At 41.8% G+C, this 72,089-nt stretch overlaps 1 protein-coding gene across 1 annotated transcript; it reads right to left on the bottom strand.

Annotated features, from left to right (window-relative positions):
• Positions 1-19,565: 19,565 nt before the first annotated feature.
• Positions 19,566-60,973, bottom strand: LOC140724638 (extracellular calcium-sensing receptor-like). The gene is made up of 6 exons (XM_073039062.1): positions 60,792-60,973; positions 44,240-44,531; positions 42,427-43,260; positions 34,571-34,798; positions 20,553-20,676; positions 19,566-20,467 (listed from the first exon to the last, which is right to left on the bottom strand). The coding sequence occupies exons 1-6, from the start codon at positions 60,971-60,973 to the stop codon at positions 19,566-19,568; spliced, it is 2,562 nt and encodes an 853-aa protein (XP_072895163.1).
• Between the last annotated feature and the right edge of the window lie 11,116 nt (positions 60,974-72,089).

Here is a 72,089-nt window from a genome sequence, read left to right as displayed (position 1 = left end):
TTTTACACAAAGTATTGTGGGTGCATGGCACGCGCTGCCAGCAACATCTAAACTATTCCTTGGTAAGCGTATGGATGACTCAAAAACCACGTGGGAGCGAAGGTTTAGATTGATCTTAGTGTAGGCTGTGTGATCAGTATAACTTCGTGGACCGAAGCACCTGGACTGTATCGGAAAACTGATGATATACAAATATGAAATACTTTCTGAGAACAAAAAAGTTTTATCGGCCATAATCGGAAATGGTGACTGAACTATAGTGGACAGTGGTTGAATGCATACGAAAATGGAACAATATCAGCTTCAATTGTAAACATACCTGTGCATGATTGTTATTGAGGCTGTTGATTGAGCTAAGGACGCAAAGCCCTACCTGCCACGGCTGGAAGTTTGAAACATGTACACAGGTGTTATTCGTAAAAGGGCCCGTTTCCACCTTTGCATGTTAACAGATCGTGGAGAGTGTGCATGATAGAGCAGACAGCTTTGTACACGTGCTACGAGCTGCCGTCCATTATCGCCGGAAGATAGTTAATTTCTATCCCATCTATTTTCTCATTTCCTGAGCATTGCTGAATAATTTCTAAGGAATTTCCCGGGCTTGTCCCGTTGTCTGCAGTAAAAGAGCAGGTGAATAAAGTTTCCCAAAACACAGTAACCAGAATGTTGCAGGAAAATTAGAGGGATGAACGTTATGCAGATTATCTCTGAGATCATCTATCTCTGTCCTGCGTGTGGCCAGACTAGTTGTCCTGGTGAGATGAATTGCTATTTCTACAGGCGGAAAGATATATTTTGTCACCCACCCTGTAAAGATTAACCAACTGGACCAGATTGTGTATAGATTAGAATTTTCAAAGAGGTGGCTGAGGAGTTTGTGGAGTCTTTAGTTATGATCTTTCGAAAATCACCACATTCTGGAATGGTTCCAACAAAAAAGTCAATCAACAGTTCAAGACGGTAGAGAGGCAGAAGAAACAGGAAACTACAGGCTAGCTAAGTTGACCTCTGCTGCTGGGAATATTACGATTATTACGGATTATTACAGATGAGATCTCAGGGTAATGGTTGCCTCATGACAACATAGGCCGTAGTCAAAATGTTTTCCTCACGAGAAAAACTTGTCAGACAGATCTGCTTCTATTCTTTGAGTAAGTAACAAGCAGGATAGATAAAGAAGAATAGGTTGATATCTTGTATTTTGCCGGGCTTTTGAAAATGCTTTTGACTCAATGAGTTTGAGTCTTCCGATATTAACTCTATTTTATTAGTAACTAAGTGAATAAATTAATATAAAACGAACTGAGGTAAACAGATTAGCAAAGTATATATATGAGTAAATAAGTTTCCCAAGCTTCCCCAGCTCAGGTGATTAGGTGATACAGTCTTACGGTGGTATGGTAAGTAATCAGTTCAGTTCTGGAATTTGATTTGTGTAGAGTGGGAGAGAGAGAGATAGAGCGTTGGTTTGTTTTCCCAGCCGATGCTGATTCCCATGCCGATCCTCCACGTCGTCCTCCTTCTCCCGAAACTTATAGTTACCGACTGTGACCACAGAAAGGGGGACCGTTTCCACGGTAACGCTATCAACCCAGACCAGGATAGAACACACCAATAGCGTTCCACCAGTCACTTCTTTGTCCACACTGTGAGCAAAAATTCCCACCCTTGTCGTGGGGACACAAAGCACACCAGTGTCCTCCTTGACTCTGGAGTCGTGTGTCTCTTGTATGCTCGTGTGTCTGATACAAAAGTCGACTGACCTTGCATATATCTCAGTAGTGCGGAACACCAGCAGTCTATCAAACTGCTCCGCCTTTCTGCTTCCAAAGCAACTCACAGACTTTCTCTTTCGTCCTGCTGCTGAATTAGCAGACAAGCTGTTCGCTCCCTCTCTCTCTCTCCCTTTTAGAGGAAAAGCCCACTTTAGAATAATCCTTCAGTTGTCGTCACACCTCTCTCCTATTAGGATAAAATGATGAAACAGCAAAATTTTTGTCTTATATATCAATTATACATTATAAAGCAATACATACGTCATTACGAGGTAGCATAGCAAAGCATTACAAACTTAAACTTAACATCTAGACAAACGGTCTGCTATAATATTGCCAGTACCTTTCACGTGTTTTATCTCCATGTCATACGCTTGCAAGATCAGACACAAGTTAGGTAACCTATTATTATCCTTCATTTTACCCATAAACACTAATGGATTATGGTCCGTGTAAACCACATGTGGTTTCTGTGCAGGATATCGAAATGTTGCAATCCTAACATGAGTGCTAGCAACTATTTTTCAATAGTGGAGTATTTTTTTTCTGATGCACATTAAATGTCTTTGACAAATAAGCTACAGGATGTTCAATTGCATTATCATTCTTTTGCAACAACATTGCCCCAGCAGCTTCATCACTAGTGTCTACTGCGATTGGAAATGATTTATTGAAATCAGGTGCTTTGAGTACAGGTTGATAACACAGAATGGTTTTCAGGCGGCCAAATACCTCTTGGCAGAGGTCATTCCACACGAAACGTTTACTCTTCCTTAGGACTTTCGTTAGGGGGACAGTGATGTCTGCGAAGTTCTTACAAACTTACGGTAATACCCAACCTTTCCCAAAAACTTTCGTAACGCTTTCTTGCCCGTCAGAACGGGAACCTCAGCAATAGCCTGAACCCTGGCCTGCACAGGAGCCAGTTGGCTCTGGCCTAATACATAACCAAGATACGTGACAGTGGCGTGGCCAATTTCTCTTTTAGCAAGGTTTACCGTGAGATTTGCCTTGCACAGCCTTTCAAACAGTTTCTCGACTGTTGAGATACGTTCTTCCCAGGTGCTATTCCATACAACCAAGTCAATAATATAAACCGCTGTATTCTCTAAATCCTGAATCACTGAATTCATCATCCTTTGGAACGTCCCTGGATAATTTTTCATCCCAAAGGGTTAAACATTGTACTCATACAATCCAGATGGTGTCACAAATGCAAATATTTATTTAGCCCTTTCTGTTAAGGGAACACGCCCAGTAACTTTTCAACAGGTGATTCTTTCTATGGTATTTAGCCTTCCCCACTCTGTCAATACAGCCATTCACTCTTGGCATGGGATAAGCATCTGTATTAGTTACTGCATTAACTTTACCGTGATCAGTACAGAACTTCATACCCCCATCCGATGTAAGGACAATCACGCATGGTGACGCCCAGTCTGAAGTGGATGGCCTAATTATGCCCGCTGTTAGCATGTATTCAATTTATTGTACAAGCATTTTATTTTTGTCTTCGTTCATTCTGTAAGGATGCTGTTTAATGGGATCAGCTTCATCTACAATTACGTCATGCACTGCAGCCGTGCACGGTCTTAGAATGACAGTGTATAAATCTTTATACTTGTTAATAAAGCTCTTCAGTTGTTTTGTCGCTTTGACTGCAAATGTTGAAAAAACATTGGCATTTCTGAGTCTTGGAGAAACTATAGAGAGTTCATCAAAGTGATCTGGTATTCCAGTACCAGATACCACAAACTCCTTGTTTGTCATAACAGTGCAGGTTCGGGTCATGATATCGCTTAATCATATTTATATGTACAAGCTGTGTAGCCTTCCGCCATCGATCAGGAGTTCTAATAACATAATACAAAGAATCAATTTTCTTAATTATTTCATATGGTCCCATAAATCTCGCTTCAAGGGGGTTGGTAAGGGGAGGGATCAGCACCAAGACCCTTTCCCCAGCACGTTTCATTTTTATCTGGGAGTGCTGTAAATTCTGCTTTGCAAGGTCACATGCCTTGTTCAGTCTGTCTCTGAATTCCAAAACATAACTAAGTACGCTCCTACTCACATTCTGATCTGACCATTGCTCTCTGAATTGCGACCAGATTCTCAAAGTACTTTTAAGAACTGGGTTATCAGTAATTTTACTGAAGGGTAAAGGAAGAGAAGATCCAAGAAGAGAAATAATTGAGGCATTTTTAACCGATTGAGGTTCTAGTAAAGTCTACAGTGGACAGTCGTCCCTCTTGATAAAATACGACCGGAATGTGATATTCCTTATATTAGTTGTCCAGTGATAGAATCTAAATTTAGGCAAAGCTAGACCACCATCTATATTTTCCCTTTGAAGGAAGACTTTGTTCAGCCGAGGTTGTTTATTATTTCATATGTAAGAAGAGAGAATTCAGACCAAAGATTCGGAAAATCTCTTCGGAATAAAAACAGGCAATGCTTGGAAAAGATATAAGAATTTAGGTAACACATTCATTTTTATAGAATTAATACGGCCTAACAAGGATAAAGAAAGAGGAGACCATTTACTAAATAGCCTTTTAACGTAACTCAGTAGTGGAATAAAATTAGCTTTATACCAATTTTAAATTTTTTAGTAATAGTTATTCCAAGATAAGTAAACTGGTTAGTCATAATTTAAAACGGAAAATTGGTGTTTATTGGTATCAGGTCGTGTAAAGGAAATAATTCGTTTTTATATAAATTCAACTTATAACCTGAGAATTGACTAAACTGAGAGAATAAAGAAAGAATGGAAGCTAAGGAGTCATTCACATTGGAAAGAAAAAGTAAAATATCATCTGCACATAAAGAAATTTTATGAACAGTATTACCTCGCGTGATACCAGTAATATCCTTGGAATTACGGAGTGCTATGGCTAGAGGTTCTAGAGCCAAAGCAAACAACAGAGGACTAAGGGGACAGCCTTGTCTAGTACCTCGATGTAGGTTAAATGGTTCAGAGAGTTGAAAATTAGTAAGAACCTGAGCTGTAGGTGAAAGATATAATAGTTTAACCCAACGAATAAAATTAGGTCCGAATTTAAATTATTCTAAAGTCTTGAATAGATAATTCCATTCCACTCTGTCCAAGGCTTTCTCTGCGTCTAAAGATAATATACATTCTGAAATCTTGTTAGAGGGGGAATACATCACATTTAGTAAACGCCGAATGTTAAAATGTCAATAGCGGTTTTAATGAATCCAGTCTGATCCTCTCGTATAATGAACAGTAAATATTTTCAAGCCTGCGGGCTAAAATTGTAGACAGAATTTTATTATCTACATTAAGTAGTAAGATTGGTCTATAGGAGGAACATTCAGCAGGATTTTTATCTTTCTTCAAAATAAGCGAAATAGTTGCTTGATAAAAGGATTGCGGAAGTTTACCTAATTTAAAATATTCAGAAAAAAACAGCAGATTATTGAGGTATAAGTAGTTTAGAAAAGGTTTTATGAAATTCACAAGGAAAACTGCCTGGTCCTGGAATATTACAAGAGTGAAGAGCCGCAATAGCTTCGGCAATTTCGGCACATGAAATGGGTTGATCAAGTTGGGACAAGGTAGGATCAGAACGTACTGGAATATCAATTTTCCTAAAGAAGCTGAGCATTTCTGTGCCATACGAAAAGGAATCAGAACTATAATGCATTGAATAAAATTCTCTAAAAGTATCATTAATTTCAGAGAGATCCGAAGTCTTGAAGCCGGCAGTCTTAACAATCTCTGTAATTTTTCTGTTAACTATTGAAGGTTTTAATTGATTGGCTATCAATTTACATGATCTGTCTCCATGTATATAAAATTGACTTTTATTACTTAGCAGGATTTTTTCAACTGGTTATGTCAAAGTTTTTTGGTTTGTCTCATTTTTCCCTTTCTAGTCCCATTCTTTGTAATTATTTTTTCTACCCTCTACTACTGATAAAGTTTTTATGGAATGGAATAGATTCGGTGTTCGACAATTTTTGAATTTATTTGTTGATGGGAACTTAGCGTCATTTGAACAGTTGTACATCAAATTTGGTTTACACCAATCTCATTTTTATGGTTACCTTCAAATTGGAGATTTTCTGCTTTCTCAATTGGTTACCTTTCCTTCAAGTTCAGATAAGAATCTCTTAGATGATATTTTAAATTTGAAACCTTTTTTTGATGGATCAATCTCTAATATATATAATAAATTGCTTTATGATTAAGCAGCTTTCTTTACATAATATTAGGCAAGCTTGGGATCTGAATATGCAAATCTCTGATGAAGATTGGAATGCCATTTTGAAATTAGTGAATAAGTCATCCTTTTGCTCCCGTCATTTTTTGGTACAATTTAAAGTGGTACATAGAGCCTATTTGGTTAAAGAGAAATTATCCCGTTTTTATTCCGAAATTTCTCCAACTTGTGACAAATGTAATTCAGCCAATTGTTCGTTAATTCACATGTTTTGGTTATGTCCCAGTTTAGAAAAATTTTCGAAAGATGTATTTTCTACTTTTTCTCAACTTTTTAACACTATCTTTGAACCTAATCCGCTTACTGTTCTCTTTGGTATTCTCGGATCTCAAGATATAACTTTAACTCCCTCAGACTTGTATGTTCTAGCTTTTATCTCACTTATGGCGAGAAGACAGATTTTGCTTAAATGGAAAGAAACATTCTCTCCTACTCATATGCAGTGGTTAGAAGACATTATGACTCATCTTTGTTTGGAGAAGATTCGGTGTTTTTTCTATGTAGATGCTATTAATTATGTTATTCTTTGTTCACAACTTAGCGACACTTTTTTTAAATATTGGCTGTCTTGGTAGGGGCTAGATTTGTTTTTATATATATAAAATTCCTTATGCATTCTCTTTATAAAGTTGCAGTATTAGTCATCATTACCGGAGTACTATATACACGTATGTTACTCAGCCCTATACAGTCCAATTTTTCTATTGTCTGTATTCTGCTAGTAATTTTTAATATATATACTGTTACGGATTCAGCAACAATAAATATATAAGTGAGGCAGGGTTTTTTATAACAAATAAAACATTTATTAAACACTGTAAAACTACCCCCAAAAGTAAACAAACCACTAACGTAACCGGAAATCAGCTGCTGTGCGGCAGCTTAAACAGTTCTTAAAGGAATAAAGCGAAAACAGTTCATAAAGCGCTGTTGCAAAAACAGTTCTTCAAAGTAGTACTGCAAAAGTTCAAAATCCTTACAGTCCATTAAAGGAGAGACTTTGTAGACGATTTAAGTTCTCTTTCACGTCGTGTTGTTGCGGTTTCCAGTCGAACTATACTTTTCCCGGAGAATTTACGAAGATGAAAATGAAATGGCTTAAAGGCACTGACCTTTCCTTTACAAAACTGTACCCAACCCTTTCTGCTATTATTTGCAGGGGGTACCAGGGGGCAGCCAACGAATTCCTTCCGAATGAGGATCAAACATTGTCGAACCTGTTTAACCGTCGAAATCGACTTTCCTCGATCTACTAGCTCCCGAACTCCGAACTTCACTCTCCACTGATTTTTAACTGGCAGTGCTATAAAGAAACTGCCGGCAATGACCATTTAACTTTAAGCATTAAATAAAACTCCACCTTTCAACCAAACTGCGTCATAATATTGGACCACGCAATAGCATGGTGTCAAAATGGCAACTCAAGCCACCAACTGCCCCTCCTCACAGGGAGGTGTCCTCCTTTTATACCCTGTGAAAAAACCTGTCACATGACCTCTACTGGCGGGAAAATGACGTCACCCCACCATCACAAGACCACTGCCTTAAGTCCAGTATAGCTTCAACACCACTGTCACGTGACAAGTACAAGATACCCATGGGTACGTAACGATACTCTGTATTTGTTATATATTCTTGTATACATTAATAAAAATACTGAACGAGAACATTGCCCTCTCAGTAGGGTCAAAGGTGACACAATGTGCTTTGCTCTGAACTCTTTAACTATCCCCTGGAATATTTTCGAAGTAAAGTTACTACCCTGCCCAGATTGGATTTCTTTAGTTAGACCTACCAAAGTGAAAAGAATTGATAACTGCTTTTACCACAGTCTTGGCCTTAATGTTCCTGAGAGGTACCGCTTCATGGAACATAGACATAACACATATGATGGTTAACAAATAATCATAACCAGCTGCAGTCTTTGGCAACGGGCCAACGCAATCCACTATGACCCTAGAAAAAAGGCTCATCAAAAGCATGTATTGATCTAGTGGTGCTGCTGGGATCACCCGATTAGGTTTTCCCGCAACTTGACAGGTATGGCAAGTCCTGCAAAAGTTCGCAACATCTTTCCTTATATTAGGCCAGTAGAATTACTTCATAATCCTGTTTACAGAGTTTCTCACTCCACATTGTCCTCCTAAAGGTATACTATGAGCCATGTTTAAAATCTCAGCCCTGTAAACTTTCGGGACCTCAACTTGTTATTCAATGGCCCAATCCTCAATTGCAGGCACAGTAGGTGATCTCCAATTCCTCAGTAACACCTCATCCTTAAGATAATATCCTACTGACTCTCTCTGAACCTCCTCTTTTGTGAGAGCTGCCTTTTTTAACGCAGCAATTTCTGAATATCGACTTTGTTGTGCCATACATTCATCCCTGGACAAGGAGAATCTTTTCTCATCCTCCTTACTACCCAAATGCTGATGTAACATGGAAAGTAGAAAAGTGTCAGACAAATTCCCATGTTAAACCCTTGTCTTTGCTAACTGCGTCAGCAGCCTTCCAAGACATGTTCCGGGTCATTGTGCACGTGGTGTACACATCAGTATCTGTGTGTATGTCATTAGTCACGAGCTTGCTTGTTAGCTGTACTGCTGAATAAACTTCACCCTGGATAGGTGCCAACCTAATGTTTACCAAACTCAGTAACATCACTAAGCCTACGAAAACCAAGAGAACATGGCTTTAAGGTAAATGGTGGGAAGTTCAAGGGAGATATTAGAGGAAGGTTATTCACTCAGACACCGGTTGGTGCGTAGAATGGACTGCAGGAGTCAGTGGTGGAGGCAGATACACTAGTGAGGTTTAAGAGACTACTAGACAGTATATGGAGGAATTTACGGTGAGGGGTTATATGGGAGGCAGTGTTTGAGTGTCGGCACAACATTGTGGGCCGAAAGGCCTGTAATGTGTTTTACTATTCTATGTTCTATGTTCTATGTTTTCATGATGAAAATTTCCAAACAAACTACCTATACTGTTCCTGCGACTGTTTAGCTCGATTCGTCTCTATAGTAACCCAGTCAGGTGGTCTCTCAAAACCAAAAAAAAAATCTTTCTCTCCACATTGCACTCGTGAAATACAGCCCCATACCTTTGAAGTTGTTTACTTCCAAAGTTTAACAAGCTTGCACTTACTTCTACAGGCTATTTTCCTGGAAGCAAAGTGAAAGGTCCCGAAATAAGTCTAGACTTCCCAAGTTCTTTATTTAATAATCCAGAAACAGCACCTTTCTCCATATTTCCAATAAAATTCACATCACCAGCTTTCAACTCATCAGCAACTTTCGGAGCACCGTCTAACACAAGTGACTGAGAATTCTCAATTTCACTGGCACGAAGGTTAACCCTTTACTCACTGAACCAAGTCCATCTGGCTCAAAAAGACTGTATTCCGTTTCCGAGTCAGACACCTCAGACCTTAACTGTGTTTGAACTCAAGGTTCAGCCCCCTGGAATTCCACAGGGGCTTCAACAACCTAAATACAGGCAATCGGGGCAGCTGCCTCTTCTAGGCTTTCACTGCCAGTCCCAGTTTCAAATTCCAGGTTCCCCTGATCGTCCCAGCTACTCTCTGGGAAAGTCCCATTCGGAGTAAACTCAACCTTGTGGGTTAAAACAACCTGTCTGCTAATCTAACAGACTCCCGCAAGGTAGTGGCATCCTTTTTATCTCGGTATGCCCTTTCATAATCGGGAACACACTTCTTAAAGTCTTGATTCGCAACCAGCTGTTTCAAGCTGTCTAAACCCTCAGTTACCCCTTCCGAGGTACAGCAGCGATTGAAGTACACCTGTTTTTCATGGGAAAAATCCACATACGTTTGGCATCTGCACTTCCTTAAAACTCTGAACTTTTGTCTATATGCCTCCGGAACCAACTCATGGACTTTAAGCACTGCATCTTTCACTGTATCATTTGACTGTTCAAGGGTGAGGGCAGTAAACGCCTGCTGAGCCTTCCCCTTCCACACACTATTCAACATCACAGCCCACTCATCCCTCGGCCATTTCCGGCCCTGGGCCACCTTTTCGAAGTGTAGGAAATACCGGTCGATTTCAGCTTCCTCAAAGGTCGGTACTAACGTAAATCCTTTGCTGATATTAAATGGTACAACCAGCTCTTTACCACTGCCTGCCATTTGATCCTGTCGGTGCCACATGTCTCTCTCGAAATGTCTCTGTTTTTCTGCTTCTCGAGCCTCATTTATCCTCCGCTTTTCTGATCTTCGGCCACCAGCTGTTTGAATTTGAACTCATACTCATACTTCAGTTTTGTTACCTGAAGCTGAACCTCAGACTCAGTAAGTACTTTACCTTCAGCAAACATTTCCAACACCTCCTCTTCAAATTTCCCCTCGGCTACATTATGCTATTAACAGCTGTATCTGTGCCTTCTTCATGCGAGCGGTCACCTTAACCTTTAATTTACGAACAATTCCCAACAGTGCATCCCTCTTAGCATCAGCCAACGCCTCCGGGGTTGATTCTGCCACAAACCTATTAACTTCAAACTCCATTACTGCTGATAATCCACTCACACAAATCGAAAGGCAATTTCCCCAATCAAATCAACTAGTCATTCAAGTCCCCAACATATTCTATAATGGCTCCCACCAATTTTTGTTCATCTCCGGGATGAGCGCCCAATTTATCCCTACCCTGCAACGGATTAAAAAGAACTAGCTAAAATGGACACACCTGGAGTCTGCGTCTTCCGTTATAAACTCTATTTTATTAGTAACTACGTGAATAAAGTGATATAAAACCAGGTAAGTTAAACAAGTTAGCAAAGTATATATATATTTATATATATATATATATATATATATATATATATATAGAGAGAGAGAGAGAGAGAGAGAGAGAGAGAGAGAGAGAGAGAGAGAGAGAGAGAGAGAGAGAGAGAGAGAGAGAGAGAGAGAGAGAGAGAGAGAGAGAGAGAGAAATAAAGTAAATAAAGTTCCCAAGCTCAGGTGATTAGTTGATACAGTCTTCCGGTTGCGTGGTAAGTAATCAGTTCAGTTATGGAATTTGATTTGAGTAGAGTTGATTTGAGAGAGAGACAGATAGAGTAAATACAAAGTGGACTGCAGATGTTGTGGTCAAATCCACACGTACAAAAGCTGGATGAAATGAGCAGTCATAAAAACTCAAAATGCTGGCAGAACTCAGCAGGCCAGACAGCATCTGGAGGAGGTGGTGACAACGTTTCAGGCAGAAACCCCTCGTCCTTCGTCCTTCGTCGAAACACTTCTATTTATTTCCAGCATCTGCAGATTCACTCGTGTTTCCTATGAAATGAGCAGTCAACGTTTCGGGCCGAGACCCTTCGTCAGGACTGAAGAAAGAGGGGCAGGGGCCCCATAAAGAAGGTGGGGGGAGGCTGGAAGGTGCTAGGTGAAAAACCAATCAGAGGAAAGAACAAGGGGTGGGGGCGGGGAAGCAGGGAGTGGATAGGCAGGAGAGGTGAAGAAAGAATGTAAGAGGAAAGCACTACGGGTAGTAGAAGAAGAAAGAGACATGAGAGAGGTGATAGACAGCTAGAAGAGGAGGCAGAGTGAAAGAGGGATGGTGGAAGGGAGAGGGAGGGAATTTCCGGAAGTTGGAGAATTCGATATTCATACTAAGGGGACTACCCAGACCGTATATGAGGTATTGCTTCTGCACCCTGAGTTTGGCCTCATCATGGCAGTAGAGGGGGCCGTGGATGGACATATCCGAATGGGAGTGTGAAGCGGAGTTGAAGTGGGTGGCAACCGGGAGATCCTGTCTGTTATGGCGGACGGAGACGAGATGCTCCACAAAGCAGTCCCCGAATCTGCGACGGGTCTCGCCGATGTAGAGCAGGTCGCACCGGGGGTACCGGATGCAATAGATTACCTCAAAAGACTCACAAGTGAAGTGTTGCCTCAACTGGAAGGAGTGTTTGAGGCCCTGATTGGTGGTAAGAGAAGAGGTGTAAGGACAGGTCTAGCACTTACGATTGCAGGGATAAGTACAAGGGGGGAGATCTGTGGGGAGGGTCTTGTAGAGATAGAGTGCTGGTTTGTTTTCCCAGCCGATGCTGATGCCAATGCCGATCCTACACGTCGTCTTCCCTCTCCCGAACTTACAGTCACCGGCTGTGACCACAGAAAAGGGGACCGTGTCCACGGTAACGCTATCAACCCAAAGAGGGTTGAACACACCGATAGTGTTCCAACGGTCACACCTTTGTCCACACTGTGAGCAAAAATCCCCACTCTTGTCGTGGGGACACAAAGCTCAGCAGTGTCCTCCTTTCTTCTGGAGCCGTGTGTCTCCTGGTGTCTCGTGTGTCTGATTAAAAAGTCGACTGAACTTGTATATATCTCTGTATTGCGGAACACCAGCTGTCCATCATATAGCTCCGCCTTTCAGTTTCCAAAGCAACTCACAGACTTTCTCGCTCCTCCTGCCGCTCAATAAGCACACAGACAGTTCGCTCCCTCCCTCTCTCTTTTAAAGGAACAGTCCACTTTAGAATAATCCTTCCTATCTCGTCACAGCTACACATTAGACTACTTAACAAGCTTCGAGTCCATGGTATTACAGGAAACATTCTAGCATGAATTAAACAGTGACAGATTGGGAAGAGGCAAAGAGTGGGAATAAAGGGAGACTTTTCTGACTATCTGCCGGTGACTAGTGGTGTTACAAAGGTGTCTGTGTTGGGACCGATTCTTTTCAGGCTATTTGCCAATTATTTGGATGATGAGACATATAGCTTTATACAACGTTTGCAGACAATGCAAAAATTGTTAATTTGGTAGGTAGTTTGAGAAAGTAGAAAGGATTCAGAAGGGCTGAGACTGATTAGGGAAATATTAAAGAAATGGGAGTTCATGTAGATTTTGGAAGTGCATAGTCATGTACTTTTGTAGAAGAAATGAAAGGGTTTTCTATTTTCTAGCAGGAGAGAGTATACAAAGATTGAGACGCAAGAGAGTCCGTGTCCAAGATCCCAAAAAGTTTATTTTACAGTTTGATCTATGGTGAGAAAGGCAAATACAATGTCAGCATTTGTTTCAAGAGGACTAGAATATAAATGCAAGGATATAAATGCGCTCACTTGGAGAATTGTAAGAAGGCTTGGCTCACCTTATCTTTAGAAAGGATGTACTGAAACTGGAAAAAGGTTCACAGTAGGTTCACGAATCTTTTTCTAGGATTGAATAGCTTATCGTAGGAAAAAAAAAACCCTCTAATTACTTTGGGCCTGCATTGACCAGAATTCAGAAGAATGAGCGGTGACGTTATTGAAGCCCATCGAATAGTGAAAAGCCTTAATAGAGTGGGTTTGGAGAGGATTTTTTTTAATGGTGGGAGTATGTAGGACCAGAGGACAGAGCCTCAGAATAGAGTACTGTCGTCTTAGAACGGACATGAGGATGAGTTGCTTTTGCCGGACGTTGGTCAGTATGTGGAATTATTTGGCACATGCAGCTGTGGAGACCTTATGTGTATTCAAGACAGAGGTTGATAGATTATTGTTTGGTCAGGGCATGTAGAGATACGGGGAGAAAACAGGTGGTTTGGACTGACCAGAAAGTTGGATCAGCCATGATGAAATCGTAGAACAGATTCGATGGTCCAAATGGCCTAATTAAAACCATAAACGAAGAAAATATAGGAGCAGAAGTCGCCATTCGAGACAGCTCCGCTATTCAATCATGGGAAGATCCAATTCTTCAAGTCATCACCACTCCCGTCCCTTTTCCCCATACACTTTGAAGCGCTAGCTAATGAAGAACCTATCTATCTTGACCGTAAGTACATCCAATTACATGACCCCATCGCAGCTCGTGGCAAAAAATTCCACAGATTTACCAAATTCTGACTAAAGTAATCCTTCTGATTCTCAGTTCTAAAAGGACGTCCTTAAATCCTGAAGCCATGCCCTCTTGTCCTAGAATCCCGTACCAGGCCATTTCTAAGCTGTTCATTCCTTTTCACATTCGAGGTGTTTCTATGTGATGCCCCCTCATTCTCCTGAACTCCAGGGAATACAGACCAATAGCTGCCAGACGTTATTCATACGGTAACTCTTTCATTCCTGGAATCATTTTCGAGAATGTTTACTGAACCATCCACATTGCCAGTACATACTTTCTAAAATAAGGAGCCTAAATCTGCGCACGATGCTCTGTTTGGTGATCCCACGAGTCCCTGATAGAGCCTCAACATCGCATCCCTGCTCTTATATTCCATACTTCTAGAGATGAATGCCAACATTGCATTCGCCTTCTGCATCGATTGAACCTGCAGGAAAACCTTGAGGCTGACCTGCACAATGTCTTCCAAGTCCCGTTACATCTCTACATTTTGAATTTTCTTCCCGTAAAATAAACTGCACGTATATTTATTCCACCGAGGTGCAGGACCATACACTATCCACATTGTGCCACTAAACCATTCCCCTATGCTATCTAAGTTTCTCTGCAGTCTCCTTTTCCCCAAAAACAACCCGCACCTCCACCTATCTATGTATCACTGGCAAATTTAGCGACAAATTCATTAACCCCATAGCCGAAATCATTGACATACATCGGAAAACTGCGGTCCCAACATTGAATCCTGTGGAACTCCACAGTTAACCGGCAGCCAGGCAGATTAAGATCCCTTTAATCCTACTCTATGTTTTCCCCCGATCACCCAATGCTCCAACTATGCTCGGAACTTCTCTGTAATTCCACGGGCCCTTACCTTGCTCAGCAGCTTTATCCGTGGCTCTTTGTCAAAGTTCTTCTGAAAATCTAAATACTCCACATCCACCGGATCTCTATTGTCTATCCTGCCTGTAATTGCCGCAAAGAATTGCAATTGGTTAGTCAGGGAGGATTTTCCTTCAAGGAAACCACAGTGGTTTTGGTCTATGTTGTCTTCTGCCTCCAGGTACTCAGTATTCTCATCCCTAGCAATCGATTCCAACACTAATGTCAGGCTAACAGGTCTATAGTTTCCTTTCTGCTGCCACCCAACCTTTCTTAAATAGCGGAGCAACATTTGCAATGTTCGAGTCATCTGCTACAATGCCATAATCTATAGATTCTTGAAGGATCATTGTTAATGCCTTGGCAGTCACTCCAGCTACTACCTTCAGAACTCGAGGTCTATGCGCTCAGGAGATTTATTCACCCTCAGACCATTAAGCTTCCTGACCACCTTTTCAGTCGTGATTTTCACTGCAAATACTTCTCTTCCCTGGTACTCTTCAACGTCCGGTATACTAAAAATGTCTTCCACTGTGAAGACTGATGCAAAATATTCTTTCAGTTCCTCTGCCATTGCTGCGTCTCACATTACAATATCTTCAGCGTCATTTTACGTTCTTCCTATATATAATCTCAAATCCCTTAAAGCTTTTAAGTAGTTAAAATGCTTTGAGTATCTGTATTAACATCCTGCTTGCTTTCATAACGCTTGCTTCCTTTCATAATTCATCTTTTGCTTCCTAATAACCTTCTTACTTTCCTTCTGCAAGATTCTAAGAGCTTCCCAGTCCTCTACATTCCCACAAGCTTTGAGTTCCTTGTATGTCCTCTGTTCTGCTTTTACTTTGGCTCTGACTTCATTTTACAGCCACAGTCGTGTCCTACTTCCATTCGAAAATTTCCTCTTATTAGGAATATATTTTTTTGTGCTGCGCTTCTTTTTTTGGCAGGAACTCAAGCCATTGCTGTTCTGCTGTCCTTCCTGCTAGTGTTCCTTTAATGTCAACTTTGGCTATTTCCCCTGTCATGAAACTGCAATTTCTTTTGTTCCACTTAAGTACCAGCACATTGGAATCTATATACTACTAACACTCACATGCTCTCTTTGTCCGTTTGTCTGTTTGTGACCTCCAAGTGGAACAAACGGTGCATTAGTGCCGCACTATTTTTGACTATATCGACTTAAAATGCGCTTACTTACAGCATGCAGGGAAAGATCAGGGTTATATATTTGTATAAAATTGTTCATTCGCCAAAACAAACTGCCCGATTTTACCCGAGAGCCCGTTGGCCATCATGGAAATCGGGACGTGGCACCAAGACGGCATGCGCACGGCCAGCCTCAGCGGCCACACCAACCAAAGCGAAAGGGCAGGACAACTCTATTTCGAGCGGTCACATACTGATGATCACCATCAGCATGTGCAGGATTGGGACAGATCTAACTGCCACCCATCAATAAGAGATAAATTAATCTTATTTTAATGCGGTTCTTCAAGATACCCATAAAACCCTTTGATGCAGCCAAACAACAGTAGTCACGCCCATTTAGGAGAGCGCCCACCACATCATTCAGAATAATCAGCATCTTGGACGCTTTGGTGTTACTGCTTCGTATCTGAATACAGTGATAGGTTTCAAGGGGACATTCAATCACTTTGAAACAGTATCACAGTATCAGTGAAGCTGGAATCTTTTGATGCTAACTAATTATTGTTAGATATGTTAGAGAAAAGGCTCGCACATTGAGTACAAACTAAAATGATCAACAAAACATTTCAGCTTGGTTGAGCTATTACAAGCGTCAGCACTTTTGTACAATTAAACACATTATATTCAATGAAAGGTTTTTTTTTGTTTCTCTTCATTCCTGTGTGATGCAAGTAGTCTAAAATTACATTTCAGTTCAGCTTCAAGCTGATTGTCATAAACGAAAGATATCTGAAGGGGCACCACTTTTAAAAAATTGATGTTGGAGCTGCAGGATAGAAATGGGTTCATGATTGAAAAGCAGATTGCAGTGGGAGCTCGGGACGAACCGTGGTAAAACAACATATTTTTTTACAAAATTTAAACAGGAAAATGCTCAACTTCTCCAAATATATCACATGATAACCCGTACACCACCCACTCCCACCAGCTGAAAGGGACTGCGTCTGCGTTTGGTCAGTGCATTTTGGGAGCTGCACTATATATGGTTGAGTTGAAACCCGGGTCAGACGGTAAATAGGGACGGCTGATAGCGGTTCTACGGAGGGAGGGGGAGCTGTGGTGAGTTGTCAGCGAGTTTCCGATCCGTCGTAGGAAAACTAGAAATGTTGCGATCAAAGTGTCCGTAGTTAAACCAGGAGGAGCTATATTTGCCTTGTTATGCGTCTGTCTTCTTTAAGAAACTGAGGTTTTCATCTTCCATTTCCAAAGCAAAGCAATATCAATAGCATTCTTGAAAATTTAATGTTCATTCTGGTAACATCAGACCGCACTACCTTTCTCTCAAAGGGTACCCCAACGGGTCACCACGTCGTCTAGTTTAGTTTATCCTTCTCAGGTTTCAAAGTGAACTCGATCATATTGTGATCACTGTACCCTAAGAATTCCGTAACCTTATGTTCTCTTTGCATCTCCGGATCATTCGACAACGCCCAATCCAACACAGTCGATCCCCAATGTTGCTCAACAATAGGCTGGTCTAAATAGTTATCAGTTAGACTATCTACAAATACTCTCATTTGAGGTTCAGTACTGATCTGATTTTCCTAATCCACTTTCATGCTAATATCCACAACGATCATCGTGATATAGCCCTTCTGACACGCCTCTTCATTCTCCTGGTTTAATTTGTAATCCACATCCTGGCTTCTAGTTGGAGGTATGTATACAACTGTCATTAGGTTGCTTTTAGCCTTGAATATTTTTTAATTAACCTATAGAGATTCAACACCATCTGATTACATGTAATCCCTTTCTAATGATTTAATATTATTTCGTATATACCGTGCCACACCATCCACTCTGCCTATTAACCTATCTTTACGATACACCGTTTTTCCTTCGACTTTCAGCTCCGAATGGAGGCCACCTTTTGCCAGGTTTTAGAGTTGGCCACAGCTTCATATTTGGCAATCTGTAGCTGAATTTTAAGATCATGCATTTTATTTGTTATGCTGCGTGAATTCATTTTTAACATTTTCAGTACAGAATTTGTTGCTTTCGGTTTTAACTCCTATAATTTTGCTCCTGTATTTTATGGTTTTATGGTCTTATTTTCAAATGCTCTCACGAAAATCACTACACTGACCTTTTTACATGTCGTTTTGAACTGCATATGTAATTTGGCGCTCACATCTTGTTTACTGTTATATAACTCCTATCAGGATCGTATTGTCCTTGCATGTTATTAACTGTACACACAAGAATTCTGTGTCCGACACTATGACTCCTCTTCCTAAGGATTTGAATTCATTTTTAACAGCAAGACCACCCCACGCCGTCTGCCCTTATGCCTTTCCATTCGCTACAATGTATATCCTTGGATATTAAGTTCCCATCTATTACTTTGTTTCAGGCGGGACGTGGCGATGCCCATAGCATCATACTCGACAATTTGTAACTGCGCTGCAAGATAATCTGATCACAACAAGAGAAAAAAATTGCAGATTCTGTAAATCCAAGCAACACATACAAAATTCTGGAGGAGCACAGCAAGCCTGGCAAAATTTAAGAAAAAAATACAATCTACGTTTCCCCAATCATTACAGAAAGCCTATCCCCTCACTCTTCTTTTCTGAGCCAGGAAGTCATATTAAGTGCTGGAGCTCAGGTCTCTGCGTCAGCCCGGGTAGGTGGTCAGAAACAGATACTATGAAAAGCGTTACACCTATTATTGAAAAGGATGCCCTCCTCAGACAAAAACGGTCGCCGACGATCGCTCCATATGGCAGCGATTCTAATCACGTTAGACAAACATAACACTCTTCAGATATCCACGATTGCTCCACACATCCATAATTTTATTTTCTCGGTATTTTGAGATCGACAATTTTATGACAGTATCTGGCATTTTCAGAAATCATTGTTCATTCAATAATTGGATAACATATCGTCTCCATCTGAATCTATATGAATCGATATCAGTTTGGAAGGTGTTATAGAAAGTAGATAACGACTCTAAAACCATCCTGTAAAAATCTCTGAGACTAAAACCAACAGTTCCTTTGTTTAGAAACTAACGTCCAGCATAACAAGTCTGGCGATCGGTGCTATCTGTGATGTTATGACATTTGTTCAAAATGAAGTCCTTCGATATTAACACTCCAATCCATTTGAGGTCAAATATATTTTACATTGATTTTCTATCCCCTACATCAACAAACTATCACGTATTTTGCAGCGCCATAGCTCAGTCTAGATAGCACTAAATAATTTTAAAAAAAGTAAAAACGATCCAATCTTTAAATTTTCCAGGTTATAATTAGACTGACGGATAGGAAGTGCTTTGAGTAAAATTGAGATCAATGCTCACAGAGAAGAAGCTGAGATCAGTAAAAGTAATTCATGATGCAAATATAAGTGTGTATTCTGCATCGTATTTTTTTCTTAGTTTCACTCTGTGCTAAAGAAACATACTCGCAATCGATTCCAAACCACTGCCAACAGATTTTAAAAGTTTTTCAATCATTTGATTTAAATTCTTACTAATCTGCTGGACCACGAGAGAAAGATTGAGAACTACATTGCATAATCGTGGAATACACGTACTGATTGGACAATGATGCAAAGGGCTGCTAGTAGTTATAGTCATGTCCCTTTAGCCATGATATGTTTCTTTGTATTAGTCTCCGGTTTCAGTAAGATTATGTAACATTTCGGTGCAAAAATACAGCCAAGCAGACCAAAACTTGATGCCCAAATAGCAAACACTTCTACAGCAACGGTGTACTTCCCTGGAGAGCTCACATAAGCTGGAATAAAAGTTATCCAGACGGCGCAAAAGATCAGCATGCTGAAGGTGATGTACTTGGCGTCGTTGAAAGTGGACGGGAGATTACGGGCAAGGAATGCAAGCACTAAACACACAATGGACAGCAGCGCAATATAGGCCGAGACTATGCAAAAGGCGGTCAATGAGCCTTCGTCACATTCCAGAATAATGATTTCTCTATATTGGGTCATATTCTTCAGGGGGTACGGAGGTGACACACTCAGCCAGACAACACAAACTAATCCTTGCAAAAATGTCAGCATAAACACGCTTAGGCGTTGCTGCGCGGGTCCGAACCAGTTCATCGCCCTGCTGTTGGGAAGGGTTGCCTTAAAGGCAACTACGACAAGAATTGTTTTGCACAAGATGCAGGAAATACAAAGAACGAACACAACTCCGAAAGCTGTGCGGCGCAACATGCAGGACCATCCGGAGGGTTCTCCAATGAAGGCGAGACAGCAAGTGAAGCAAAGAAGGAGGGCGAAGAGGAGCATGAAACTGAGTTCAGAGTTGTTCGCTTTGACCATAGGAGTGTCTCGAAACCGGTACAAAATCACAGTGGTAGCCAATGTGAAGCACGCTCCAACTAGAGAAAACATCGCTAATACAAACCCCAGAATATCTTGAAAGGAAAGGAACTCAACCTTTTTGAGAACACATTGGGTTTTTGCCCGATTGGACCAGTAATCTGACGGGCATTTGATACAATCCGCGGAACCTGAAAAAAAAATCATGCAACGGGAATTTCGTGTGAGCACAGATCTGTAGAATTGAGAGACATTGCTGTGAATCTATGCACTTACCAGTGGCGTTGCTGATCTCACCATCGGGACACTCGACGCAGTCAAAGCAGCATTTCGGCTTTCCTTTCTGCCTGACTTTTCTTTTCCCAGGAGGACAGATTTCTGAGCAGATTGCTCTTGGGATCTGAAACATCAGAAAATTTCCTGATAGTATCAAAGTATTAACTGACACTGAGCACGTTTCAATTTGATATTCTCCAAAATATTGTAGGTTTCAATGCATAGCTTTTCCACGAATCGTGCTAGTACTTCCTTCAAAACGTTATCAAAATATAAAGTTATATACATTTTATAAAAACGATGTTGTTCAACATTAATTTGGTTTAACGTTGATTGAACATTTTTCCCCGTTAGAAATTATAAACTATATGTAGCACATATAGAATCGACAGTTAGAATCATTTCCCAGGCTACACATGCCTAATACTGGAGGGTATACATTTAAGCTGAGATGTCGGGGGCGTAGGTGGGCTGAAACTTGAATGATTCAAGTTCGTTTTCACAGAAGGAGATCAAAATCAAGTTCGTTTGCACGGGTATACATACACAGGGTATAACTGCCATGAACATGTACAGTCAGCGTCACCATCTCAATGCGTTACAAACAGGGACAATGTAAATTATATGAACGTAAGTTACATTAAATTATACTTAACCTACCGGAATAAAAATAACAGAATAATAATAGTTCAAATGGAGGGAAATATAGGGCGAGATAGAATCAGGGTTTTGGAGGTAGTGATGATGGCTGGAACGGGCTGACTGATGTGCTGGATAAACCAAAGTGAATAGTTCTGTTTAACAAGCCAAAATGCAGGAAAAAGAGGGATATGAATCGAGCACAGGGAAAATGAATTTAGTTGAACTCGGAATGGCGATGTTAGCACTCTTTTCCAGAGGACTAGAATATAAAAGCATATGTGTAAAGTTGAGGCTATACAAAATGCGGTATTGTATGCGGATTGGGGCGGCTTATCTAGGAAAACATATACTTGCATTGGGTTCGTTCAAAGGGCGTTCACAAACATGAGTTCATGATTGCAAGACGACTTATATGGAATACAGAAAACTGCGGCGTCGGTGTTCTGATTGAAACCTATAGAACGTTGTTAGGCCTCGATCGAATGGATGTGGAGAGGATCATTTTCTAATGTGGGGAGAGGACGGAGTCTCAAAAAACAGGAACTTCGATTTAGAAGTTAAATTGGATTGAATTAACTTCCTACATCCTTCACATACATGGAGAGCATAAATCTGTATATTACGTCTCCGTCTGAATGTATGTGCAAATTATAATGATCTGTAATGAATAGTCTGTGCAGGGAGATATATAACAGAACAGCAAATATAGATTAGAAATACAATTCTATCCGCCTGAAATAATCAGTCTGATACCCTGGTATAAGAAGCTGTCCCAGGGCCTGCCGGTGCTATCTTTAGTTCTGCGGTACCGTTTCCCGGATGGCAGCAGCTGCAACAGTGTGTGGTTGCAGTGACTCGCTTTCCCAATTAACCTTCGAGCCCGTTTTACACACCTGTCCCTGTAAATATCTTAGACAGAGGGTGCACATCTACAGATGCGCTGGGCTGTCAATAGCACTCTCTTCAGAGTCCTGCCGTTAAGGGAAGCAGAGATCCTATAGGCAGTGATACAGCCAGTCAGGATGCTCTCAACGGCATTTCGTAGAATGTCCTTTAAATTCAAAAACTCATGACGAACTTCTTCAAGGGAAAGTGCACTGTTGTGCTTTTACTTTCACCACAGAGCCGTATGTACAGAGCGAGTAAGGTCTTCGGTGATGTGTATACCGAAGAACCTAAAGCTGTTCACCCTCTCAGCCCCAGAACCATTGATGTCAATGGGGTTGAGCCTGCCTCCGTTCCTCCCTTAGTCTTGTAGTCTGTTTTTGCAAAGGAGGGGAAGGTTCTTTTCATGACACCATTGTGTCAGGGTGATGACTTTTTCTCTGTAGGCTGCCTCGTTATTATTTGGTATAAAGCCCATCCATGTAGTATTATCTGCATGTCTAATGAGCATATTGAAGCTGTGGATGCCGATAGTGATGGATGTACAGAGAGTAGAGGAAGCAGCTTAGAACACAGCCCGGAGGGGTGAGCTCCTGTGTTGAGGGTCAGGGGAGCAGAGCGGAGGCAACGCACTTTAAACACCTGCCGGTGATCTGACAGCAAATTGAGAATCCATCTGCAAAAGGCAGGATGAAGGCTATGGTCTCTGAATTTCTTGTCAGGCCTGGAGTGAAGTATGGTGTTGAATGCTGAACAGTATTCCAAGAACAGCTTAAACATTCCTCTTCTTCCGATGTGTAAGGACGGTATGTAGAGTTATGGAATTTGCGACATCTGTCGTTTAGTTGTGTCGAGAGACAAATTGTAGGGGGGTCCATAATGGATGGTAGCATGCTGAAGATGCAGTCCTTGACCAGCCTCTCAAATCAGTTGCTTATTTTTGAGGTCAGTGCGTCACGACACCAGTTGTTCAGACTTGTTACCTTGGACGTTTTAGTTACAGGCTCACTGCTGGATGCTTAGAAACAGGAGGGCACTTCTCACTGGCAAAGGGAAAGATAAAAGTAACTGCAAACGTGCCTGCCAGTTGTGCCGCGCACAAGCTGAGTACCCGCCCTGCGATGTCGAACAGTCCCGCAGCCTTGTGGCTGTTCCCTCGTGGGAAACTCCAACGTACTTCAGCCTCAGGGATGACCAAGGGTCAAGTCGCATTGACGGTTCTCCTCGTGACTCAGTGTTGGTGACATCGAACCGAGCGTAAAAAAAGATTTAGTTGATCTGCGAGAGAGGCGGCGGTGTTGGTAGCACCATTGCCTTCGGCTTTGATGTCTGCGATGCTGTGCAGTCCTTGCCATAAGCGTCGTGCCTTATTGGTGGAGATTTGTGTCTGGATCTTGTCCTCCATTTGTCGTTTCACTGCGTTGATGACTTTGCATAGATTGTAGCTGCATGAATTGAGTTCCTGGTGGTTGCTAGCGTCGAAACCTCTGCCTCGCGTGGTGATTGCAGCACACACGAAACTGTTGATCCAGGGTTTCTAGTTTGGATAGACCTGACCAAATTCTGGAAGGCAACGTCCTCGTGCATTTCCGGTTAAAGCTCGAGATCCCTTCCTTTATCTCGGAGTCATCCTAATCACGAAAAACAGTCCAGATGACGTAATCAATACAGTGTTGTAGCATGAATACTGATTAGTCGCAGTGGGCGGTTTTCACTATGGCTGCCCATCGTTACAGCTTCTGACTGTACACGGACAAAAGCAGGATGCAGGAATGATCAGCTTTGCCAAGCAGTGACCAGAAGGGATCTTTGTAATCGCTAAGAAAGTGAGAGTAGCAGTGTTTGAGTATGCCATCACCCCGTGCGATCACATGGATGTATTGACAAAACTTCGGTGAAACTTTAGTCAGCGCCGCTCCATTAAAATCTCGGGCAACGATGAAAGCACCTTCCGGGTGTACAGTCTACAGGGTGGTGAAGGTCTCGCACAGTTCCTTGAGCGCCAGTTTGTTAAACACAGCTGTGCTAATAACAGCCGTGAATTCTTCAGGCAGCCAGAAAAGATCTGCACCCCTTCGTAAGGTACTCCAGATCTGGGGAACAAACGGATTTGAGTGTTTGCACCTCACTGAGATCGCATCAAATATTGCTGAACATGAAGACAACAAGTGAATCCTTTAGACCTGTCCTCCCAGACCACCGCGACTCAGAGTTATGTCCTCCGTCAGCGATGTCTCCGCGAAGTACCAAATATTATATTCCTTTGGTTCCCGGGAATAGGAGATTCTGGCGGCATGTTGGCAGAGATTGTTGTCCAGGGACTGAACTTTACCAAGGAGTATGCTTGGGAGCGGAGGCAGATTAGAACGCCTTCTCCACCGCACCAGGACACTAAAAATTCTCGTTCGCCTCCGGCGCCGCTTTCGAGGTAGCGGCGGTGCAATCAATGAAGAAATCACCGATTGTGTGAGCAGGGTTTCCTTGTATAGAAAAGGCTTTACGGTGTAGAAAAATGCCGTCTTCCCGAAGTTCAGAGGCGTCAGTCTTTCATAACTGATGTGACTATCAGTTTTTTTGAACATTACATGCGTAAAAAGTTGCAGAGATTAGCAGTAAACTGTTAAGTAAGTACCGAGCTCACAAAACGGCGCTCGTACGCTGCGACATATGGGAACGGAAGTGAGAAGGAATTTCTTCAGCTGGAGAGTGATGGATCTGTGGAATTAGCTGCCACAGGCGGTCGTGGCGGCCTAAACATTGAACGCACTTAAGCAGAGGTTAATTGTTATTGATTAGTCTGGCCATGAAGAGGAACCGGACGAAGCCAGGAAATCTGTACAGGGAATGAAATGGATCAGCATTTAAGAAATTGCGGAGCAAACTCGATGGGTAAAAATAGCCTAATTCGGCTCCAATATCTTAGAGATTTATGATCGTATGGAGTTTTGTTCCATGCAGGAGTCATGAGCAGAAGGTTTTTTTTTCCGTGCTGTAAAGTTGAATGATCTCGGTTACTTATTTTAGTTTCAAAAATCGCAGGAGCCTCAGTTCAATGGTGGATTCGATGTTGTGCCATAAGACAGAATTGGCTAGAGAGCTTATGGTCAAAGAATCCAAAGGGGAAAGTGATCATAATCTGGTCACAAAGATATTCAGATTTGAGAACGAGGAAATAAAATCGGACGTATCATTAGTCAAATGGGCCTATCGTCAGTGAAATTAGCTGGATGGGAGATGCCAGAAAATAGTGGTGGATAACTGTTTGTCAGGTTGCAGGCGGGTGACTAGTGGTGTACCTCAGGGATCTGTACTGGGTCCAATATTGTTTGTCATATATATTAATGATCTGGATGATGGGGTGGTAAATTGGATTAGTAAGTATGCAGGTGATACTAAGATAGGTGGAATTGTGGATAATGAAGTAGGTTTTCATAGCTGGCAGAGATTTAGGGCAGTTAGAGGAGTAGGCTGAAAGATGGCAAATGGAGTTTAATGCTGATAAGTGTGAGGTGCAACATTTTGTTAGGAATAATCCAAATAGGACATACATGGTAAATGGTAGGGCATTGAAGGAAGCAGTAGAACGGAGTGATCTAGGAATAATGGTGCATAGTTCCCTGAAGGTGGAATATCACGTGGATAGGGTGGTGAAGAAAGCTTTTGGTCTGTTGTCCTTTATAAATCAGAGCATTGAGCATAGGAATTGGAATGTAATATTAAAATTGTACAAGGCATTGGTAAGGCCGAGTTTGGAGTACCGTATACAGAATTCTGGTAACCGAAGTATAGGAAAGATGTCAACAAAATAGAGAGAGTACAGAGATTTACTAGAATGTTACCTGGGTTTCAGCGCCCAAATTAAAGGCAAAGATTGAACAAGTTAGGTCTTTATTCTTTGGACCGTAGAAGTTTGAGTGGGGACATGATAGAGGTATTTAAAATTATGAGGGGGATAGATAGAGTTGACGTGGATAGTTTTTTTTTCATTGAGAGTAGGGGAGATTCAAACAAAAGGGCATGAGTTGAGACTTAGGGGGCAAAAGTTTAAGGGTAACATGAGGGAGAATTTCTTTACTCAGAGAGTGATAGATGTGTAGAATGAGCTTCCAGTAGGAGTGGTACAGGCAGTTTCGGTATTGTCTTTTAAGGTAAAATTGGATAGGTAAATGGACAGGAGAGGAATGGAGGGTTATGGGCTGAGTGCGGGTTAGTGGGATTGGGTCAGAGTAAGCGTTCGGCACGGACTAGATGGGCCGAGATGGCCTGTTTCCGTGCTGTAATTGTTATATGGTTATATGGAAATGGTGTTAAGCGGACTACAGAGACATGAAAAAGGTGTTGGCCAAAATATTCTGGGATATAACAATGGTAGGGATGACGGCCGAGCAGCAGTGGCTGGTATTTCTGTAAGCAATTCGGAAGGGACAGGATTAATACATCCCATAGAGGATGAAATACTCTAAAGGAAAGATGACACAAACATTGTTAACAGGGGAAGGCAAAGTCAACATAGATTACAAAGGGAGGGCATCTAATAGTGGAAACATTATTGGGATGCTAGAGGAGTGTGAAGCTTTTAAAACCATCAGAAAGTAACTAAAAATCATTAAGTGGCTAAGGATGGAATAGGATTGTAAGCTAGATAATACTAATAAAATGTTACAAGACGTTTCTTCAGATACAATAAGTGTATAAGCGATTGGAGAGTGGATTTTAGGCCATTGAAAAACAATGCTGAAAAGGAAGAGATTTCGGGAAACGAAATAGTGGGCGAAGAGAACTCGTGTTTCTTTTAATCTTTCTTCACTGTGGAAGACACTAGATGGATGGTGGAAGTTTTAGGTGTAAAGGGGTATACTTTATGTGAAATTACCATAACTAGAGAAAGGGTCCTGGGGACCTGAAAGATCTGAAGGTAGATAACTCGCTAGAAGATAAGTCAGATGGTGTACAGCTGCCGGTTCGGGTCGAGTGTAGATTACCTTGATTGCCAAGCTCAAGGGACGCGTGAAACGGAATTAGAAGGGAACAAGGAGTCAATGGTCCGGATCGCAACCTAATTAAATTTAAAGGGGAACCGATCCGGACCATAACACGGAAACATGCCATCTTGGCCCTTCTAGTCCGTGCCAACGCTTACTCTCACCTAGTCCCAGTGGCCCTCACTGGGCCCTTAACCTTCCATTCCTTTCTTGTCCATATACCTATCCAATTTGACTTTAAATGACAATACCGAACCTGCCTCTACCACTTCTACTGGAAGCTCATTCCACATACTTACCACTCTCTGGGTAAAGAAATTCCCCCTCGTGCTACCCTTAAAATTTTGCCCCCTAACTCTCAAATCATGTCCTCTTGTTTCAATATACCCTACTCTTGATGGAAAAAGCCTAGTCAAGTCAACTCGGTCTATCCCCCTCATTATTTTAAATACCTCTATCAAGTCCCCCCTCAACATTCTACGCTCCAAAGAATAAAGAGCTAAATTGGTCAAACTTTCCCTGTAACTTCGGTGCTGAAACCCAGGTAACTTTCTGGTAGATCTTCCCTGTACTCATTCTATTTTGTTGATATCTTTCCTATAACTCGGTGACCAGAACCGTACACAATACTCCAAATTCGGCCTTACCAATGCCTTGTACAATTTTAACATAACATCCCAACTCCGAGACTCAATGCTCTGATTTATAAAGGCCAGCATACCAAGAGATTTCTTCACAACCCTATCCACATGAGATTCCACCTTCAGGGAACTGTGCACCATTATTCCAAGATCACCCTGTCCTATTGCATTCTTCAACGCCCTACCATTTACGATGTATGTCCCATTTGGATTATTCCTACCAAAATGTAACACCTCACACTCATCAGCATTAAACTCCAGCTGCAATCGTTCGGCACACTCTTCTAGCTGGCCTAAATCTCTCTGCAAGCTTTGAAAACCTACTTCATTATCCACAACGCCACCAACATTAGTATCATTTGCATACTTACTAATACAATTTACCAACCAATCATCCAGAACATTAGTGTATTTGACAAAGAACATTGGACCCAATACAGATCCCTGAGGCTAGTCACCGGCCTCCAACCTGACAAACAGTTATCCACCGCTACTTTCTGGCATCTCCCATCTAGTCACTGTTGATTCCATTTTACTTCTTCAATATTAATACGTAACGATTGAATCTTTCTAACCTTCCGTGCAGAACCTATTCAGAGGCCTTACTGAAGTCCATATAGACAAATCCACTGCCTTACCCTCGTCAACTTTCCTCGTAACCTCTTCAAAAAATTGTATAATATTTTTCAAACATGACCTTCCATGCACAAATCCATGTTGACTATTCCTATTCAGAGCCTACATAACAAGGTAATTATATATACCATTTCTAACAATACTTTCCATTAATTTACCCACTACTGACGTCAAATTGACAGGCCTATAAATGCCAGGTTTAATCTTAGAACCCTTTTTAAACAATCCAACAACATGAGCAATACGCCAATCCCCCGGCACCATCCCTATTTCTAATGACTTTTGAAATATTTCTGTCAGAGCCCCTGCTATTTCAACACCGACTTTGCTCAAGGTCCTGTGGAATATCCTGTCAGGATCCGGAGATTTATCCACTTTTATATTCCTTAAAAGTGCCAGTGCTTCCTCCTCTTTAAACGTCATAGTCTCCATAACTACCCTACTTGTTTCCCTTACCTTACATAATTCAATATCCTTCTCTTTAGTTAATACCGAAGAAACTAAGTTGTTCAAAATCACACCCATCTCTTTCGGCTCCACACATAACTGTCCACTCTGATTCTCTAAGGGACCAATATTATCCCTCAGTATTCTTTTGTTATTTATTTAACTGTAGAAACCCTTTGGATTTATTTTCACCTTACTTTCCAGAGCAACCTCGTATCTTATTTTAGCTTTTCTAAATTCCTTCTTAAGATTCTTTTTACATTCTTTATATTCCTCGAGCACCTCATTTACTCCATGCTGCCTATATTTATTATTGATCTTCCTCTTTTTTCTAACCAAGTTTCCAATATCCCTTGAAAACTATGGCGTTCTCGAACTTTTAACCTTTCCTTGCAACCTAACAGGAACATGAAGATTCTGTACCCTCACAATGTCAACTTTAAATGACCTCCATTTCTCTATTACATCCTTCCCATAAAACAAATTGTCCCAATCCACTCTTTCTAAGTCCTTTCGCAACCCCTCAAAGTTAGCCTTTCTCCAATCAAAAATCTGAACCCTGTGCCCAGTCCTATCCCTCTCCATAATTATATTGAAATTAATGGTACTGTGATCACTGGACCCGAAGTGCTCCCCAACACATACGTCCGTTACCTGACCTATCTCATTACCTAACAGGTGATCCAACACTGCCCCTTCTCTAGTCGGTACCTCTATGTATTGCTGCAAAAAAAAAACCTATCCTGCACATATTTTACAAACTCCAAACCATCCAGCCCTTTTACAGACGGCTTCCCAGCCTATGTGTGGAAAATTAAATCTCCCACAATCACAACCTTGTGCTTACTACAAATATCTGCTAACTCCTTACAAATTTGCTCCTCCAATTCTCGCTACCCATTAGGTGGTCTATAATACACCCCTATAAGTGTTACTACAACTTTCCCGTTCCTCAATTCCACCCAAATAACTTCCCTAGATGAGCCCTCTAATCTATCCTGCCAACGCACCGCTGTAATATTTTCTCGGACAAACAATGCAACACCTCCTCCTCTTGCCCCTCCGATTCTATCACACCCGAAACAACGAAATCCAGGAATATTTAGTTACCAATCACACCCCTCCTGCAACCATGTTTTACTAATAGCAGCAACATCATATTTCCAGGTATCAATCCATGCTCTAAACTCATCCACCCTTCTTACAATGCTTCTAGCATTAAAATAGATGCAATTAAGATACTCTCCACCTCTCCCACTCTGTTTATCCCTAACAATGCGATCGACATTATTATATTTTTCTTCTTTCTCCCCTACACCTTCGGTCTGAGCGCTCACCTTCTCTATCACCTGCCTATCCTCCCTCACACACTGTCTACTACCTTTCTCTATTTGTGAACTAACCTCCTCTCCCCTAGTCTCTTCAAATTGATTCCCACCCCCAACCATTCTAGTTTAATAGTCTTCGCAGTAGCCTTAGCAAATCTCCCCGCCAGGATGTTGGTCACCCTAACATTCAAGTGTAACCCGTCCTTTTTGTACAGGTCGCACCTGCCCCAAAAGAGGTTCCAATGATGCAGAAACTTGATTCCCTGCCCTCTACTCCAATTCCTCAGCAACACATTTATCTGCCAACTCATTCCATTCCTTCTCTCAGTGTCGCGTGTCGCAGGCAGTAATCCTGAGATTACTGCATTTTCGGTCTTTCTTCTCAACTGCCTTCCTAATCCCCTGTATTCTCCTTTCAGGACCACTTCCCTTTTCTTACCTATGTCATTGGTACCTACATGTACCACGACCTCTTGCTCCTCACCCTCCCAATTCAGGATATCTTGGACGCGATCAGTAACATCCCTAACCCTGGCACCAGGGAGGAAAACTACCATTCGGGTCTCCTGATTGCGTCGGCAAAATCGCCTAACTGACACCCTAACTATCGGGTCCCCTATTACTACTGACTTCCTCTTCCTTTCCCTACCCTTCTGAGCTACAGGGCCGGACTCTGTGCCGGAGGCACGGCCACTGTTGCTTCCCCCAGGTAGGCTGTCCCCCCCCCCCCCGCCCCCAACAGTCCTTAAACAGGAGTACTTATTGTCAAGGGGTAGAGCCTCTAGGGTAATCTCTAGTACCTTACTCTTCCCCTGCCCCCTCCTAACCGTGACGCAACTGTCTGCCTCCCGTGGTCCCGGTGTGACCACCGGCCTGTAACTCCTTTTTATCAACTCCTCACTCTCCCTGACCAGACGAAGGTCATCGAGCTGCAGCTCCAGTTACCTAACACGGTCCCTTAGGAGATGCAGCTCGGCGCACCTGGCGCAGATGTGGACGTCTGGGAGGCTAGGAGACTCCAGGACCTCCCACATCCGACACCGAGAACAACAAGCTGCCGTCACTCTCATACCTCCCCCTTTCCTCAACTAACAGGAAAATCTAAAACCTAAACCTACCTTGCCTCGCCCGTTTCTACCTCAGCCCGTTGAGCCAAAGCCCTGAAGCCTTCACTCTGCTCCCTGCTCACTCCATTGCCCGCAAACGACGCTGTCCGCTGCATAAGGTTGTGTCCTTTTAGAATCTTCCCCACTTCACTGCCCGCCTTCACGCGCCTGTGCAGTCCCGCCTCTCTTAACTCCGATGAGAATAAGAAAAAATCAAGATGGCTCGGGCCGCAGTCCCGTTCTGATTCTCCTACTTCCTTCTCCAAACGAAAACCGATTATTGTGCTGTAGCATTCCTATGTTTCTATGTAAAACTGTTGAAATTCTTTGATGAAGTAACAAGCAGAATCGACAAGGGAGAATCGGTTGAAGTTGTGTACTTGGATTTTCTGCCTTTGGCAAGGTGCCACATATGATGTTGCTGAAAAAAAACTATGGTATTACAGGAAAGACTCTAGCATAGGTAACTCAGTGGCTATTGGGCAGGAGGCAAGGACTCGGAATCAAGGGACACTTTTGGGACATAGTGCTGGTGTCCAGTGGTGCCCACGGGTGTTCGTGCAGGGAAGGATTTTTTTTTTTTACTTTTTATATCAATGATTTGGATTATGAAACTGATGGTGTTGTTGCAAATTTTGCCACGGCATGATGATAACTGGAGTGGCAGGTAGCTTTCTAGAAGTCGATTGGCTACAGTAGGATGTAGACAAGTTAGGAAAATGGACAGAGATTTGGCAGATGGAAAACAGGAAGTGTCGGGAAGAGTATGGTCATACACTTTGGTAGAAGAAATGAAAGTCTCGCCTACTTTCTAAATCGAGAGTAAACTTTAAAAAAAATGAGACGCAAAAGGACGTGGGTACTTTGAAGGAATCCCTAAATTTTAATTTCCGGGATGAATCTGTGGTGAGGAAGGCAGATACAATTCATTTCAAGAGAACTGGAATATCATATCCTGGATATAATTCTGAAACATTCTAAGTACAGGTTAGCAGGTTTACAAGCACCACCAACCTCCACTCCACTCCCCCCCACCCATCTTAAAAAGAATGTGCTGAATCTGGAAGGAGTAAAACTGAAAGTAAAAGGCTTCCTGATTTGAATGGCTTGCCTTATGGAGAGTTCTGATTGCTCTGTATAGCATTGACCGGAATTCAGGAGAATGAGCAGTGACCTCAGTAAAATCTATAGAATATTGAAAGGCCTTGGTATAATGGATAGGATATTTTCTATAGTGAGAAAGTCTAAGGCCAGGGTCGGAAAAGAGGGTGTAATTTTAGAACCGAGATAAGGAGGAATTTCGTTATTGATGGTGGTAATTTCTTTGGACGTTTCGCGACGGGAAGTAGAGGAGGATAAGTCTCTATGCATATTTAACGCAGAAGTTAAGATAAATCTGATCGTTCAGGACAGAATGGGACACCGAAAAATGACAGGAAATTGGGTCTGAGAGAAAATTTGGATTCGACAGCAGGAAATGGCGAAGCAGACACGATAGGCAAAGTGGCCTGATTCTCCTCCTATATATTATGGTCTCAAGGTCTTACCCCTGCTCTGAAACTAATGCACATATATCTAAAGTCTCGCTAAGTAGCCATTTCGTAATGCACTCACATCTCTCAGATATAGTAATGACCTGAATGAACTCAGTTCAATCTTCGCTCCACATCGGCCTTTTTTTTTCCTTGACAAGGTTAATTGCAGGGACCTCTGAGTAATTCCGGATGAGTAATAGGTGTAGTTACTGTACACATTCAACTTGGCAAGAGTGGTAAAAAGAGTTAGCAACAACTTCACATACGTTGATCACGTTGCATAGAGTATCACATACGGCCAGTACCGAAATGCACAAAACTTTTCCATGACGCTTGTAATTTTCTGCAACAGGTCATTTATGTAATGTTGATGAAGTGTTGTGAGTTGAACCATAAAACTCATTAAACATTTAGCCTGAACTTTTCGTTGTCGCGGCGTTTGCTAATTTGTAAGTTCTAATTTACTGAGATCTTTCAAACCATTACATAAACGTTATCTAGAGCAAGTGCTGCCTGCGGAAGGCAGCAAACATTATCAAAGTTAGCCACCATCCGGGCAATGTTATTTTTTTTGCAGCTTCTTGTGGACATTCGCACGCTGCCTGTTTGAAGAATAAAGAAACCTGTTCAACTGTTTGTTATTGAAAGAGTTGACGCAATCCTAATCACTATACTTCAGCAAAACTGTCTTTAATTTGATTTTTTTTACGTTAACCATTTAACATTTACAGCACGGGAACAGGCCATCTCGGCCCTTTTATATATATATATATATATATGTGTGTGTGTGTGTGTGTGTGTGTGTGTGTGTTTATATATATATATATATATATATATATATATATATATATATATATCTACTAATATATAATAAATATGTAATAATATATAATATATGTTAAATACATTAAAATTTCTATTAAAATAGATAGTTTTGTCCTAAATATATATTTATCCTCTGTGATTTTAAATTCTAAACGCATGATTCGTGATTTTCCTGTGAGTTGTGTTTATATGGTGCTCTGTGCCAGTGCTATTGATGCAAATATGTAATTGCACCTCTTTGTACATGCATTTGTGCGTACGATAATAAAATGGATTTTGATTAATCTTTGCTCCCTAAAGTACTTGCATTGTCTAACCTGTTTGCCGACCTCTGAAACTAAACAAAAGTAGCTGTTGCTCAGCAATCAATGAATTCCAGTGGGACTGCTGCGAACACATGAGAAGTGGAGACTGTAAGGTCGGTTCCATTGCTATGTATATTTTACCTGCACTACAAGCAAAATCTGCGATAAGCAACAAAGTTTAAATATTTGCATATGTTACAGTTGGGAGATAAACGACATACAGCCACAGAAGATCACAAGGAAAGAAGTCTAGACCATTTTCCCCTTCCTGGCCGATCGACTCTGGGGGCAGCTCACCTGTGCCAGTTTCCTACCACCCGAAGTCCCTTTATCATAACTATCTGCCCCAATCTTAAGCGTTTCTATTGATCGGGCTACCATCCCTCTCGGTGGCAGAGATATGTCTGCCCACATCAGAGGGAAATGAACAGCCAAGGATCTCGTGACTATTTACCTTTGTTCGACACCCTCCAGCTGTTTAACGATCTTAACATCTACCTTAAGGTTCCCACGTCTTTGAATAACTTGATCCTTGTTTAGCTGAACTCTTAAAACAGACCCAAACTGCCGAGTCGGCACTTTAAATTGCACCAAGATATATTTATCTCCAATATCACCCATACCCCATGCATACAACGATTTCCACTGTTTGCCAGCATGAATACATTTGAAAATAAGTGTCATACCGCATTTCCTGTCGTGCTCCACTCGATTTCATTGACATTCATCGTTAGTTCGCGACCTGGCGGAGCCGAGCCATCATAATACCCAATGTTTACTATGTTCAATTTACCCCTCAAATTCATTTGTAAGTTCACGAATTCGTATCTTGGCACTGGGTCACCATTTACATCAAAGTACACGGCTTCTCCAGTCTTCGCAGTGAAATTCATATTTCGAAGGTAGTGCAGTAACTACAGAGGAACAAAGCAGGAGAGGTTAGTTTTTAACCGGAACGTGGATTCGGTGCATGCACATGCAGACTTTTAAAGCATCCAAAAATACAACAAAAAAAGAAATGTACTGTAGGATAATTAACACATAAAGAGACGATGTAAAGAAACAAGGACTGCTGAGGATTCAATGTGCCAGCCTGATTTGTGGCTAAAATTGTGTCTACTGTCCAGTTCTCTCCACAGAATCTATCTCAAACGGTGCATTCCTCCAGTAATTTGCTTTTAGAATTGATAAGGCGGGTCATCAGTATAAAGTAACTATTTCTAAGGCGTGGGTGGCGACCTTTGGAGAGTGCAAATTTAGTTACCGTGGTTTCTTTGCATCCCCGCTAAATGAGGCATCGCGAATTGGAGAACCAGGTAATAACTCAAACACTTGAGGAAGTGATATGATAAGCAGATAAAGTTAATGAAGTGGATTTTATTAAGGCATCTTCCCCATGGTAGGCTCAATCATAAACTCACGAGGTTAGAATGCAGGGACTTTGCTTCGTGTATTCTCGGTCTGAAGAGACAGGTGTTTATGCCCGGATGCTGTCTGATCTGCTCAGACGCTCCAGCATTCTGTGTGTGCTACTCTGGAATCGGAATTGGCTTGCCAAAAGAGAGCTGCAGGCGTTAGTAGATAGAGCGAATTCGGACTGGAGATTTGTAATCGGAGGTGTTCTGAATGAATCTGTGCTATTATCCCTGCTCATTCTGATTTTATGAATGACTTTTATGAGTATGTGGAAGAGTGGCCGAGTACGTTCACAGTAGACGCGAAGGTTAGGACATTGATAGGTGTCGTATTCTTCTGGGAGCAAGCGCAATGATTTCAGTCCAGAAAAGTGTAAATACATACACGATGGAATGTTGAACTTGAAGGCAAAATACAGGCTTAATCGCAAGATTCTTAGCAATGTGGCGGAACAGAGGGATTTTGGGTCAACGTCCATTGATCTTTCAAATCGATAGGCCAAGTTGATGGAGTGATGAAAAAGATATATGGTGTGTTGTTGTACAGTAGTCAAGAGCGGCGAGGTAATGATACAATTCACCAAAACTGTGGTGGAACCAACTTGGAACATTGTTAACAAAAAGTACACTGCAGATGCTCCGGTCAAATCAACACGTACAACACGCTGGAGGAAATCAGCAGGTTAGGCAGCATCCGTGGAAACGAGCAGTTAACGTTTCGGGCCGAGACTCATTGTCAGGTCTGAAGAAGGGGGCAGGAGCCCTATGAAGAAGGAGGGAGGAGGGTGGGAAAGGGAAGGCTGGTAGGGTCCAGGTGAAGAACCAATCAGAGGAAAGATCAAGGGGTGGGGAGGGCAAGCAGGGAGGGGATAGGCAAGAAAGGTGAAGAAGGAATGTAAGGGGAAAGCAGTATGTGTAGTAGAAGAAGGCAGAATCATGAGAGAGTTGATAGACAGCTGGAAGCGGAGGCAGAGTTAAAGTGGGATGGGTAAAGGGAAAGGGAGAGAATCACCAGAAGTTGGAGAATTTGATGTTCATACCAAGGGGCTGGAGACTACCCAGCCGGTGTATGAGCTGTTGCTCTTCCAGCTTGAGTTTGGCCACATCATGACAGTAGAGGAGGCCATGTATGGACATATCCGAACGGATTCCCTTTTGTCTATAAGGTCTAAGACTATGGAAAGTTTTCAATAGACCAACTCATAATAGAGAAAAAACAAGCATCAAGGCAAGTCAGGGTAATAATAGTAAAGAAGCACAAAATTGTAGAATGGTACATGGTTATCTGAAACAATTCTGAAACAGCAAAGGAAATCCGACTGCTTAGCTCAGACCGGCCCTCGAAACAGTCGTTGCTGAAGCATGACAACTGTACGAGAGGTTAATGTGACGCCAGCACTCACGCTGAATAAGCTGCAGAAGTTATGGATGCTACTGAATATGAAGTTTCTGTCTCCAGCATCTGAATTTCCTTACACAAAAAGAAAGTATTCGGAGACATCTCTCAAGGTCGCTGCACAGGTTGACGGGATAGTTAAGAAGGCCGATGGGATGCTAGGCTTTATTAATAGGGATTGAGTTCAAGAGGAGAGAGGTCATGTTTCAACTCTGCAAATCTTAGAAGTGTGAGAACACACTTAGAGTATTGTGTTCATTTCTGGGCACCTCATCATAGGAAGGATGTGGATGCTATGGATTGACTGCAGTGGAGATTTACCAAGATGTTGCCTGGATTCGAAAACAAGTGTTATGATGCAAGGTTAGCAGAGCTGGGACTTTTCTCTTTGGAGCATAGAAGGATGAGAGGGGACTTGATAGAGATTGATGAGAGGCATAGATAGGGTGGATAGCCAATACCTGTTTCCCAGGGCACGAATAGCAAACACCAGAGGGCATTTGCACAAAGTTAAGGCAGGGAGGTTTAGGGGAGACATCAGGGTTATGCTTTTTACACAGAGCGTTGTGGATGCCTGGAATAACTTGCCAGGGATGGTTATGGAGGCTAAAACATTAGGGGTATTTAAGAGCGTCTTGTACAGGCACATGGATGAAAGGAAAATACAGGGTTACGGGGGCGCGTGGGAATAGTATATTTTTAAAGGATTATATGTGTCGGCACAACATCGAGGGTTGAAGGGCCTGTACTGTTCTGTAGCATTCTAGTATTCTAGTGTTCTAGTGTAAAGGTGGGGGGGGGGACATATTCCTGAACATTGCAAAGCGTCACTCACCAGATACTATACAATATGGAGGAATGTCTAATATTCGGATAAGGCTAAAATACAACTTTTTTTTATCCTCAACATGAAACAGTACTTCCCGCAAAAATGTGATACTCTGCATCAGTCAGGACCCTCAGAGTCTGCTGTAAAGTATGGTAGAAGTAACATCATGCAATGGGGATGCTGTTCAGCAGCAGCGAACGGAATCCTAGTCAGGATTGATGGGAAGACCGATGTTGCTAATACAGATAAATGGATGACATGCTGCCAGCATTTGCTAGATAGCTTAATTAGGGAGATAAGTTGTCTTTCAACGAAACAACGATCTAAAAGCACACTGCTAGAACTAACAAAGAATGGCTTCAAATGAAGGAGATTGATGTATTGGATGGTCTAATCTGAATAGTGTCCTTAACCCTTAAGAAAGAAAACGGACGATATAGAAATTCAGCTACAGCTATGACGTTTCAAGTATGACTGTGTTGCCATCTCTGAAACTTGGCTAAAGGATTGTTGCCATTTGGAGCCGAACGCCGAAGAATACACAAATATTCGAATAATATACGGTGTATAGGACAGATAGGTTAATAGGCAGAGTGGGGAGTGTGGCACTGTGTGTAATAAATAATAAAATCCAATGTGTCGATATTTCAGTGGAATATTGGAAATTACAATATAATAAGAAGGGACCGGCCAAATTTGACTGGAAAGGGACACCAGCAGGAAAGACAGCAGAACAGCAATGTCTGGAGTTCCTGTGAAAAATGAAAGAAGTGCAAGACAGATATAGTCCAAATAAGAAGACATTTTCGAGTAGAAGAATAACACTACCGTTGCTGACAATTGAAGTCAGAGCAAAAGTAAAACCAAAAGAGGGGGCCTACACGGACGCACAAGCTGGCGGGAAGATAGAGAATCGGGAAGCTTTTAAAAACTTGTGGAAGGAAACTAAAAAGGCAGTTGGAAAGAAAGTGAGTTATGAAAGGAAGATGGATGCTAATATCAAAGAATATGCCAAAAGCTTTTATTAAGTCTATAAAGGCTAAAAGATAGCGGATGATAGATATAGGTCCAATAGAAAATGACGGTGGAGACATTGTAATGAGAGATGCAGAGATGGCAGGGGAACTGAATTGCGTACTTTGCATCATACTTCACAGTGGAAAACATCTGCAGGATACGGACATTCAAGAGTGAAGTTTGTGCTGTGAAAATTACGCCAGAGAAGGTGCTCAGGAAGCTTAATGTTCTGAGGGTCGATAAGTCTTCGGGGCCTGACTGCAGACAGCCTCAGGTTCTAAAGGAACTAGCTGTAGAGTTTGCCGAGACATGAGCAATGATCTTTCAAGAATCCATAGACTCTGTCATTTTACCGGATGACTGGGAAATTGCAAATGTTGCTCCGCTATTTAAGAAGTTTGGGAGGCAGCAGTAAGGAAACTATAGTCCTGTTAGCCTGACATCAGTGGTTGAGCATATGTTGGAATAGATTGCTATGGGAGTACCATGAAGCCCATGGCAAGATAGGACAAAGCCAGCATGTTTTCATGACTAATTTACTGCAATTTCTTGAGGAAAGTACAAGCAGGATAGACAAAAGAGATGCAGTGGTTGTGGTGTATGTGGACTTTCAGAAGGCCTTTGTCAAAGTGCCATACATTCGGCTGCTTAGCAAGCTAACAGCCATGGAATTACAGAGAAGTTAAGCGCATGGGTGGAGCATTGGCTGATCGACAGAAAACAGAGTGGGAATAAAGCGATCCTAATCTGTCTGGTTGCCACTTAGCAGTGGAGATCCAAAAGAGTCGGTGTTGAAACCGCTGGTTTTCACGAGGTATGTCAGTTATTTCGACTGTGGGATTAATGGATTTCTGGCTAAATTGTTCGATGATACAACGATAGGTGGACGAGCGGGTAGTGTAGAGGAAACAGCGAGCCAGCAGTGAGACTTAAATATTTAGGGGAATGGGCAAAGAGATGTCAAATGAAATACAATATTAAAAAGCGTAAGGTCATGCACTTTCTTTGAAGAAATAAACAGGTAGAGTATTATTTAAATGGGGAGAGAGTTCAAACCCAGAGATTCAAAGGGACCTTGGAGTCCTTGAGCAGGATACCCTAAAGGTAAACCTCCAGATTGGGTCGGTGGTGAAGAAGGAGAATGCAATACTGCAATCTTTTCTAGAGGTATAGTATATAAGAATAAGGATTTGATTTTGGGGCTCTATAAGGGACTCATGAGACCTCACCTGGATTATTGCGACCATGTTTCGGCTCTTTAGTTTAATAAGGGTTCAGAAGGTGTGGAGACATTGAAGAGAATTCAGAAAAGATTAGGGAGAATGATTCCAGGCATGAAAGACTTGCTGCATGAGGAACGACTGGCAGTTCTTAGACTATATTCCCTGCAGTTCAGGAGAATGAGGGGGATCTCATGGAAACATTCCCTATGTTAAAAACCCTGAGAAGATTATATAGAACAAAGTTATTTCCCATGGCAAGGGTGTCTCCGACAAGAGAGCGCGACTTCAATATTGACGGACATCTATTTTGATCAGCGATGCTGAGAAATTACTTTCGTCAGAGCGTGATATATCTGTGGAATTTATTGGCTGTGTATGCCAATTCATTGGGCGCATTTAAGGCAGAGATAGATAGATTCATCATTTGCCGCGGCATCAAAGGGTATGGGGAGAAAACGGGAATAGGGATGGCTGGAGGATTTTTTATATAATTTTAAAAATGATGGTGAAAGAGAATATAGGTCCCATGGAGGACGACGGGGGGCGGGGGGGGGAGCACAGGAATAATATAGGTTAATGAAGAATTGTTCGAGCTTTGAAAAACTATTTTGTGTCCGTATTCACAATGGAGGCCACATCTAACATGCCAGAGAGGGCAAGTTAAATGCGATGTAAGGTGAGGACCTCAATGCAACAGCTGTTACTGAAGAGGTCGGGTTGAGAAAACTTGTGGGCCGGAATATATGTGTCTTTTTGGTCCAGATGGAATGCATTCCAGGGTACTGAAATAATTTGCAGAGGTTATTGTAGAGGCATCGATGATAATTTACCAAAATTCTCTGGACTCTGGGTAGCTCACGTCTGATTGGAACACGGCGAATGTCGCTCTATTGTTCAAAAACGGATATAAGGGGAAAAAAACAGATAAGTATCGGCCAGTTAATGTACCTGTCGTTGCGGGAATGGTTGAAACTATCATTAAAAAAGAAATCGAGAAGCATCTGGAGAAAAAAAATGGATCCATTAGACAGACTTAACATGGAATCCGCAAAGGCAGGTCTTGTTTGATTAACTTACTGGAGTTCTTTGAGGATATAATGAGCCCAGTAGGTAGAGGAGAAGACATAGTCATTATTTACTTGGATTTCCAAACGGCTTTGATGTGCCATGTAAAATTAGTTTACATTAGATAAGAAGGTAGTGAGTTGGGAGTGATGTTTATAAATGTATAGAGGACTGGGTAGAAATTTGGGAGACATGGGTGATAATTTCACAATCATTGCTGAGCGGTGTGCTGCAGGGGTCGGTACTGGGCCTGTAACTGTTTACGATATACATGAACAACTTGGAAGAGATGATCGAGTGCAGTTTATCTAAGTTTGTTAATTATACTGAATTGAGTGGGAAACTTTGTTTGCAGGTTCAGGAGGCTATTAAGAAGGCAAATGGAATATGTGTTCTCATTGCTAGAGGGATTGAATTTAAGAGCAGGGAGATAATGCTGCAACTGTACAGGGTATGCGTGGAGTTCTGGTCTTACGTGAGTCAGGATATGCTGGCTTTGGAGGCGGTGCAGATGAGGGTCACCAAGATGATTCCAGGGATGAGCGAGTCAGATTATGAGGACAGATTCCGTCGTCTGTCACTGTACTCGCTGGATTTAGAAGAATGAGCGATGAGCGGAGATCTTATAGAAAGGTAAGAAAACATTAAAGTGATAGATAGGATAGAGGCAGGAAAGTTGTGAGTCTAGAGCTAGGGGACATAGCCTCAGAATCCTGGGGAGCTGCCTGGAAAAATGTGACGATGTCCCATGAGAATTGATTTAGTCAGATAGAACGTTTCTCATTGCAGCAAGGGAGGATAAAAGGGATGTAGAAAAGGACAAGAGGCACAGATGTAGTGGAGAAGCAAACTATGCCTTCGCAGAGTAGAAATAGCTGATGCAAAAGGACACAAACTTAAGGCGACAGAATGAAAGTATAGATTGGATGTCAAAGGCAATTTTATTGTCTTTGCAAAGAGTGGTAGATGCGAAAACCTCGCAGCTGGATATGGTGTTGGAGGAACACACCGTAGAGACGTTTAAAAGACACGTATATAGGCAGATGGATAAAAGAAAAGTGGAGTGCTAACGTAAGAGGAGTGTCAGAATGAACTTGACACAATTACTGCTCGGGGCGTTCCAGCGTTTGCAGTTCAGTTGCTGTGCAGTCCACCCAGTGGAATGCCTGTTCTTTCTACGGGCATCCGGTTTCTTCCCATAATCCAAATGTGTATCAGATAGGTTGTTTAGTCATTGTAAATTTATCGCGTGTTTCGGTTAGCGTTAGTCGGGTTTTGCGGGTGTCGAAACGGTTCCGTGGCTCGAAAAGCCGCTGAACGGCCTACTTCACACTCTATCTCTAAATAAAATAAATAAATATTTGAGAAGTTTTCAGGCAAGCACAACCTCGTAGATCGAACGACCTGCACTGTGTTGTACTGAATCCCTTTTCCAAGAACAAATCGTCAGAATCGGCAAATGGAAATGGTTTCTAAAATGGTGGCCAGCGGTTGAATTCTCGCAAATGACGTTTTAAGAAGATAAGCTTTCAACTGCAGCTACATCTGCTGCTTTGTCAATCAGGTGCTTTCTGTTGCAGATTAAATACATTCTTACCTGCCACGGCTTGAAGTTTGAAATTTGGGCACACGTATTATTCAAAAACGGCCCATTCCCTTCTACGCAGCTTAGCAGATCGTGGAGTGCATGAGCGATAGAGTAGACGGCTGTGTAAACGTGAAACGAGCTTCCATCCATTATCGCCGGAATATAGGTAGATTCTATATCTTCCATTTTCTCGTTCCCTGTGCATTGACGAACTTGAGCTGCGGAATTCGCCAAGCCTGTCAGGTTGTCTGCTGCAAGAGAGCAGGCGAATAATGTTTCCCAAAATTCCGTCACCAAAATATTACCAGGAAAGTTAGAAGGTTGGATTGTGTGAAGATAATCTCTGAGACCAGCTATCTCTATCCGGGGAGCGGCCAGTCCGATTGTCCCGGTGAGATAAAGTGCTCTTTCTTCAGGTGGGAGAAGATTTTTTGTTACCCAACCCTCACTTCCAATCCACTGTATACCGGTTACATTCTGACGCCAAATTTCATTCAATAAAATTCGCATATCACCCCCTTGAGCAAAGGCGACCACCACTTTAGTGGATGCATATTTAATCATCTGGACAATTCGTCTGATTTTCTCTGGCGGATCGGTTCTGTAGAAGGACTCAGAGTAGGCAATACACACCCCGAATTTTCCGATATGTTCCATAAATCCCTGCATTCCGAAATTACCATAATCGTCATTACTTCTAATAGTTCCAATCCAAGTCCAGCCAAAAGTTCTCACCAGTTCAGCGAGAATTTTGGACTGGTACTGGTCGCTGGGTATAGTTCTAACAAACGTGGGGTATTCTCTCTTATCGCTTAGACAGAAGCAAGTTGAGTAGTAACTGACCTGCACAGAAGGAATGAACAAATGAATTCATGTGTCCTGCTTTGTGATTGTAAGTGACTGATGAACCATCGGAGTTTTTATGTGAATCGTTTCATTTTGGCATAACCATAATACTGAAATTGCCTCCTGAAGAATATAGAACATTCTGCACAAGCCATCAGTAACCGGAATTCTGGCATAATTTAGATCGCTAGTTAAAGTACTTAGTTATTTCTCTTTTAATAAAAGGATAGTTATCCGCTTTCAGTGTATTGCTTAAAATTTTTGTTGGCTCCTATATAGGAAATACTTTGGGGAAGTTAGCTAAGCGTTCTACCAGAATTTTTCTTGAATTAAAGCGGATAGACTGCGGAAATTTGTACGAACGTGCATTGTTTTACTAGACGGTACAAACTTGAGTAGATAAACAGCATCTTTTCTCCCATGTCCAATGATTGAGGGCATGTATTTAAGGTGAGAAGGAAGTACTTTTAAATTAGGTATCCGGGACGTTTTTCTTTTATATGCAGACTACGGTGGATGCCTGGAATGCGCTCTTGGGTGTGGAGATGGAAGCAAATACGAAGTAGGAGCTTGAAAGTTTCTTGCTTAAGCAGACGAATATACAGAAGGCGGAGACACAATATTGCGACAACAAAATGAAGGTGTATAGTCAAGAATTTCGTTAATAGTTTAATTAGTCTGTCACAACATCTTGGGCTGTGTTGTCCTATTCTCTGGTTTCTGTGATCTATGGCAACGAAACTTAACAAAGGTTTTTTTTTAACGTTTATTTCTGTGAATGGTGAATCAGAACCAACTAGTGGAATTCTACTATTTAAAATAAAAACAACACAATGTATATAATAAGAGCGAAACATCAGCTGAAATTATGACACTCTCTATTTCAGTCGCGACAAGAGAATCGTGTATTAGTGTCCCGCTAATAAGGTGATGCTGTCACTAGAGTAAAAATGTAGTGATGTATTTGACAATTTACCAGCGGAATCCCAAAGGATCCTATTGTTCTTGCAGTTGCAATGGAATTTGTGGACATAGCACAGCCAACAATGGCAGGAACGTTGGAGGAACCTCGACATTGAGGGTATTGAACCGATTTTTCATCTCCGTTAATCAAAGCGAGCGCTGCTTTCGAGGCGATCGCGGAAGACGAGCAGTCGTCGTGGATCTGATATCCGAGTGTAATTCCGGGGAGAAGATTCTCATTCTGGTTTATTTCTTCAATGGCAAAAACCATTGTTTGCGCCAGTCGGAAATTCACAACTTCAAAACTGTGGGATAAAAGAGATCATTAGACCATATCGTACCGGAGCAGAATTCCGCCGATCGGCCTTTCAACTCTCTTTGGACATTCGATGCGCTGAATTATTTACACTCTCAAACCCAGTATCCTGTCTTCTTCCCTTAACCTTTTCATTATCCAATTAACCAAGGATCTATTAGCATTTGCTTGAAATGTACTCTATAGATTGGCCTCAATAGCCGTCTGTAGCACCAGGTTCGGCAGATTCACCGTCCATCCTATGGCTGAATAAATTTCTTCTCATCCTTGCAGTAAAGAGATGACCTACTTTCTGAGACTCTGCTTTTTGCTGCCACTACTGGAACCATCGTCTGCTCATCCACCCTATCGAGGTTTTTCATTGATCGGTTTGTTTCAAAGCGATCCCCTTATTCTTCTAAACTTCAGTCACGACATAATTATGAAATGTTCCTCATAGAACATAGAAATCTACAGCACATTACTGGCCCTTCGGCCTACAATGTAGTGCCCACCATGTAGACCGTTCTAGAAATTGTCAAAAATTTCCCTAGCGCTAATCCCTCTATTTTTCGAAGCTCAATGCACCTATCCTGGTGTCTCTTAAAACATCCTATCGTTTTCGCCTCCACCATCGACGCCGGCAGCCCATTCTACGCACTCACAAAAAACTTACACCTGACATCTCCTCTGCACCTACTTCCAAGCATCTTAAAACTATGTCTTCTCATGATAGCCATTTCAGTCCTGCTAAAAAAAAACTATTACTATACACATGATCAATGCTTCTCATTATCTTGTACACCTCTGTCAGGTCACATCTCATACTCCGACGCTGCAAGGAGATAAGGCCGAGTTTATTTAAGCTATTCTCATAAGGCATGCTCCCCAATCCCCGTCCTGCCTGTAGAGAGGTGGCCGTAATTCAGCACAGTACTCCAAATGGGGTCTGTCCTGGGCCCTATATAGCTGCAACATTACCTCTGGGCTCTTAAACTCAGTGGCATGGTTTACGAAGGCCAATGCACTGTATGTATTTTTTTAATCACAGACGCGATATGATTAGCAGCTTTGTGTTTCCTATGGTCTCGAAACCCAAGATCCCTCTGATTCTCCACACTGTCAAGAGTCTTAACAGTAATGCTACATTCTGACAACAAATTTGAGCTACCAAAATGAACCAACTCACACTTATCTGGTTTGAACACCATCTGCCACTTCTCAGACCAGTTTTGAAAATTATCAATGCCCCTCTGTAGCCCTTGACAGCGGTCCACACCATCCGCAATACCCCCATCCTCTGTGTCATCAGCAAATTGACTAACCCATCCCTCTACTTCCTCATCATGTTTATTCAGTAAAATCACAAAGAGTAGCGGTCACAGAACATGCTAAGTATTCCTAATCATGTTATGCCTAATGACATGTTCATAAATCCTGCCTCTCAGGATCTTCTCCATCAACTTACCACCGACTGTAGTAAGACGCACTTGTCTATCATTTCCCAGGCTCTCTCGACTCGCTTTCCTGAATAAGGAAACAGCATTCCTAAACCTCCCATCCTCCTGAATCTCTTCCGTCCTCATTGATGACACACAGCTCATTGCCAGAGGCTCAGGAATCTCCTCCCTCGCTTTGCACAATAGTTTGGGGTACATCCCGTCCGGTCCCGGTGACTTATCTAACTTGATGCTTTCCAAAAGCTCAAGCACATCTTCATCCTTAATATCTAGATGCTCAAGCTTTTCAGTCTGCTGCAAGTCATCCCTACAATCGCCAAGTTCCTATTCCGTGGTATTTTCTAATGCAAAGTTCCTCTGCCCTCGCCTCCGGTTCCATGCACAGATTTCCACTGTCACACTTAATTGGTCCTATTCTCTCATGTCTTATGCTCTTACTCTTCACATACTTGTAGAATGCCTGGGCGATTTCCTTAATCTTATCCGCCAAGGCCTTGTTATGGCCCCATATCGCGCTTCTAATTTCATTCTTATGCTCCTTCCTGCTAGCATTATATTCTTGTAGATCTCTATCATTACTTAGTGTTTGAGCTTTTGGTAAGCTCTTGTTTTCATCTTTGCGAGATGTCGAACAGCCTTTGTACATCACGGTTTCTGTACCCTACCATCATTTCCTTGTCTCTATGGAACGTATCAACGCAGTACCCCACTCAATTACCCCTGAACGTTTGTCACATTTCTGCCGTATGTTTCCTTGAGAACATCTGTTTCGAATTTATGCTTCCAAGTTCTTGTCTGATAGCCTCATATTTCCCCTTACTCCAATTAAACGTTTCCCTAAATTGCATGTTCTTATCCCTCTCAAAATCTATGTATAGGAGATAGACATGTAATCACTATCTACAAAATGCACTCCCACTGTTAGACCTGACACCCGACCAGGTTCATTTCCCAATTCCAGATCACCAGTTTCATTTCACAATACCAGTTCGACCAGGTTAATTTCCCAATAGCAGATCAAACAGGTTCATTTCCCAATACCATATCAGCAGGTTCACTTCCCAACACCAGATGACTCAATACCAGTTCTTGACCGCAATCCCATGATTGATGAATACATTCTTGGGAACTTGCACGTGAACCTCCATTGGACACTCTCTATTGCAAGTATATCATCTTTTAGATATGATGTCTAAAACTTCACAATAGAGAGGCAGTGATAAAACTCCTAAGCTTCTGAAGTCTATCAGATGTCACGTCAAGATTTAAAATCCAACTGTTGTCTACTTACTGATAAAGTGTAACGAATGAACATTCAAATTCCTCGTTATTCTTACAGAATATTGCGTAGGTAACGACATAGTAAATCGCACATCACAGTGAATATCGATGCATGTAACAGCTGCTATGTTGGTTTCAGTTTGCCTGTTACAGTTCCGGCGACACATCTGGCTACGATTTTGCCCTCTGGTGTTCCCAGCGCACATCTCACTTCCGGACACATACTGATGTTTGAAATGTTTTACCACCTATTAGCTCAAGATATCAACCTCACTCAAAGTAAAAAAAAATCAACGAAATCCACAGTAGAGGAGATGAAAGGAATACCCCGTTTCTACCCATATTATTCTGATCCCTAATCATGAATGGCCGAATTCGTAAGTATGAGGATTTTCAGATTCAGATACGCTACTGAAAATGGGCAATAGCTTACTGGCGTTTCAGAAAGTAAAATATTACATTTTTAACTGACACTTTTTCTGTGGAAAGTTATGATAAAAATCAACGCAAACAACGAAGATACGGGGGAAAGCAGGGAAGTCTCGAGGGTCGAAGGGTCTGGGTGCGATGCAAGGTCGGAGCAAGGTTGAGGCTCTTTCGAAAAGAAGTGGTCAGAGCGACTTCGAGACGTGGACAAGACTGAATCGGCGTACGCAGCGGAGAGAAGTCAGAGGAAAAGTGCGCTGTGGGCTTGTAGGTGGCAGCGGGGTACAGGCCTAGAGCATTTCGCAGCGACTGGATGCGGCTGGAAACGCGAAGGATGACCTGATGCTTAGACAACTTAAATTCCAGGCTAGATAGACAGAAAAAGCCGAGTTGCAGGATCTGCTCGCTGCTCTGCGACGTTTAGTCCACTCTCCACGGCACTGAGGGTGAGGCTGTGACCTGCTCTGGATGCCCCCTGGTGCGTGACTGCGAGCTCCACTTTGCTCTGCTCTGAGATGAACTGATGCCGAGGCCCTGCACTTCGTGTCGACAGAATCACTTTATTTCTAATTTATTTTGTTTTTATTGTTTGGCATGGGATGTTTTTGTTTTTTTTTTTAAATTTTTGCTCTGCACATTGAGTGTTTTTTAGTCTTTCTTAATGTATATTAAAGTTTTTGGTTTGTGGATGAATAAAAGGAGACCAAACTTAAGGTTGTCTACATAAAGAATGTATACATACTTTGATAATTAAATGCACCTTTAACTTTAGAACTTTGAATTTCGTAAATTCTCAGATAACGATGACAGAGTGGGCTCAGGTATTATGTTACTCAGTAGTAATGGACATCAGATTATTGACTCATAAATGATCTGAAAAAACCTTCAGAGGTGTTATATCATGATGCATTTGACTGGGAATCAGATGGATCGAAAGATGGTCGGTTAAAATGTTGATGCTGGTCTCTCAGTAAATCTTAGTAGAAAAGTACTTGACCATTTAATAGTAATCCCCAATAGCATTTCCGAAATGCATTAGATTTCCATGTTTTTTTTTCCAATGGTAATACATATTTGATATAGAACAATTATGAACAGTTATGTTCATGAATTGCACTACAACACGGAATGTTCTGCCAAGTGAATTAAACGAATAAATATATGCCTAATTAAACTTATTCCTTCCACCTTTATAATATACATAATGATCATATTGCACAATCATGCACCTCTTGAGAGCACCCCAAAATGCCTCTATCGTGTTTTTCTCCACGATCACCCCTGTCAATGCATTCTAACCTTGTTTCAGACTTCTTCTTCGGACTTGCTATTCTCATCTTTAAAACATGCCTTTAAATATTATACGTTATATGTCTGGTATATAGCTACCGGCGTTCAACCCTATCTATCCTTCTGATCATCTTATATAAGCCTCTATCAGGTTTCCACGCCGACTTGCCGTCCCTAGGCAAACAATCCCAGTTTGCCCATCCTATCCTGTGGCACATGTAATGTGATCACGTTAGCATTTTCCTACATCCTCGCCAGCTTTTTCATATCCTTCCTATATTGCTTCAAATGAACAGAATGCACTGCTCCAGATGCAGGCTAACTATAGTTTAGTTCTAGTCAAAGTAAAAAAAAAATAGAAAAGAGCATATGTAATTTTCAAAGATTTTAGGACCTTCAGAAAGTGTATTACTATTTTTCACTATGGTAATAATGCATAACCTTAAAATGCAAGCTTATGGAAAGACCACCCAGTTCATCGTCCGCGTAGCTGAGACTGCATTTCATAAACAGAAATGCATTACACAGATGCAGTTATTCGGGTCGTACGTAATTTGAGCAGATTCTTGTATCGTGAGCACCGAACTAATTCAGCTAATGGATAACATGAACAATATGGGCTATATGACACTTTTCTCTGCAGTGAAAGTCCATAAGCTACGTACTTATGACTTCTAACAACGTTTCAACAAGTTGCCAATTTACGAGGAAAGTTAAGCCTTAAATACGTTATATCAGCAATGTGATATAATCCTGCCCATCGTTGCGATATTCATTAATTTTTAATATGATGCGCAATTGAAAGTCTTCTTACCGCTGCATTACGGTTTGCCGTGGCACCTGCTCTGCATGTGACTGGAAGAAAGTGTAGAAAGCTGTAGGCACTTCTCAGCAGATCACTGAAACGAGCCTCCACTTCATGCTCTCTCGACACTTGTGCTGCCTCTGCAAAGCAGCCAGCATTCCCATTTAATTTGGTACCAGAAGATCTAAACGTTGAAGCTACAAGGAGCTTCTATCCAGCTGTTATGACTATTAATGCACTTTTTACTCATCAGATTAACTGTTGACTTCACGCCCTACTTGATCATGGCTTTACATCCTACACTCTGCCTTCACTGCAGTTTCTCCGCAGTTGTATTTTATTAGCATTGTGGGATCGTTTTGCCCTGTGCTAACCTGGTCGATACATTATAATTCTGAAATTACTCTTCCACTGTCAGTTTCAAGGGCATGAATACAGTTACGAAACAATATCAGATGACATTTAGCTGTCGTAATTTCATGGTGATGTATTGAATTGACAGTCTGCAAAAGGCAAACTCACCTTTTGCAGCCAGAGCGTTGCGGGGTAAAGGTAAATGTCTGCGAATCGTCAATCGTTTCCATATGTATATTGAATATCCCGCCAAGGATGATATCTCCATTCCTTGACAAAACGGGTAAAATAACTTCTGTGCGACGATTACAGGTCATTCCGTACATTTTTGGTGCAGCGATGAGAAGCAGGAAAAGCAAATGATGAGACATTGCCTTGCTGTAGCGATCTTCCATGATTGGAGGCAAGAATGTGGATTATATTGTCTCTATAAAGATCCAAAGACGATTTATAATTGCAACCTCTGTGTTATTTTATTGTCTGCGATGATGACATCGTACACGAGGGGCACATGCATTGATGTTGGTACATGTGGATAACAGCAGGGGAATTTCACAGAGAATGAAAATTACATGAAATAATAGTAAGTAAACCTGCACTCCCAGCTAAGACGTAAGAGTTTTGAATTAAATTAAAGTGAACTCCAGAGAATTCGAAACTGTCATGCCGCTAATCATTGACACCTGGTAAGTTAGTTAGTCATTACTCAGCTGGACTCAATATCACTAATTGAAATCAAATCTTAATGAAGTAACAAACGCAGAAACACCTGCTTAATGGTATTAGAGCATAGCATAAAAAGGTTTGGAAATCCCTAAAGTAGAGAAAGCTTAGGTCACACACCAGCAGGTTCAGAAGCATTTGTTCATCTACTAGCATCAGGCTCCTCAATATTATTTTAATTTGCAGTTTACCTTCGTTTTCATATCAATTGGTTGTTTTGTTTCTTTGTTTATGGATAGTTTTCATAAATTCTGGTGTATTTCCCTTTTTCCATTATATACTGCAAAATGAATTCTAAAATAGTGCATAGTAAGGTATACCTGCTTTGATAATATTTTTACATTGAAATTGAATTTATAAATGCTGATTGTTGCAAACACTTTCTCCAAAAATGCAATAGCATTCTATGATCCAGATTCCAGAATTTGCAGATTTCTGCCTCACGAACAGTATCCAGGCATCCAGATGAAGTAACACAAGACAAGCAGTTGGGAAGATATAAATATATCAGACAATAATGACCTGCTGAAGACCTCGTGCGGGAGTCTGATACAGAGCATGAATGAAAACTGATAGGCAGGATTTGCAGCAACACGTACGCCGCGATTATTCTCAACACAGATACTTCACAAGGCTGTGCACTGGAACTCTACTATATATACACTACATTGGCAGATTCTGCATTAACTACAGTTGCACATATGCAGCTGGTACAACTGTTGTGAGATGCACTTCGAATGGCAATGAGTCGAAGAAAGGAAAGGAGATAGAGAGCAGAGCGATATGGTGTCCTTTCCTTCAATTTCAACAATAGGAAGCAGCTGTCAGATGAATTTTGGAAAGGGGATAATTCACATGCTGCTGTTTATATCAACGTCCCTGATGCTGAAAGTTGTAACAACTTCAAGTAGGGGAAAACAGCACGAACGGCCAGCCCTGGCTAAGTCATGTAGTTCATCACACATTTACCTCCACAGTAAGCTAAGTAAATTTGCCATACACCATTGATCCCGACCGTTTTTTTTCAGTTGATGCATTAGGGAAAGCATATATGCAAACTGTCTCCACAGCTCCCTGTCTCAAAGAATTTCAAAAGAAGTTCCTCTTCAGCTCCGTTCTCAAAGGACACCCCGCTATTCTGAGGTTGTGTGCAAAGGCTTTAGACTTTCACACAAGAGGAAATATGCTTTCCACATCAATTTAATTAAAGTATTTCATCATTCGATAGATTTCAATGAGGTCACCATTCACTCCTCTGAATTTCAGCCTACACGGACCCAATGCCATCAAACTCTCTTAATGGAAGAGGTCTTTCAATCCTAGAATACTTCTCGGAACATTCTTAGAATCGTCTCTAAGATTTCAGCACCTCCGTTCTCAGACAGGTGGCCCTAATCTGCTCACAATACTGCAAGAGAGGCCTGACCACTGGTTTGTATATTTTCAACATTACGTTTTTGCTTAATATTACTGTTCTCTTGAAATGAGAGCTAACATTGCATTTGCCTTCCTCACACAGACTCACCCTACAAATGAACCTTTAAGGAATCCTGCACAAGGGCTCACAAGTTTCTATGCAGTTCAGTTTTATGTATTTTCTCTTCATGTAGAAAATAGACAACCCTTTCATTTCCTCTACCGACTTGATGGACGATAAACCTCCGGACGCTCTATTACATCTTCCATTTCTTTGACAAATTCGCTAACCTATCTAATTACTCCATAGCCTATGTAAGTCCTCAAAACTACCTGCCCTTCCTCTTATCTTCATACCGTCCGTAAACTGTACATCAGAGCCTTTAATTCTATCACCAAAATCATTGACTTATAACGTAAAAGGAATCGGTCTCGACACTGGCCCCTGTGGAATACCACGAGGCACCAGCATCCAGTCAGAAAAGGCTCCATTTATCCTCACTCTTTGCATCCTGACAAACCACTACACATTTTATCCACGCTGGAATGCATCTTGTAATATCATGGACGGGTAGCCTATTAACCAGGCTAATTTGTTGCACCTTATCAAAGGGCTCCAGAATATCTATGTACACATAATCAACCAATATAACATTGACAATTCTGTATGTTATTTCTTCAAAGAACTGGATTTGTCAGGGAGATTTTCCTTTGAGGAAGCCATGCTGTCTAAAGCGTATGTTATTATGTGCCCTCATGAACCCTGAGAATTCATACCTACACATCAATTCCAACATCCTCCAGTAACTTCTCTCCATGGTTACTGAGTAACTGGCCTATAGATTCATATCTTCTGCTTCTGTCCCCTCTTGAAGAGTGAAATGACTTTTACCATTTTCTGGTCTTAGAAACAAAGAATCATAAAACACTACAGCTAAATACAAGTCCTTCAGCTCAGAATGTTGTGCCAAACATGTACTTACTTCAGGAAATACCTAGGGTTATGCATAGCCCTCTATTATTTTCTAAGCCCCATGTACCTATCCAGGAGCTTTTTCAAAGACCCATCTCCACCACAATAACTGTCAGCCCATTCAACGTACTCATCACACTCTGTGTAAACATTATCCCCTCTGTACCTGGTTCGAAGCACGTTAAAACTGTACACTCTCATGTCAGTCATTTCAGCTCTGGGAAGAAGCCTCTGACTATCCACACGGTCAATACTTCCCATCCACTTTTACACCTCTATCAGGTCATTGCTCATCCTCCGTCGCTCCAAGGAGAAAAGGCCAGCTCCTACAGACTATTCTCATAGGACATGCTCCCCAATCCAGGCAACATCCATGTTTATGTCCTCAGCACCCTTTTTATAGTTTCCACACCTTTCTTCTGGTGAGGTGACCAGAAATGAGCACAGTACTCCAAGTGGAGTCTGAGCAGGGTCCGACACAACTGTAACTTTACTTCTCGGCGCATGAACTAACCCCTCGGTTGAGAATGTCATTGCACCGTTTTCCTTCTTAACCTCACAGCCAACCTGCTCTGCAGCTTTGAGTATCCGATGCGGTCGGACCACCAAATCCCTCGGGTCATCCACACTGCCAAGAGTCTTACAATTAATGCTATACTCTCCTCTGATATTTGACCTACAAATAACCTCACACTTATCTGGGTTGAACTCCATCTGCCACTTCTCCGACCAGTTTTGCATCGTCTCGATGTTCTGCTTAACCTCTGACAGCCCTCTACACTATACACAACCCCTTCCAGCTTTGTATCATAAGCAAATTTACTAACTAATCCCTCCATTTCCTCATCCATGTCATTTACAAAAGTCACGATGAGTAGTGGTCCCAGATCAGGTCACTGAGGCGCACCCCTGGTCAGCGACCTCCATGCAGAATATGACCCGTTTACACCCACGCTTTGCCGTCTGTGGGCAAGCCAATTCCGGATCCAGAAAGCAAGGTCCTTTTGGATTCCATGCCTCCTTGCTTGTTTAATAAGCCTTGCACAGGGTACCTTATTAAACGCTTTGCTGAAATCCATATTCAATATATCTACTGCTAAATTTGATCAAGTTGTTTATTCACATCCTCAATAAAATTCAATTAGGATCGTAAGGTATGGCGTGCCTTTGACAAAGCCATACTGACGATTCCTAACCTTATTGTGTCTCTCCAAATGTTCACAAAATCTGCCTCTCATGATCTTCTCCATCAACTTAGCAACCACTGAAGTAAGACTCGCTGCTCCACAATATCTTGGGCTACCTCGAATCCCGTTCTTGAATAAGGGAACAATATCTGCAAACCTCCAATCCTCCGGAACTTCTCCTGACGTCATTGATGATGCAAAGATCATTACCAGAGGCTCAGCAATCTCCTCCGTCGCCTCACACAGTAGCCTGGGGTATATCTCTTCTGGTCCCAATTACATCTCGAACTTGATGCTATCTAAAAGTTCCAGCACATCGTATTTCTTAATGTGTACATGCTCAACTTTTCAGTCCGCTGTAAGTCATCCTTAGAATGGTCAAGGTACTTTTGCATAGTAAACTCTGACGCAAAATATACATTATGCACCCCCGCCACCACCTACGGTTGCATACACACTTTTCCACTGTCACACATGCTTGGTTCTATTATCTCACGTCTTATCCTTTTGTTCTTCACATACTTGTGGAATGATTTGAGCTTTTTCTTAATTGTGATGGCCAAAGTCTTCTCATTGCCCCCTCTGGCTATCCTAATTCCATTCTTATGCTCCTCTCTGCTAGCCTTATAATTTTCCTGATCTCTATCATTACCTAGTTTTTTTTTCCAATCTTTTCTAAGCTTTTCCTTTCTTCTGGACTAGATGTTCAACAGCCTTGTACACGATGCTTCCTATCCCTCCCATTAGTTTCCTGCCTCATTGGAACGTACCCAAGCATTACACCACGCAAATATCCCCTGAATATTTGTCACATTTCTGTTCTACTTATCTCTAAGAACATCTATTCCCAGTTTATGTTTCGGAGCAATTTATGCATAGGAGCAGAATTAGGTCATACAGCCCAGCAGTTCCCCTCCACCAATTCATGATTACTGATCGCACAGTCTACTCAACCCGATACTCCTGCCCTTTTGCCATTTCCATTGATGCCCCGACCAATTAGGAATCTATCAACTTCCACTTTTAATATACCCTAGGACATAGCCTCAACCATAAAGTGTGAAAGAACATGCCATAGATTCACCACTCTTCAGTTCAAAATATTGCTCCTTACTGGTGTTTTAAAAGGTCGCCCCCCCCCCCATTTTGTTTTGTGTCCTATAGTTTTAGATGCCCCACTAGAGGAAACATCCTTTCCACATCCACCTTATCTAGATCTTCAGCATTCAGTAAGATTCAATGAAATCTCTCTGCATTTTTGTAAATTCCAGCGAGTACGGGACAAAAGCTGGCAAATGCTCCTGATAAGTTTACCCCTTTCTTCCCGTAATCAGTCTGGAAAATTTCAACATCAGGTTTATTATCACTACATGTGTCGTGAATTTGTTAAATTATCAGAAGCAGTTCAATGCAATACAATATATAGAAGAATTAAACATCGGGTAGGAGGTACTGTTAGCTACCTCCTATCTGATAGTAACAGTGAGAAAAGGGTGTATTGTGTATTGGAGGTACCCTGTGTATTGGAGGGACCTAAAAAGTAGACGCTGCCTTTCCCAGACTCCGCTCCATGAAAATGTCCTGGATGCTTTGCAGGCTAGTACCCAAGATGGTGCCATCTAAATTTACAACCGTTTGTAGCGTCTTTCGGTTCTGAGCAGTATCAGCGCCCCCCCCCCCACCCCCAAACTGCTCCGCACCACTCCACCCCACCTGTCTTGTCTTCTTTATAACTGATATATTAGGACCAGATTAGATCCTAGAGATCTTGACACCCATGGACTCGAAACTGCTCATTTTCTCCACTTCGGACCTCTCTATGAGGATTGATATTTGCTCCTTCTTCTTATCCTTCCGGAAGTCCACAATCAACTCTTTCATCTTACTGTCCTTGAATTCCAGGTTATTACTGGGACACCACTCCACTAGTTGGCATAGCTCGCTCTTGCACGCCCTCTCGTCACCATCTGAGGTTCTACCAACAACGGTTGTATCTTCAGTATATTTATAGGTAGTACTTGTCCTATGCCTAGCCACTCAGTCATGGACAAATAGACAGTAAAGAGTGAGGTAAGCACACACCGCTGAGGTGTACCAGTGTTAATCGTCAACAAGGAGGGGAATTTATCATCAATCTGCATAGATTGTGGTCTTCTGGTTAGGAAGTCGAGGATTCAATTGCAGAGGGAGGTACAGTAGGAGGTTCAGGTTCTGTAACTTCTCAATCAGAATTGTGGGAATTATTGTATTAAATACTGAGCAATAGTCGATGAACACCAATCTGACATAGATGTTGTGTTGTTAACGTGGTCTAAAGCTGTATAAACAGCCACTGAGATTGCATCTGCTGTTCACCTATTGTGGCGTCAGGCAAACTGCAATTGGACCATGTCCCCGCTGAGGCAGGAGTTCAGTCTCGTCATGACTAACCTCTCAAATCATTGCATCACTCTTGTTGACATTAAGGCGAATCACATTATTCTTCTTAGGCACTGGTATAATTACTGCCTTTTTGAAGCAAGTGGAAACTTCCACGCGTAGCAGTGAGAGGTTGAACATCTCTTTGAATACTCCTACTGGTTGGTTGCACAAGTTTACAGAGCCTAACGAAGTACCCCATCGATACTTTCCGCTTTCCGAGGGTCCACTCTATTTAAAGACAACCTAACAACGGCCTCTGAGACAGAGATCGCAAGGTCATCAGCTACAGCAGGGATCTACACACCTGTAGTTATTATCCTTTTCAAAGCGGGCATAGAAGGAGCTGAGTTTATCTGGTAGTGAAGCAACGCTGCTAATCATGCTATTGTGTTTTGCTTTGTAGGAGGCAATGTCTTGCAATCATTGCCAGAATTTTCGTGCATCCAATGTCGCCTCGAAACTATTTCGAAATTGTCTCTTTGCCGTTGAAGTAGCCCTCCGCAATTTATACCTGGTTTTATGGTAAAGGGCTGGGTGGCTAGATTTGAATGCCACAGATGTAAGAATATATATGCACATTTAAATGTGCAGTGTATATATATTAAGAATATATATGGCATGCTTGTCCTTTTGAGTCGAGGCATAGAATTCAAATGCCAGGAAGTTATGTTGTATCTCTATTTAGAGAACATCTCGGGGTATTGCATATAGTTTTGGGACCGCCATTGCAGGAAGGATGTCGAGGCATAGAGATGGTGCAGAAGCGAAATGCCACGATGTTGCCTGTATTCGCGGACATGTGCTATATCTAAAGATTGAATTGTGCCAGGCAAAGATAGAGTAGACAGGCAATATATATTTTTCCAAGCCTTGAAATGTCTAACATCAGAGCGTATGCAATTAAGGTGAGAAAAGGGAATTTCAAAGGAGGCATCTGAGTAGTGGGCGCCTGGAATGCGCTGCCTGAGTGGTGCTAAAGGCAGAAGCATTAGATTATAAGAAAAGTGTAGATCGGTATGAATGTGAGGAAAATGGAAGAACATCGGCAATCTGCAGGCGGACGTGATTATTTTAATCATCACTTTGATTACTAGTATAATTGATTCGGTCCAACCTATTCGATTGAAAGTTGTTATTCTTGAGCTGTATTGTTTTGCGTTTGATGCTGTATGTTCGAAGTGCTGAGGAACCATAGAAAATGGAATTGAGCTGATCTGAGAGCAAAATGTTGTCTCGGATACCGCTTGGAGTTTCTTTCCTTGGTTAATTTTGCATTCAATCTCTCCGGGGTTATAGTTTGGTCCAAATTTGCCACTTCCCGTGCAAGATGTTTTGCTGAGTTCGTAGACCTTGTATTTATCTGATCATAAGACTCTTTTGGACATGTCAGGTAAATGCCACATTCAGAAAAAAAACTCTCTAGCATATCTACTTCATGAGGAGAAAGATAGTTGGTATACTTCTTTTTATACTCACCATTTTATTAATGCACGACAGAAAGTATTCTATACAGATTTTCTATAGATTGGTCTGGCAGCTATGCTGCCGCAAAAAATTCTGGACATAGCTGAAGAATATAGACAGTGACAATAATACCATTCACATTGTCACAGAATTGGGCCATTCGTCCTTCAGACTTTGCAGCGCTATTCCATCACGGGTGAAATGCCTGGTATAAAAACACCAATGCGTTTGTACGGCAAAAACCAGCAAAATGTAGTGGATACGCCCCAGTCTATCACAGATAATGTGACGTTCTGGTCACATCTACCAGATGCAGTGTTGCAGGAAAAAAAGCATCCATCATCAAGGAACCCGCTACAACCACACCTCCCCCCTCAATCCAGAATATGCCCTCTGCTCGCTACTGCAATACGGAAGAAGGTACAGGACCGTCAGGAACCTTGCCATCAGGTTCAAGAACAGTTATTACCACTCAACCATCTGAATTGAAACAGAGGAGACAATGTTTCTCAACATCATTCGCCGAACACTGAACAGTTCCCAAGACATACGGACTCACTTGCAAGGAATCTGCATCTCATACTTATTTTATATTTCTTTATTTAATTTGTGCTTAAATGCATATTTGGACAATCTGTTGGTTCCGGGTCTTCAGAAAGTTCAACACTATCAGTTCCCACAGGAGGAGATACGCTAACAGGGCCTTGGGCTGGGCCCAAACAGTTAGACAGACATTCCAGACTGAACTCTGCAGCGCCTTCAGAGACTTATCGATCCGTAGGTTGGCTTACGGTAGCCAGGGAACACCAGTCTCCAAATGTTCTTCAGTCAAATCATCAAGATAGAAGGAGAGATTTTCCCAATGGCTAACTACTAACACGAATTGGAGGGGTTCAGAGGAAAGGAAGAACTTACCAGTGCCCGGGAGCAGAACATATAGAGCTTTACATTGAAATGCACCCTGGATCCCTCAGTCTGAACACTCCAGCTGTGGACCAGAGAGAATCAATAAGGTTCCCGGCTGCCCCGGAGTCAACAAAAGCTTAAAGCGCATTGCTCTAAGACTCCACATTCAGTGAATGTGATTATAATGGAAAACAGACACGTTAAATTCCCCGTTCCTGCTGAGGAGAGTTACGTAACCCCGTAACCAGGTAACTTACCAGCAAAGATAGCGGGATCAGCTGAGTCGGATGCTACTATTTTTAAACGTTTTATTTAAAAAGGGGCACAAGCGTATGGTTAATACAAAACATTCAGATCATATACATTGTCAAAACTCAATCTAACACACCGGTGTAACAATAATTTATCAGAAATAAGTTCTATAGTTGTCTAGGGGTAATACTGAGTCCAATTGAAATATAAAGAGTCACTCAGAAGTTTGCAGGCTTTCCCCTTTTGGGAACCGCTGGGGTTTTCACGTTGTAGAGAGAGAGAGATGATTTAGAAAAGATAAACACTTGCCCGTTGTCTTTACAGAGCAAATCCTTGGAATCAGGGGAGTAGGCTTCCCCGTTGTTATTTAAAAGCAGTCTTCCGTTGCTTCTAGCCACAGATTCAACATTTGGAATCTAACGCACGTGGCTTCCTTCAAAATGGCTTCCCGCTCCCACGGGTGTCTCCTTGGTGCGTCTGAGGGTTCCCCCCCCCCCTCAGACCCTCCTTTATACTTCTTCACGGGATCGCAGGTGTCAATCAAGGTTGCAGGTAATGCAATCTCTCTCTCAACCAGCCCAATTTGCCCGAGGGCTTTTCACGTGGTCTCCATGAGACAATAGTCAATGTCGCCTTTATTCTGCTTCTTGGGAGAACGTGGTCTTCCGCACGTCTCTCTCTCTTTCTCCCATTTTCCTGTGTCTATTCAGCACGTCTCTTTCTCTCTTGGGTCAGTTGACCCCCCCTCGACTAGGGCTCTTGCGATTCTCACAAAGGAGGGGGCCGAGGGCATAACAGGAGTATAACCTTTTACAGGGCGGTTGATACACGATACCCAGGAAGGATCATGGTTCGCCACATTAGGGACAGGGGTCAATTCTGCGCCGAGCTCTTTCCTACTGTGATACGTGCATGTATCCCACCAGCACAGGCTCCTCTGCAGACTCTGTACTGGGTGAAAAGTGAGAGGATGAAGACACACGGCAATCTAAAGATCATCGAGACATTTCCCTTTCTCTCTGTGCACTCAATTTCCTGGTTGTCTTTTAGATTGGCAAGATGTTTCTTATCATCCAGGCTGCATTGTTGTCTTGGCGTAGGTCACGGATTTGGCAGGTCGACTTTTGAGACGGTACAGGAATACTTTCTTGAACTGGAATACAAATTTCGGAAGGATTGTGCTGCGGCGTAAACTAGCACCAGTAGAGCGTTGATCAGGCTCAGTGGGGGTTGTTTAAGAGTTTCACCATGTAAACCAGTTAACACGAACCATCACCGAATCGACCTGGCTGAGGTTCGAAAGTAATCTCACACTGTGTAATAAAATTCCGGCAGCCGTCGCCAGATAATCTGCCTGGTGGAGGAATAGTCTGTTCCTGTCCGAAAGTCGTCACCAGAGTCGGGGACGTGGAAGATGCTTTGAGTTGGAACGAGAAGCCTGAAGGCTGCCAGCGAATTCTGGCTGACGATAGTGAACTGCTGAACTATGGACATTGTAGCAGTAACTTGCTGAATTGTCGCTGCGTGTGCTAACGGTGTGTTTCCTGCTTGGACTGTGCTTGACGATCTCAAATTATTTGTCACTCTGGCGTTTCCTCGAACAACTTCAGTTTGAGCAAGGGCTTTTCACGGTTATCACAGTTGCTAAGGCACTGCGTAAGATTCCCCTGCCTATGCAACCTCTACTGAATGCAATTTATCTTATGTCTGACCAACAAACGTTTGAGTCATGATCAGGTGTTCTTTCTCGGCTGCGCCATTTTTTAATTTTTTTTTTGCGGCCGATTTTTGCTGAATTGGCTGTGCGTTTTTAGCCGAATTGCAAACGGCGAGGCACTGAAACGGGTTGAAGAGTTCATTTGGTTTAAGAAGATCAGCGCAGAACAAAATAGTAAACGCTATGCTAACGCTAAGTTCAATAAAACTGCTAAAATACCAGTTAAGTTCGGCATTGCGTCTCGGAAGCAACAACTTAATGTTAATTGGATGCCTGTCCTTTACAACATTAGTCTATGCTGTGGTTTTATTTCTCGGAACACGGACAAATATAACGCTCTTGTGCTTTGGACAAGTGTCGACAAGATTTAACTAAAATAAATTGTATTGAATACCACCACACTAAAGCAGTAAAAGAATGGAATTTGCATTCGTAAGAACGATATTCCCGACCACATTCATAAGCCCGCCTGCTAGGTCAAAAAAAATCTCCGCGGCAGATACCGTTGCTGTGACTACCAACCTTCGTAGCCACTTTCAGAGAGATAAGAACTTGCACCCTCATCAGCACTGTTAAGGGTTTGGGTCTTAATAGTGATCTCACGATTAAACTTGTCATACCAACGTGCAACTCTTCACATTTTATAGGATTAATCTTCATTTGACATTTCTCCATCCATATCTGTAACTGATATATATCCTGCACATTCTTAGACAGTCATCTGTTCTATCCATAACCACACCAATCTCCGTATCTTCTGCAATCCGAATAACACAACCATTTTTATGCAGATCCTTTACATACACCACAAACGTGGAAACCCCAGTACTATTCCCAGCGGAACAGATTACAGGATTCGTGCTAGAGTAAGCATTTTCGACCAGTAAAATCGGTCTTCTGTTGGCGAGAGAACTCTAAATCGAAATGGCCAATTTACCAACTATCCCATGCATCTTAACATTCTGGATGAGCTTCACCAACTTCACCTCCTCAGAAAGTTCAGTCTAATTAGTAAACACGAGCTGTCCTGCGCAAATGCATGTTGGTCCTTCCCAACGATTCCACGAATTTCCAAATGCACATGAATCCTACTTCTATGAATTTTCTCCAGTAAATTCGCAACCACTAATGTTAAACTCACCAAGGCATAGTTTCTTAGATTATCCGTGGACATCGTCTTCAACACTAGAACATTAGCTGTTCGCAAGCCCAATGGGGCCTCACATGTGTACAAAGGCACAAATGTGAAACAAAGCTATCAGTCAAGACACCAGCAATCTCTTCATTTCCCTCTCTCAATATCATAGGGTATATCGCAGTTGGCCTTTGAGCCTTTTACTCCTCAATGCTCTTTAAGCGACCCAACACTATTATTTCCTGCTTTACTTCGAAATGCCTCAGCATATTTATGCACACGGCGCTGAACCCCCTACCGTCCTTGTCCTTTTTCTTTGTAAATACGAAAATGAAATTCACTTTGAGGATATCACCTGGGTCCTTGGCATCCAGTCGAATGTGTCCCACCTTTTATCCTTGAGGGGTTGCACTGTTAACCTTTTGCTCCTGGTGAATGTATAGAATGGACATGGGAGCTGTGTAGCCTCGGTGGTAACGAGAACTAGACCACAAACCTCCAGCGTGCCTGTTTCTACACAACAGGACGTAAAACTACGTAATTGACCTCGACTGCGGTTTCGCCTGACCCGTCGGTGCTGCCCTCCCGTGTTCGAGCTGTTGAATGACAGGAGGTTGGCCGCGTCTGTACACTACCGGAAGACTACCAGCGATTGCCAGACATTGTTGCTCAGGATGTTAGATTCTTATCTTTTTTTCTTTTTCTAATTAATATGTTTCTTTGAATTTGCTACTGGCATATTTGAATGTTTCTACCATAAGGCCGGGGTACACTGTCTCACACTTCTGTTTCAACATGCAGCTTGAATGATAATTGAATACCTAGGATTCTTCCTTAATTACACTTACCATGGTCTTTTCATTCCACTCCTAGCTCTTGCTAATTCTAGCCTTCTAAGCTTTAAATCAGTTTCGTTTCACTTCTCGACAATAATCCATCATCACTGCACTCCCGATATCCTTGACCTTCCTGCTGATGAAACGTAACTGTTTCGTGTGCAGTTTGTCTTTAAACACCCACAACATGTCACAAAGCAGCTTTATACGAATGTTCCTTGCCCCGGTTTAATACTCTCCAACAAGGCCATGCTTATCCTTATTTATTATGTAGCTATTTGAAAACCTAAGAAGTTGTAGTCATCTCTCCGAAAATGCTGACCCACTTAATATCGGTCACCTGGCCAGGCTGATAACCCATGTCTAGTTCAACCCGTCCTCGTATTGGACGATCGACATATTGATTAGGAATCTATCCTGGATGCACCCAACAGGTTCTGTCCCATCTAAACCTTTTGAACTGAGAATGTGCGGTTCTTTCAGGAGGTTAAAATCCCCCATGACAACAGCCCCATTGCTTTACATCTTTCCTTAAGCAGCCTGCCTGCCTGTTGCTCAATGTGTCAGTGGCTGTTGGGCTTTCTGTATTACAATCCCATCAGAGTGTTTGCAATCCTCCCTATTTTAAATACCACACAAATAGACTCTCTGAGCAGCCCCTCTGCTCCCTTTCTACCTATCCCGTTAGTAACGATTTGAACCATATCCCCTGGCTACTCACCCTCCTCCTTATATAACCATATAACATGTAACGATTACAGCATGGAAACAGGCATTCTCGGCACTTAATGTCCGGGCAGAACGTTTACTCTCATCTAGTCCCACCTATCTGCACTCAGCCCATAACCCTCCATTCCTTTCCTGTCAACATACCTATCCATTTTTTTAGTGACAACATCGAACCTACCTCTACCACTTCTACAGGAAGCTCGTTCCACACAGCTACCACTCTCTGAGTAAAGAAGATCCCCCTCGTGTTATCCCTAAACTTTTGTTCGTTAACTCTCAAATCATCTCCTCTTGTTTGAATTTCCCATACTCTCAATGGAAAAAGACTATCCGCGTCAACTCTATCTATTCCCCTCATAATTTAAAATATCTCTAACAAGTCCCCCGCTCAACCTTCTACGCTCCAAAGAATAAAAACCTAACTTGTTCAACCTTTCTCTGTAACTTAGGTGCTGAAACCCAGGACATATTCTAGTAAATCTCCTCTGTACTCTCTCGATTTTTTTGATATATTTCCTATAATACGGAGACGCGAACTGTACACAATACTCCAAATTTGGCTTCACCAATACCTTGTACAATTTTAACATTACATCACAACTCCTATATTCGATGTTCTGATTTATATAGGCCAGCATACCAAAAGCTTTCTTCACCACCTTATACACATGAGATTCCACTTTCAGGGAACTATGCATCATTATTCGCAGATCATTCTGTTCTACTGTATTCCTCAATGACCTACCATTTACCACGTATGTCCTACTTTGACTATTCCTACCAAAATGAAGCACCTCGCACTTATCAGCATTAAAATCCATCTGCCATCTTTCAGCCCATTCTTCTAACTGGCCTAAATCTCTCTGCAAACATTGAAAACCTGCTTCATTATCCACAACGCCTCTTACCTTATTATCATCTGCATACTTACTAATCCAATTTAACACCCCATCACCCAGACCATTAATGTCTATGACAAACAACACTGGACTCAGTACAGATCCCTGAGGCACACCACTAGTTACCGGCCTCCAACGTGACTAACAGTTATCCACCACTACTCTCTGGCATCTCCAATCCAGCCACGGTTGAATCTATTTTACTACTTCAATATTAATGCCTCACGATTGAACCTTCCTAACTAACCTTCCGTGTGGAACCTTGTCAAAGGCCTTACTGATGTCCATATCAACAGCATTCTCTGCTTTACCCTCGTCAACTTTCCTCGTAACCTCTTCAAACAATTCAATAAGATTTGTCAAACATGACCTTCCACACACAAATCCATGTTGATTGCTTCGAATCAGAGTTTGTCTATCCAGGTAATTATATATACCATCTCTAAGAATACTTTCCATTAATTTACCCACCACTGGCGTCAAATCTACAGGGCGATAATTGCTAGTTCTACTCTTAGAACCCTTTGAAACAATGGAACCACATGAGCAATACGCTAATCCTCCGGCACCATCCCCGTCTCTAATGACATTTGGAATATTTCTGTCAGAGGCCCTGCTATTTCTGCACTAAATTCCCTCAAAGTCCTAGGGAATATGCTGCCAGGACCAGGAGATTTATCCACGTTTATATTCTTCAAAAGCTCTAGTCCTTCCTCTTCTTTAATCATCATAATTTCCATAACTACCCTAATTGTTTTCCATACCTTACACAATTCGACACCCTTCTCCTTAGTGAACACCGATGAAAAGAAATTGTTCAAAATCTCCCCCATCTTCTTTGTCTCAACGCACAGCTGTCCACTCAAATTCTGTAAGGGACCAATTTTATCCCTCACTATCCTTTTGCTATTAATATAACTGTAGAAGCCGTTGGATTTATTTTCACCTTACTTGCCAAAGCAACCGCATATCTTCCTGTAGCTTTTCTCATTTCTTTCTTACGATTCTTTTTTACATTCTTTATGTTCCTCGAGCACCTCATTTACTCCATGCTGCCTATTTTTATTATCTCTCTCTCTTTTTCCTAACCAAGTTTCCAATATCTCTTGAAAACCATGGCTCTGTCAAACTTTTAACCTTTCATTTCAACCTAACAGGAACATAGAGATTTTGTACCCTCAAATTTTCACCTTTAAATAACCTCCATTTCTCTATTACATCCTTCCCATAAAACAAATTGTTCCAATACTCCCCTGCTAAATCCTTTCACATCTCCTCAGAGTTAGTCTTTCTCCAATCAAAAATCTCAACCCTGGGTACAGTCCTATCCTTCTCCATAATTATTTTGAAATAATGGTATTGTGATCACTGGACCCAAAGTGCTCCCAAACACATACGTCCGTCACCTGACCTATCTCATTCCCTAACAGGAGATCCAACACTGCCCCTTCTCTAGTTAGTACATCTATGTATTGCTTCAAAAAACTATCCTGCAGACATTTTACGAACTCCAAACCTTCCACCCGTCTTACAGAATGGGCTTCCCAGTCTATGTGTGGAAAATTAAAATCTCCCACAATCACAACGTTGTGCTTACTACATATATCTGCTATCTCCTTGCATATTTGCTCCTCCAACTCTCGCTCCGCATTAGTTGGTCTACAATACAGCCCTATAAGTGTTGCTACACCTTTCCCATTCCTCAGTTCCACACAAATAGCCTCTCTAGATGTGCCCTCTAACCTATCATGCCAAACCACTGCTGTAATATTTTCTCGGGTAAGCAATGCATCACCTCCCCCTCTTGCCCCTCCGATTATATCACACCTGATGCAAAGAAATCCAGGAATATTTACTTGCCAATCACACCCCTGCTGCAAGCATGTTTCACTAATAGCTGCAACATCATATTTCCATGTGTCAATCCATGCTCTGAGCGCATCCACCTTTCTTACAATGCTCCTAGCATTAAAATAAATGCATTTAAGAAACTCTCCACCGCTTCCTTTCTGTTTATCCCTAACAGTGCAAACAACTTTATTATATTTCTTCCTTCTCCCCTTCAAATTCGGTCTGAGCGCACCCATTCTCTATCTCCTGCCTATCCTCTCTCACACACTGTCTACCAGCTTTCTCTATTTGTGAACTAATCTCCTCTCCCCTGTTCTCTTCAAATTGATTCCCCCCCCCCCGCACCCAACCATTAAATATATACAATGCACATTTGGCTCTGTTAAACTCGATCTGCCACTTCTCTGCCCATATATCCCATTGTATTATTTGCCAGATTTTATATTACCACTAATATTCGTATGTTTAAACTCACTAACCCACCCATTTACATGTTCATCCGGATCGTTTACATGCATCACAAACAATAGAGATACTAGTATAGGTCCCTATGGAATTCCACAGATCACAGACGTCCAGCTAAACTAAATCCCTTCGACAACTGCGCTACTTCTTCTATGGGTAAGTCAATTCTGAACAAGGCTGTGCAATTCACTATCGATTCATGCATGCTAATCTTCCGGATGAGGCTACTCTGAAAGACCTTGGTCAAATGCCTTACGACAAGCTATGTCGGCAACATCCACAGCTCTACCTTCATGAATCACCCTTGAAACTTAGTCAAAAAGCTGAATCAGGTTAGTAAAACACGATTTGCCTTGCACAAAGCCACGCTGTCTCCGCTGTCTCTCCTCAGTTAGACCGTCGGTTTCCAAATGTTCCTAAGTCCTATTCCTAAGAATGATCTTCAGTAATTTCTCTAATACTGTCTTTGATATTCACTGGTCTGGAAGAGCATTATTATTTTCGCCATCCAGTGGGAACATTCAATGTCTATTTGGGAATCGAAGATGTTGGTCAGGGCCAAAACAGCCTCTTATCTTGCTTATTTTAATAACCTGGGGAATATCTCTTCAGGCTGTAGGGATTTAGCCACTTTGAGGCTCATTGTCAGAACTAACATTACCCTTACCTTTATTTCGAAATATCTATTGCACATTTCTTTATGTTTAATGTTCTGCAAATCTTGTCCAAAGTTCTATTTATGTCTTTCAAAATAATGATACAAGTTGAATTAATTGTTTTAGCTTTACTGATGAAAGATCGTATGATTTGAAATCATCGCTTTACAGCTGTAGTGGCAAAGTATAATTCGTTTGGCTGTTTCTGATTTCATACCATCTTTTCACCCTATTCACGAATTAAAGAGCGGGTTTAAAGCTACACAAGACCACAGTACGCTTGTAGAGTATTGGTGGTGAATATAACAACATGAATGAATATTGGCTTTTTTTTTCAAACTTGATTTAGCAGTACCAAATCTATTATCAGTTTTGCTTTACATCTCTTCAAACATTTACGACATTCACTCTGCTCTTCTGTTAGTGTATTATGGCTATCTAAGGGAGTGGTGATGAATTCCGAGATGCATGATGTTAGAATTGTAAATACGGTTTGTAAACGAGTAATAAGACAGTGTTTTAATGAGTCATTTGTGATTTCTCATTTGGGAACTGATATGTTTTATCTTCTGTCAACAATTAGGGCAGAAAGTGTGGTTTCTTTCATGAGTTTGTATTTTAAAGCAAGAGCTTGGTGAATGATATTTGCCACTCGATTGTGTCTGTGTATGTAATCATATTGTGTTAAACTGCAATGGGGTATTGTAGTGCGTTGAAAAGTTTCTGTTTTTTTTTCTCGGAATGTTCTACGTTTATCTTCATAAATTTATTGTTCCTTTATTTTGAATGTGCGATATTTTTTTTTTGTTTTACTCACCTTGTCCTGTATTGTCACAAGAAACATTTCTGTTTCTGGAAAGAGAGGTTAAAATCTGAGCTAAGCGTTCGACACAAGATTGTCGACATCTAGTCTGCCCAATAGTGGGGATATCTTCCATGGAGGGTAATGCTATGGTATTTGTAATTTTTGTTTTCTACAATAATGATGATGTATTCATTTTTTTCTGGTTTATGATCTCTTTCAAGTTCAGTTGTGCCTACTTTATATCAGAATTGTATATGCTTGTGTGGAGTGCTGATTCTTGTTTTTGTTGCTGAAATTAAAGTTTTAACTGACTATTGTGTAGCAATTTAATGTCTGTTATTCCTCTCCCCACTTCTGTCCCAGGCCGTGTTAATCTACGGGCATTGGAATGTACATAATGTGTTTATTTTCATTGTCATTTCAGTTCTTATTTTTCTTCGTAAATTCTCCTATTAATACAATTATTTCTGTATGTATTGACATATTTTGTTGTCTTTTACATGTTGTTTCTTCATCTTGTTCAGTGCATTTTCCAATGATTCTATCGTTTTTCTTTGTATTTTCTCTGAATTGACATCATGAAATATAATCTCAGTATATGATGACGTAAATGTAATTTGATGATAATATTACTCTGAAATTTGAACTTTGCGATGTTCTGTCCTATGAAGCTCTCAATGCTCTGAAGCTCAATACGTGCACCACGGCAATTCCTGAAGTCAACGACGATCGCTTTTATTTTCTGCATATTTTCGAAGGTTTTTATCATAACAACATGTTACCCCACCATCTCGTTCTTATACACTGCTTCATCATTCTGAGTAATATTGCACCCTCCAGTGGTGGCATTGGCAAACGTGTCACTGGATTTCGAGCAGAATATGCCCACAGAGTCTTGAATTTGCAGGGAGTAGATTAGGGAGCAAAGGATGTAGCTTGTCGAGGGGCCAGTGTTAAGACAATTCACGATGGAGATTTTGTGCCTCTCGGATAGAACTCTTGGTCAATAACAGACTCCCACTTTCGTTCCTCAACACATCATTATCAGCTGATATTTTCAACTCTTTCCAAGTGTTGGTCGTGTGTGAAATCATCAGTGTACATGTATTCTGTTGGCGAATCAAAAGTGTGAAAATGCTGGAATCTGGATGGGATCAGGTGTCTAATGACGAAATTGCATACCTGGTTTCAATTATTAACAGTACGGAACCTTCAGCCTCTTCGGGGTTCCTTTGGAGTCCCCGAAGGAAAGTCTTTACACGCTGCTGGGAGAGCAAGTTTGCCTTTTTCTGCTGGAAGTAATTTTTATTCTTTGAGAATTCCCCAAGCTGTTTCTCTGTGAATAAATGTGTCCCTATTCACCATGTCGTCTTCGGAGACTAAATGTATTGCAATAGTAGCTGAAGTGTAAACCACTTTGGGACGTCTTCGGATCTTCGGACAATATAAATTCACGCTCTTGCCTCTGATCGTGAAAAGTCCGTTCGGCAGGACATGTCTCCGTTTCTCTTTCTCCTGTTATTCATCACTAAGCCACAGACGCAAGGAATACTCTGCAAGCGTCGAGCAAAAGTCAGATTACCTGATTTGTCCAAAGATGGAGACATCAACTTTGGCGGGATATTCACAATACATTTGGATCCGATTCACGACTTCCATACGTTTACCCTTTCCCCGAAAAGCACCCTGTGCAAAACGTGAGTTAACTTCTTGTATACTGGCAATACTTCACCGCTCTGTCTTGCAGAACTCGCTATTAACCATTGAGTATAGAGTAGATAATTGAATTCGAGAGCTAACTATCGTCTAGCAATTTTACGTACACTTGCCACCGTCTTTTAGTTCCAGCGTTGCAGCGTGGTGAAATGGTAATATTAACACTGTACATCAACGTGAAATGATGGGAGAACCGTTCTCTTGTGTATTGCCAAAATATGTGTTTGTTGTTCAGCACATCGATAACCACTTTGCCATTAAAACAATTTAAACAATAAAGAAATGCAGATTTGCAGGAAATAATCTGTAGATATTTTGCTCGACGATGCTGTCGTAGCGTAAAGCATTAGTGGTTATGGTATTCAGCATAGATATCGTAGCGAAAAAAGAAAAGAAATTTCCCAAGGGGGTAGGGGTTAACTGGTCTATTGCTCGCATGTGTTTAATCTGGGGGCAAGGGCCTTTTATCGTGCTGTATCTATAAAATAAAATTACAACAATTAAATTAAATAGTTTGACGGCTGGTGGTGCACGTTTTCTGGAAGAAAGTTTTTGTTGGATTACCACAACAGCAGATGAAGATTTTTGTACTCAGCTAAATGAGGACATTTACTTCTGTGCCGGTACAAGGTATCTAGCATAGAAACATAGAAAATAGGTGCAGGAGTAGGCCATTCGGCCCTCCGAGCCTGCAGCCTTTCAGTATGATCATGGCTGATCATCCAACTCAGAACCCTGTACCTGCCTTCTCCGCATACCCTCTGATCCCTTTAGCCACAAGGGCCATATCTAACTTCATCTTAAATATAGCCAATGAACCGGCCTCAACTGTTTCCTGTTGCAGAGAATTCCACAGATTCATCACTCTCTGTGTGAAGAAGTTTTTCCTCACCTGGGTCCTAAAAGGCTTCTCCTTTATCCTTAAACTGTGACCCCTCGCTCTGGACTTCCCCAAAATCGGAAACAATCTTCCTGCATCTAGCCTGTCAAATCCCTTTAGAATTTTATACGTTTCAATAAGATCCCCCCCAATCTTCTAAAATTCCAGTAAGTATAAGCCTAGTCGATCCAATCTTTCTTCCTATGAAAGTGCTGCTATCCCAGGAATCAATCTGGTGAACCTTCTCTGTACTCCCTCTATGGCAAGAATGTCTTTCCTCAGATTAGGGGAACAAAACTGCACACAATATTCTAGGTGCGGTCTCACCAAGGCCTTGTACAACTGCAGTAGAACCTCCCTGTTCCTGTACTCAAATCCTTTAGCTATGAATGCCAACATACCATTTGCATTTTCACCGCCTGCTGTACCTGCATGTCCACCTTCAAAGACTGGTGTACAATGACACCCAGTTCTCGTTGCGCCTCCCCTTTTGCTAATCGGCCACCGTTCAGATAATAATCTGTTTTCCTGTTCTTGCAACCAAAGTGGATAACCTCACATTTATCCACATTAAATTGCATCTGCCATGAATCTGCCCACTCACCTAACCTATCCAAGTCAAGCTGCATCCTCTTAGCATCCTCCTCACAGCTAACACCGCCGCCCAGCTTCGTGTCAGCCGCAAACTTGGAGATGCTGCATTTAATTCCCTCATCTAAATCATTAATATATATTGTAAACAACTCGGGTCCCAGCACTGAGTCTTGTGGTACGCCACTAGTCACTGCCTGCCATTCTGAAAAGGCCACGTTTACTCCCACTCTTTGCATCCTGTCTGTCAAGCAATTCTCTATCCACATCAATACCATACTCCGTGTGCTTTAAGTTTGCACACTAAACTCCTGTGTGGGACCTTGTCAA

The sequence above is a fragment of the Hemitrygon akajei genome, chromosome 3 (genome assembly GCF_048418815.1).
Source record: "Hemitrygon akajei chromosome 3, sHemAka1.3, whole genome shotgun sequence".
NCBI classification, from domain to species: Eukaryota; Metazoa; Chordata; class Chondrichthyes; order Myliobatiformes; family Dasyatidae; genus Hemitrygon; species Hemitrygon akajei.
Note: the sequence above shows the minus strand (reverse complement) of the source record. Positions and strands in the feature narration are given on the sequence as shown.

Bases quoted from the DNA above. Each gene is read 5' to 3' on its own strand.
- LOC140724638 (XM_073039062.1), bottom strand. From the start codon at position 60,973: ATGTCCATAGTTCAGCAGTTCACTATCGTCAGCCAGAATTCGCTGGCA. The intron at 44,532-60,791 runs GTGAGATTACTT...TTTATCCCACAG, and splicing joins CCGGAATTTTATTACACAGT to TTTTGAAGTTGTGAATTTCC. The intron at 43,261-44,239 runs GTAAATTGTCAA...CCTTCTGTGCAG, and splicing joins GATCCTTTGGGATTCCGCTG to GTCAGTTACTACTCAACTTG.